This window comes from Eschrichtius robustus, chromosome 1 (genome assembly GCF_028021215.1).
Source record: "Eschrichtius robustus isolate mEscRob2 chromosome 1, mEscRob2.pri, whole genome shotgun sequence".
NCBI lineage: Eukaryota > Metazoa > Chordata > Mammalia > Artiodactyla > Eschrichtiidae > Eschrichtius > Eschrichtius robustus.
The window spans coordinates 92,305,712-92,359,569 of record NC_090824.1 but is presented as its reverse complement, the minus strand read 5'-3'; the positions used below and the strand labels follow the sequence as shown (position 1 = coordinate 92,359,569).

At 40.9% G+C, this 53,858-nt stretch overlaps 1 protein-coding gene and 1 pseudogene across 1 annotated transcript; one reads left to right on the top strand and one right to left on the bottom strand.

The window, feature by feature from the left end:
* Positions 1–15,188: 15,188 nt before the first annotated feature.
* BLOC1S6 (biogenesis of lysosomal organelles complex 1 subunit 6) lies at positions 15,189–30,985 on the bottom strand. The gene is made up of 5 exons (XM_068551024.1): positions 30,792–30,985; positions 25,385–25,526; positions 20,998–21,085; positions 18,655–18,741; positions 15,189–17,941 (listed from the first exon to the last, which is right to left on the bottom strand). Exons 1-5 carry the CDS (start codon positions 30,871–30,873, stop codon positions 17,822–17,824), a joined length of 519 nt encoding a protein of 172 aa, XP_068407125.1. The 5' UTR covers positions 30,874–30,985; the 3' UTR covers positions 15,189–17,821.
* Positions 30,986–51,234: 20,249 nt separating this feature from the next.
* LOC137759536 (large ribosomal subunit protein uL3m pseudogene) lies at positions 51,235–52,233 on the top strand (annotated as a pseudogene).
* Positions 52,234–53,858: the final 1,625 nt, after the last annotated feature.

Sequence of the window (53,858 nt, the reverse complement as noted above, 5' to 3'; positions counted from 1 at the left end):
TTCACTAATTCTATTCCTGAGCTCACTGAACTGCCTTTCTGAGTTTTCTTGTAGCTCATTGAGTTTCTTCATGAGAGCTATTTTGAATTCTCTACCAGTGAGATCGCAATATTCTGTGACTTTAAGTTTGGTTCCTGGAGAATTGTCATTTTCTTTTTGTGGTATGGTGTTACTGTGGTTCTTCCTAGTGTTTGATGAATTGTTCCTCTGCCAGTGCATTTGAAGTAGCCAACAACTTTCTGCATGATTCTAACAATTCAACAGTTTAGAAATTAGAGGCTTTTCTTTTGTTTTTCCAGTAGGTGGCACTATAGCGCAAGTTTTGAGTTTCTCTTACCTGCACTGCTTCTGATAAATTATGTTTGAGAATCAGTACTCTCCACCCTCTACCACCTCTGTCACAGGTGTGGCCCCATGCCCTCCTTATCATTCCTGTTCCTCTGGGGTCAGTGTTGCTGATGTGGCTACTTTGTGCACTAGGATGGTGGGCTCTTCTGTTGCGTCCAAGATCCCCTGAGTCACAGGCTCCATTACCACTGGGAGGGAGGGTGGAAGCCGGCTGGGGTCATGCAGGTGCCTCTGCCGTGTCCAGTGTTGTCAGGTTCGCAGAGTCCACCACTGCAGGTGGTAGACCATGGGGCTAGAGTCACAGGCACCTCAGCAGCTGGTGGGCCGGTATCCTAGGTACCACTGCCACTGCTGCCCAGCTACTTGTGGCTGCAGGCACTGCCGTGGCCAGGAAGCCAGAGTCATGTGTACTGCCTCCCCTGCTACTCCTGGGTTCTCTGGGGCTGCAGGCTCAGGTGCCATGGTGGGGAAGGCCGGGATTACAGGCACCACCTCCACTGTTCCCTTGGTTCTGCCTCTTCTCTGTGTTCCAATCAACCCACCTGTTTTTCTTTCTTTTTTTTTTTTTTTTCATACTTAAATGTTGGGGCAAGAGGGGGCACCAGAAATCATGCAGGACTCAGGACAATTAATTGTGTACGGCACTATCCACAGAGTACAGGATGTTGGTATTCCCGGCTCCCACCCTCTAAGTGCCAATAGATCGTGTCCTAATCACCTTGACAAATAAAAATGCCCCTGTGTATTTCCAAAATGCCCCACCTCACCTCCCAGTTCCACCACCTGAATGAAATTAGAACATTTTCTAACACCATACGCAAAAATAAAATGTATTAAAGACCTAAATGTAAGGCCGGATACTATAAAACTCTTAGAGGAAAACATAGGCAGAACACTCTCTGACATAAATCGCAGCAATATCTTTTTGTATCCACCTCCTAGAGTAATGAAAATAAAAACAAACAAATGGGACCTAATGAAACTTAAAAGCTTTTGCACAGCAAAGGAGACCATAAACAAAACAAAAAGACAACCCACAAAATGGGAGAAAATATTTGCAAATGAAGTGACCAAGGGATTAATCTCCAAAATATACAAACAGCTCATGAAGCTCGATATCAAAAAAACAAACAACCCAATAAAAAACTGGGCAGAAGAGCTAAATAGACATTTCTCCAAAGAAGACATACAGATGGCCAAAAAGCACATGAAAAGATGTTCAACATCACTAATTATTAGAGAAATGCAAATCAAAACTACAATGAGGTATCACCTCACACTGGTCAGAATGGCCATCATCAAAAAATTCTACAAACAATAAATGCTGGAGAGGGTGTGAAGAAAACAGAACCCTCCCTCCTACACTGTTGGTGGGAATGTAAATTGGTACAACCACTATGCAAAAGAGTATGGACGTTCCTTAAAAAACTAAAAATAGAACTACCAAATGATCCAGCAATCCCACTCCTGGACATATATCCAGAGAAAATCCTAATTCAAAAAGATACGTGCACCCCAATGTTCATTGCAGCACTATCTACAATAGCCAAGGCATGAAAGTAACCTAAATGTCCACTGACAGAGGGATGGATAAAGAAGATGTGGTACATACATACAATGGAATATTACTCAGCCATAAGAAAGAATGGCTTATGTTGTTTGCAGCAACGTGGATGGACCTAGAGATTATTATACTAAGTGAAGTAAGTCAGACAGAGAAAGACAAATATCATATGATATCACTTATATGTAGAATCTAAAAAAAATTATACAGATGAACTTATTTATAAAACAGAAACAGACTCACAGACTTTGAAAACAAACTTATGGTTACCAAAGGGGAAACGTGGGGGGGGAGGGATAAATTAGGAGTTTGGGATTGGTATATACACACTACTATATATAAGATAGATAGTCGGGGCTTCCCTGGTGGCGCAGTGGTTGAGAATCTGCCTGCCAATGCAGGGGACACGGGTTCGAGCCCTGGTCTGGGAGGATCCCACATGCCACGGAGCGGCTGGGCCCGTGAGCCACAATTACTGAGCCTGCGCGTCTGGAGCCTGTGCTCCGCAACAAGAGGGGCCGCGATGGTGAGGGGCCCGTGCACCGCGATGAAGAGTGGTCCCCACTTGCCGCAACTAGAGAAAGCCCTCGCGCAGAAACGAAGACTCAACACAGTCATAAATAAATAAATAAATAAATAAAAGAACGTGAATTTCTTAAAAAAAAAAAAAAAAAGATAGATAGTCAACAAGGACCTACTGTATAGCACAGGGAACTCTACTCAATATTCTGTAATGAGCTATACGGGAAGGGAGTCTGAAAAAAAATGGATATATGTATATGTAAGACTGAATCACTTAGCTGTATACCTGAAACTAACACAACATTGTAAATCAACTGTACTCCAATATAAAAATAAAAATTAAAAAAAAGAAAAAGCATCAGCAGTCCTGCTTTTAACAACAACAACAACAAAAGCAGCAGCAGCAGCCCTGGTTTAGATGGGAAGGGTGCAGGCAGGAAAGAATCACAAGAGATGTGCTGCTTGCTGGGTGGTTTGAGGTTGGTGGTGTGGAATCAGATTCAGAGTTAAGAAAGGTGTCCTGAGCAGATCCCACATGCTGGGGGCTTCTACCTGTATTCATCCTATTATCTCACCGAAGCCCTCTCTTTAGCCTTTGAAGAAGAGCTGGGACTGTAACATGAGACAGCCAGGAAGGGGGGCTGAGAGTTCATTCACTCGCTCGCTCACTCACACAGTCATTCTTCCATATGATGGATGATCCCTGGGTCCCTGCCTGCTACGCATCAAGCAAGCCCTGTGCCCACTGCCCGGCCATACACTGTTGAAAAACTCAGACTCGGTTCCTACCCATGTGGGGCCTGCCAAGTAGTGCAAGTGCAGCTGGAGAGATGGGAAACTAGGAGACGCACTGTTAAGGAGTGGGAAGAGGAAGTGATAGGCGGGGCGGACACGAAGAGGAACACACCCCAATTCAAGAGCATCCAAGAGACAGAGTAGTAAACTGACAGGGCTCTGGGAAGACACGCAGGCTAGGGAGCAGGAAGGGCTGGCAACAGGAATGGGTGGGCGTGGGGAAGGGAACAGAGGAAAGTGCTCTCTGGAGAACAGGAAAAGGAAGGCGCAGGAGGAAGCATTGTGAAGAGGCTGCTCCTGCAGGCATGCAGCTTTAAATAGAACCCCCTGCTTTAGCCGGATCAGCACGCCCCACCCTCGCCCCACCCTCGTCCCTTCCCCGTAGCCAACTGTCCCCTCCCTGAGCAGCTAGAGAAGCAGCCTCAGCCCCTGGCCCCAGCAAACCCTCCCTAGCTGAGAGAGCAGCGCAGCTGACAAGAAGCTTCTGAGGAGCTGCAGCGAGATGTGTGTGAGCTGGGGTGAGTTCCTAGTGCAGGGACCCGCCAGCACACAGGGTTCATCCTGCCAGACCACCAGGCACCCTCAGAAGCGGAAGTGGGTGGGCAGACAGAGCAGAATGATGGTGTGTATTATGCCAGGTGTTTTTTAAAGGCAGCCCCAGCACCTCCTGAATGTACTGTTTTCATCACAGTCACTCTGCATGTCAAATAAAAACTAGAGTCGCTATCAGGCTACAGGGTGGCTGGAGTTTTCTCATCTGTTACATAGAAGATGAAGCTGTTTTTCAGACCAGAGGCACTAATGCATGTGGAGGTGCTTCACAAACTACAAAGAGCTCTAAGTCAATCAGCACTCTTGGTTGAAGGCAAGAAAGCAGCTCTGGATAACATACAGAAAAGGAATGTATGAAGGCTTTCAGGGGTTCACAGTACCATCAAAATGACAAAGTAATGACGGCAGGAAAAGTGCACAGGAATCAGCAGCTCTGCAAAATCAAAAAGCAGAAAACGCGACACCACCTTTCAGCAGAACAGCCTGGCAGCCCTCAGAATACTCCCCCTGCCTTGGCAAATGACTCCAGAGTAAGTGACACAAATATAAAGGGAACGAGAATTCAAGTCCTCATGGAAGTGTCCACTGACCAAATTGATGTCAAAGGCCAGCGCCACAGCTGTCAGAGGAAGGAGAGAGTGTACATGGCCCCTCTGACTTCCACCAGTATTCTTATGATGAGTATTTCCCCCAAATTGGGAAAGGGACTGAATACTAGGCGGCCAAGAGAAAAAAAGAAAAAAGAAAAAAGGAAGATGTCAACTATAGGCTCCGTAAACATTAGATCTTATTATATATTGTTTTCTACTTATATAAGCAAGGTGGTATGATAGTGAAAACCCTCAGCCCTAGAACAAAGACTTCTGCTAAATACATGTGCAATAGAGGGACTTCCCTGGTGGTCCAGTGGTTAAGAATCTGCCTTCCAATGCAGTGAATGCAGGTTCGATCCCTGGTCAGGGAACTAAGATCACACATGCTGCAGGGCAACTAAGCCCTTGCACTGCAACTACTGAGCACTCGAGCCACAACTAGAGAGCCCGTGTGCCACAACTACAGAGCCCACACGCTCTACAGCCCGTGCACCACAACTAGAGAGAAGCCCGTGCGCCTAAAGGAAGAGCCTGCATGCCGCAACCAAGACCCGATGCAGTCAAAAATTTAAGAAAAAAAAAAAAAAAAATGTACATTACAGTGCTGGAGAATGACGGTGTGGCTCAGGCAGACTCAAGACTCTCCATCCAAAGGGGTCTCTGAGGACATAAGACTGGAATCAAGTCTTTCTCAGAAATTTAGCTTCATAAACGCAGTTTTGGGAAATTCCTTTTGCCTGAATTTCCTCATCTATATGATAGGAATAAATATGTCCTCCTACCTCAAGGATATGCTGGAGGAATAAACACTATGACTTTTGGGCCACAAATACCTCAGAGTATGTGGGACTATGAAGACCAAAGGTTACCTTTGTGTTCATACACCACCACTCTCAGAAAGAATGAACTGACGTGACTCGGTTAACTGTATCGGTAAAATGGGTATTTTTATGAGTACCTACCTCATAGTATCCTTATGAAAATTAAATGAGTTAATATATATAAAGTGATTGGTACCATACCTGGCATAGAATAAGTATTCAGTAAATTGTAGTTACTAAAGTAACTGTAGTATTACAGGAATTATTGTTATCCAGTGTTCAGGCAGGCGTTATACGAGGTACTGAACAGAAAGAAGTTCTACAGGTCTGCCCTAAGGCAAATGAAACAGTATAGTATTGAGTCTAATATAAGAATATTAGACCTCATTTCTCAAAGATGGGAGTAATCGGAAATGTACAAAGCTAACTATTTACAGTACAGACAGATATACTGCACTGCAAAGTGCCCCTTAGACATAAAATTGAACCTGAGAGTGGAACTGATATTCCCAAGAGATGAAGCAAAAAGTGGGGGAGGTCTCAAAGTATCCTCCAGGGCAAATAAATGCTTGTGGGTGTTCCTTTTGCCTCAAGATCAAGAGCTGGTGTTTAGGAGGGGCTCCATGGCAGCTGAGGGCTGGCTCCCTGTCAGCATCGGTTCCTTCAAGATGCTTCTTCCCAAACCTGCCTTCGTGCCAGCAGTGAGTCCCATCATTACCAGTTTCTGTTCCTTCGGTACTTTGTGTCATGGTTACTTATTACCCCCTTTAATAAAGTTATGCATAATGTGACAAACTGCGTCTCTCCATGATAAACATAAAGCCACTGAGGGCACGAACTGTGTCTTCTACATCTTCTTGTCCCCAGGACTTAGCAGTGTCTTTTTCCCAATAAAAGTGTGTTGGGTTCCATGGAATGGTTCCCAGGTAGGAGTATAAGTGTCAAAAGAAGCTAAAACAGGCTGCCTCAAAGGGCTGTTAAAGGCCCAGTAAACTTGTGACTCGCATTTGATAAGTACCTGGAGAATAGTAGTCAACGAACAACTCAGGAGTTGCGGAGAGTATGAGGATCTAAGGCCTTCCTGACCCCTGCAGCAGGTAGCAAATCTTCTACTAGTTCATCTATCTCTTTTCTATGCACGTTTGAACACCACAGGAAAAGTCCATCTGTAAGGGAGCAGCGGGAGGCTCTCAAGTTGCACAGCTGAGGTTCTGGGCAGCAAGCATTTCCCTGGAGGGGCTGGGAACCATGTCTCCTGTCCCCGCCATCACCCCTTGTGTCCTATAGATCTGCTTCTCCACGCAGGTGCAGAGAGCGGCTCCTCGTGGGCCTGTGGGGAGAAACTGGGTAAATTACTGTCCCCTGAGATCACTAGAGTTGATCCCAAGGCCACATTTTTACTCACCGTCTCCCCTTTCCCCCCTCCCCTATCCATTCTACATCCCCTTTACCCTCAGCTCTGATGTAGGCAGGTCCTGGTGGCTTACCTGGTGGTGTGACCCAAATCTTTATTCCTGAGGGGTGTGAACACTTGATAATCAAACCCTCCTCAGGCTGGGTTGCTGCATGTGTCTATTCACAGTTATAACGGAGCAAAGGAGTCCAGGAGATGCCCACCTGAACCACCTGAGTCTCATACATATTCCTCTTCGCTCCCCTTGTGTAAAAGCAGCCTTCCTCCTCCCGATGACCAGGGTCAGTTACGCCTGCTACCATGGCAACTCCTCTCTTGCCTGCTGGTCCCTGGACACAGAAAGTTCAAAGTGCCCTTTGAACTTTTTACCCCATAGCAGCAGCTTTACCATATAGTTCAATGGGCCCTTTATTGTGCCCCTGTCAAGAGTGTGTTCTCTTTGGGGGCCAGAAACTCCAACCATGCAGAGCCCAGAGTTGCAGGGAAAGGAAGCACAAAATCCCGCAGTGGGTCATTAGGAATGACAGTAAACAAGGCCATCCCTGCTTCCACCGCCTGGTTTCCAGACCCTTATAGCCTTCCTACTGAGGACACAGCACCATATAGAGGTGTCCAATCTAATAAAGACACCTTGTTCTGAATGACGGCACTCCATCCTTTCAGAGTGCTTTCTCAGAGCTGGCGCTTCAGTTGTGAGTCGAGAAGGCCTTCCCAATCCATTGGGCCGGTTACCTCTGAGTGGTGCAGTACACAACACAACCAGAGGACCCCTGGTCATGACCCTCTCCCACACCCCCTCCATTTGAAAGTATATCCCCTGGTTGGATGCTCTGCTATGTGAGATTCCATACCTGTGGATCAGGCATTCCTTAAGCCTCCAGACAGAAATGCTGGTTGAGGCTCTGTAGGCAGGAAAAACAGACAATATTCATTTACAGTTTGCCTCGGGGTTATGTCAACTCTCCCACCTCCTATCATATTATAGTCTGAGAACTCTGGACCTCTTAAATATCCAAGAGAACATCACACTGATCCATTACACTGATGACTTCCCTGATTGGACAGGACAAGCAAGAAGAGGCTAGAATGCTACAGTCAGTAAGATGCTTGTGCTTCAGAGGATGGGAAATAAACCCTATGGAGAGTCAGAAAGAGGCCATTTCAATGACGTTTTTAGAAGTCTACTGGTCAAGGGTATTCTGGGATAGCCCTTTCTAAAGCAGAAGACAAATTGCTACATCTTACAACCATGTCACAAAGAAGGAAGCACATTGTCTTACAGACCTCTTTGTGTTCCCCAGGGGTATTTCTCTGGCCCACATACTGAGTGACACAGCGTTGAGCGGGGCCGGAGCAGGAAAGGGTGTTGCAACAGGTCCAAGCCCAGTGCAGGTAGCCCTGCCAGCTGACCCCCACGGTGTTGGAGGGGTCAGTGGTGGGAAAAGATACAGTGTGGCCTCTACATGGATCTGTGGATCCAGTGGGCCCACTGTAAGCTGGACTTTATCCAGGACCTCACTTTTCACCTGGTCCTCATAGGCCCTCAATCCAACAGGAGGGCCAGGATGCTCCTTTGGGTCTCTAGGTATCAGTGTCAGCTCAGAACCTTTGTCCAATAGTCCTAGTGTACAGTCACCCAAGTAAATGGCCATAGGTAGATTCTTTTGAGGAAAGACTGGAGGAATCGCCACAGTATATACTTGCCACAGTGTTGCAGGGTCCCTTCTCCAGCCACTTCTTCAGTCATTGGGTTCCAGATCTGAAAACTGACTCAAGTCTGAGAACTGAGCAAGAGATCATGACTTTTTCTTAAAGTGACTGCTCTCAGCCTCTCGCTCCAATTTTGTTTTTGTTTTTTTTTGTTTTTGTTTTTGGTTTTTTTTGGGGGGGCGGGGCACACCACACGGCTTGTGGAATCTCAGTTCCCCAACCAGGGATTGAACCTAGGCCACAGCAGTGAAAGCACCAAATCCTAACCAGTAGACCACCAGGGAACTCCCGTGTTTTGGGGCTTTTTTTTAATAGATAAAAGATCAGCAAACATGGCCCCATAGGCCAAATCCAGAGAACCACCTGTTCTTGTAAACAAAGTTTTATTGAAGGACAGCTACATACATTTGTTTACATATTATTTATGGCTGCTTTTGTGCTATATAGCAGCTGAGTGGAGCAGCTGTGACACAGACCATGTGACCTTCAAAGCCTAAAATATTTACTCTCTGGCCCTTTACCTAAAAAGTTTGCTGACCCTGTTATAGATGCTAAGCAGCAGCCTTGTCAACTGTCTGCCTATTTTGCCCCTAGGTGCAAAATCGACACCGTGTCCCATTAGCCATCTCCACAACCCCCTGCTGGCAAAGTCCACTGACTGCCCTCCAAACTTGCCTTTTGGTGAGCGAGGTAATTATGGCCTCCTGACTTCTGGCAGGTTAAGTGCCACCTCTTGGCCTCTGTGAACCCCGTAGATGCTAACAAGCTCAGTTTGTAACCGTCTGTCCTTCCATCATCCCCAGCCTCCAGAACTTCTTAAGTGATGTTGGTGCCCCTCTCATCAGTACATTTTGATGGCTTGGTGACTGGTGTGTCCTCTCATGGGATGCATCCTCTGGTGGGTCTTTTGGCTTACATAATAGAGCCCTTCCAGCACGTCCACTTTCCTCAGCCTCTTTATTCCTTCCTGGACTGTCTGAAGGAGAGAAGGAGAGGTTGGGGAGAAGCATCTAAACTGCTAAGCAGAATTTCATCAAAGCCAATGGGGAGTCCCTGAGCCAAAGCTGACATCATAGAAGTCCCATGTCTCCCGGGGAGCAGACCATTGGCTGGAGGCAGCCTGGAGAAAGCGTGCCTCAGTACAAATGCAGGGGGGTCTCAGAGCACTGTGGCCAGAGCCCTTGGTCAGCTATGGTCCCTCTAGTTAGAGGTGTGTGAGACATAGTCTCACGGTGACGACAGGAGCACAGAATGAAGATTAGGGTGGGTGTGTCAAAGCCTGATTTACATGCCAGTCTGCATCCTTAATAACAGGTCTAACTTCTAAGGGGGCACAAGCTGCTGCTCAGAACGACACCTCTCTTGGGAAAGGAGGGTGAATCAGTAGCATAAGAGGCTCCAGGATGGACTGCAGAGAGGCAAGGTGTCTCGTGTGTGCCTCTCCTCCTCTCTCCTCGCCATTATTCTTTCAATCCAGACAGGAAAGATACATCTGCCCTCATTCAGAAGCCATCTCTTCCCAGCTCGCTCATTGTGCGAGGGTAAATTCACGGACCTTAGGATTCTTCTGAGGCCCAGGCTGTGAGGTAGTTAAAGGCTACAAAATCTCATCTGAGATGAGGGCTTTTGCCTGGATGCTGCCACTGCACCAAGCAGATGGACTGGTGAAGCAACAGCCCATAAGCCAACATTCCTTGAGAGCCATGGGATACAAGGTGTCTCATACTGTTAATGCCGGAAGAGTCTTAGGGATCACCTCCTGTCTGCATGTTTACCCCTGAGGGAAACTGAACTGCTCAGGGGCCTCCAGTGAGGAAATCTGGCTTCTCCTCCTGTGTTCTTCCCCCAAAGCCATACAAGTGCAGAAAGAGATGGAGCTGAGTGGTCAGCTGAAGACCCAGAAATGCAGGCCGAGCAAGCCAACATCCACGATAGCTTTCTCGAGGCGGTGGTGGTGGTGAAGGTCTCAAAACAGCTGTAATGGGAATGTCCTGGCCCTTCTGGAGTCGCTCACTTCTCCCAGCAGCTTTGCCCTTCTTCCGTCTACTCCAGCAGTAGGTAGCATCTCAAGGGAAGGCTCCTGAGCCGCATCTCACCCAGGTGCAGTCTCACTGTTGCTTGTTTCTATTGCAGAAATGTGGAGCTTCAGAGTCAGTCTAAAATTAAAACAGCCTTGCAGGAAAATCAAAGAAGAGTTCTGTGCATTCTTCCTACTAGGCTCTCTCCTAACAGGGAAACACATGCTTCCTCCACTTCTTCCAATATTATCAGACTGGATTAAACGAATTAGCAGATGGTTCGCCCACATAATTCCCTATCATTGGTATAGCTTTAGAGAAAGATTTAAAGTAAAACTCCCAAGCCTATTTCTATCTCTGGTCCTAGGGTCTCTAGCCCAAGAAAATTCCCCAGCAACGTGGTAGTTTTGGGTTTCTCCCAGAATCAAATTCAGCTCCACCACTTGCAGCTGTGTGATCTGGGCAGTTACTCAGACTCAATGTGTCTCAGCTCTCCTCATCTGTAAAATGTCCTCATCTATAAAATGCTGATAAGGATATGGTGTTAGGGTGGTAACTCCTAAAGTTGCTGTTATGAGATGATGTGTATAAAGCACCTGGCATATAACAGATGCTCAACAGAGCTACAGGGCTCTGAACTTTAGGCTTGGGAATGAGCTGGAAGTAGATGTGGGATAAGAAATCCAGCCAGAGATGAGAACACTCTAAGAAACTGGATAAAACAAGAGAAAAACCGCAGCAAGCAATGAGAGTACGTGTGTGGCTGGCTGCAGCACTGCTCCTACCCGGGTGCTGGTCAGTGCGCTGGTCAGTGTTATCTTCTTCCTTGAACTCCTGGATTAGCAGGCGTGGAAACACATAATCTCCTAAATAGCATCCTTATTATTAAATTAGATAGTGCACACTAAAACACTTTGAAAGATATAACATGCTAGGGAAACTAAAAGACAATGACAATGCTAGATGCCTAACGTTGCAATAAATAAAGAATTGTTAAGGTTATCTCATAAATAAGGGAAGTAGGGGACGGGAGGGTGGTACTGTGGAAAACAGGAATCTTAGCCCAGTAATTAAATCCCATAGGGACCTAAGAAAAGCCCAGCACCCAGGTCACACAGAGCCTTATACAGGAAAATAGCTCGGGATCCCAGATATTTTGAGGGGTCTATGACCTTGTCCCCTTTCAGAAGTAGAAGTGCATGGATTCCCTACTCCTCCCCACATAACGCTCAGCTGTTCTGTCTGCTTCTGTGTGTCTTCTCATTTCTCCTTCAATTACTAAAGGGCTGATTCTCTCCGAGTATTCTAATACATATTCCCAAGACAGTAACCGACTAGGCCAATGAGATACTCTATGTCCCCATCTAGGCAGAGTTTTTCCTGCTAGGCTAATTTTTCCACCACTGAGCCCATGGGTTGGCTGCCCTTGGGCCAGGTGTTCACCCCAGATCCTATCAGCAAAGGCCCAATGGGGACAGTCAGGTGATAAAAGCACAGAACTCCTGAGACCTTTGCCCACAGCAAGATCTTTGGCCTGGAATGTTTTTCTTAGAACAGTATTCTGAGCATGGTGGATGATGATAGATGATTGGAGAAGGGTGGGGGGAGGGGGGGGACCCTCAAGCCTAACATCAAACTAAAAGATTCAAAAAGTTAGAAAAATGTAGTTTTAAACCTGATGTTTCACAGATCACTTTCAAACATCTCACTGTTTAAGCAAAAGTTCAGACCACACAGAAAACCCTGACTTACCAAAAACACTATAGTTGAGAACGCTTAGGCCAAACTTCATCAAACTAGTTGAGACAATACAGAATTTGTAGACTAGGGGAGCAGAGTACCACAAGATGGCAGCATTGTCCCTCTGTGCTTCATCAGGTTTTAATTTTAAGATGTGCTCATCTGTTGAGCCTGATCTAAAACTGCCCACCTCTTCCTAGAAGCCATTTTTAAGAAAACTGAACAGCCCCTAGTTAATAGAGAAGGTATAAAGCTACAACTGATGTAGCATCTATTTTTCTACAGTCCCGTACACATATTATCTCTGAGCTCATTTTATTCCCAAGATCTTGGGACTTGCTATCATTTTTTTTTTTTTCTTTTTAGTCTAATTGAGTATGTAATCAGGGATGGAAGCAGTGGCTCAGATTATCCAAGGATTACAGACTCCCAAGACATGTTTCAATTTCAGGAACTTAATCTTTTTATTGTAATAGTCCCTATTTGGCATTTATGTAATCCAGGTTTTTATTATAGCTATTTTTAATATCTGTTTATTTCTCTTACTAGATTCAATTCAGTCTCAATCATGATGGCTAATTTTATGTGACAACTTGGCTAGACCATGGTACCTAGATATTTGGGCAAATATCAGTCTAGATGTTGCTGTGAAGGCATTTTTTGGATGAGACTAACATTTAAATCAGCAGACTTTAAGATTACCCTCCATAATGTGAGTGGACCTCAACCAATGAGTTGAAAGTCTTAAGAGAAAAAGACTAAGAAAATTCCCCCTGAGAAAGAGCGAATTCTGCCTCCACACTGCCTTTGAACTCAAGCTGCAACATCAACTCTTCCCTGCATCCCCAGCCTGCTCGCCTGCCCTGCAGATTTTGCAATTGCCAGCTCCCACGATCATATAAGCCATTTCCTTAAAATAAATATCTCTATCTCTACCTCTACCTCTCTCTCTCTCTCTCTCTCTCCCTCTCCACACACAGACACACAGACACACAGACACACAGACACACACACACACACACACAGATTCATTCTGTTTCTCTGGAGAACCCTGATTAATAACTATAGGCCAGGCACTACTGCACCATGGAACAGAAATGACTAAGAAATATCCTTGATCTTGAGAGACACGTGAACACGTAACAATACTGTAAATGCTAAGGCAAATATATTAAGTACTATAGAACACAAGAAAAAAATTCTTTGGGAAGTGGTTTGAAAAACCATAAAGAAGAGACATTTGAGTTGCAAAGAACGAATAGGTGTCTAACAGGAAGACATTAAAGAACCAAGGATCCTAGTGGAAATCCTCTGAACAAAAACAAGCATGCACAAAGGGGCAAAATAAGCACCATCCCCACATGTGAATACGTGACTTCAAGATACCATGATATAACACCCAACATTTCTTGAGCTCTTCCTATTTTTTTAACGGGCTTTTATATGGGTATCACAAAACCTCATAACCTTATGAAGCCAGAAACACTTATCCCAACTTTACAGTTTAGGAAACTGAAAGGTACACAGGGTTTAAGCAAGTCCAAGGCCCTAAATCAAGCAGGAATATAAACCACAGCAGTCTGACTTCAGGTCCACAATCCTAACCACTATATTATGAAGGTTCTATATTCTTTAAAATTTAAAGGTTCATGATCAAAGCAGAGGCCAGGAAACTTCAGGTCTATACACATGTGTTTATTTCTTAGTATTTATTCTCTTGTACTAAGTGTTCAATATACTTTTTGACTCTCTTTTCCAAAGTCCTAATAAAAGTCAAACCTGGAATAGGAGTGAGCAGCACCCATAAACGCTTATCCAAATTTGAGCACGGCAGGCCTCCTGAAGCACTTTAGGAATATACATCATCTAAACCAGAACGAACTGCAGGCTACAACCTTTTCTTCAGTTTACGATGAAGTGACAGTAGGGGGCGACCTCATCTTAAAACAGGCGGATATTATTAATTTATTATTCTTCACAAGCCTATAAGCCTCCTTTATTCAAGGTACACAAAAGACACATCACCTTTCCCTTCTACCTCGGACGTGGCCTTTCCTTTTCTTTTTCTCTATTACCATCCCCAATCCACCCCAAATTTCACCGATCTTCTCTTTGACTGCCCTTCCTTCACATTGTATTTCTTTGGAATTTCTGCTTTAAGTGCTTTTTAAACTAGTCATTAGAACCATCACCCTTGACTACTCCCCTTTACTCTCTTAATGGCTTTGAAAATAAACCTAGTTTCACCCAAATGTTAACCTGAAGACTAGATGGCACCTGGCCTCATACATGCAAGCAGAGCTAAAACAGTGTGAATAAGCTATCAATAGAACAAATCTTAAATATCTGATTCATCTGTACAAGCATAATATCTGAACAAATATGTAAAATAGGAACTATCTTGATCCAAAAGGAAAGCCTAGAAACTAAGTAACTTTTAAAAATATGTGCACAGTGAGGTCTGAAGGTTTAATGATTAAGAATCATTGCTTTAGGGACTTCCCTGGTGGCGCAGTGGTTAAGAATCCGCCTGCCTATGCAGGGGACACGGGTTCAAGCCCTGGTCCGGGAAGATCCCACATGCTGCAGGGCATCTGGGCCCATGCACCACAGCTACTGAGCCTGCGCTCTAGAGCCCGGGAGCCACAACTACTGAAGCCCACGTGCCTAGAGCCCGTGCTCCACAACAAGAGAAGCCACCGCAATGAGAAGCCCAAGCACCGCAACAAAGAGTAGCCCCTGCTCGCCACAACTAGAGAAAAGCCCGTGCGTAGTAACAAAGACCTAACACAGCCAAAAATAAAATAAATAAAATAAAAATAAATTTAAAAAACAAAAGTAGTAGCTATATTCTTATTCTCAAATAGTGAAGAACTTTATGAAGTTGGGTTATTTCAGGCAGAATCTTTTCATAACACTTTCTATCACCTTTCCGAAAAGGATTTCATGAGCCGACCAGTCATTTTGTGACACAACCTACAGAGAACATTAAGAGGAAGATGACAGGAGAGGAAAGCAAAGGAAAGGAATGTCTGAAATAAAGTACATAAAGGGAAGTATACCGTGCTGTGTGCACACCAGTGCTTGATAAATGATACTGGATAATTCATAGACCTTTCTTTTCTTTATTAAGTGTGTAAAAAGGAGTCCTCATTTTACAAGCTCAAAATCAGACAAGTATATGAGGGTATATAGTTGGCATATTTATAAACTGTATCCACCCAAAAATTCACTGCGGACACAATCCATACCACATTCAACATCTGCATATTTACATGATACCTCCTACAAAGTAAATAGAAAATGAACTCCCATCACTTTAGTTCAGTCCATATATGATATAGTTTCAAAACAAAGGCAATTTTTTTCAACCAAAACACCATAGGCAATTTTTTTCAACTCAAGTACCAATTCATAATTTTGTGCAAAAATACAGCAAGACTAATTATAAGGGTTCTGTTCAGTTTTAGTCAGTAAGATATGCTTGTACGCTACTGAAATACAGCCAAAGTTTTAGATTTTAATTGCCAAAGTAACAGTACTTCTGATTTACAATTGACCTAAAAATAGTGGATCCTAATATATATTCTTGACATTTTAAAAAATCTTCAAAATGTAAATAATACATTTCTAAAAGTACATGTGCCTTGCCATTCATTCAATAAACATGATTTATTTAAGTACAGGTCACAAAAGTTCAATTAACCAGAATTCTATACCTATTTCCGGCCTGCTATTTATTTCAGTCTTAAATCTGACTTTATATCAAAAGCAGCAGTTTAAGAATTTATTTCATAAGATTAATCCCAAGAGTTACTGGGTAGCTTTCAAACTATTTCACTCCTTATAAATATAAATCACTAGACAGTCTAGACCAGTGGTTCCTTGCATTGGACTTATCTGAGGGGGGCTCTTTAAAATGTGCATGGGCCCTACCTAAGAACTAATGAGTAAAAATCTTCAAGAGTATATTTTTTTAAAGTTTCCAGGTGCTAATATGCAGCCCAGTGTGGAAACCTCTGACCTAGATCACTAGACCAGCGGTTCTCAACTTATAAGGTACATCAGAATCACTTGAGGAAACTTTTTGAAAAGGAAAAAAAGAGAAAAACGAACAGATTTGCTTCAGTAGATTGAGAGTGGTGTCCAGGAACCAGCATTTTAAACAATCATTGCAGCTGGCCGCCACAAATCACTCTAAGAAACAATGCACAGCCTCTGTCAGGTTATAAACGAGCACATTCAGCAGTTCAGGTGACACTGTCCTGCCAGTGCTAACGATCCTGCCCTAGGAGTTTTAGCCAGTGTTTGAGGGCAACACATAGCCTTTAAAAATAAAATATATTTATACTCTTAAACATAAGGTCAAAACCAAGTGAACTGTGAGATCATAATTCATTCACTAAAGAAGGGAAAGGTTTTCAAACAAATTTTTTAAACCTTTAAACAGACCAGTTCTTAGCACTCGACGTAAATCTAATGCCTTCTCCATCATTGGTTAGCCTGATATGTGATCAGAGGTAGTGAGTGATTCCAGCTTACCAAATGTAACGTAGATTATAAAAGATACACATTCTAATCATAATCTGTAATCTAATCTGTACAGTCTCTTATGTAATAGAGATTGGACATCATGGATATTAAATACTACTAAAACAGTGAATAATACACTCTCAATTTAAAACAATGAAACTTCATAATATTTCCCTCACATAATAAATTTCTACATGTAATATTGGGGGGGGGGATCTAGAAAACACTAAAGGTATCATGCTGCCTCTTTTGTGAAGAAGCTATAATGGGTAGTTGGTATGTATCATTCTACTTTAAGAATTTTTTTTAGAAGCACAGAAAAAGTAACCACATGTAAGACCACACAGCAAATCAGAGGATAGCTAGAACTAGCAGTGAGACTTTCCACTTGGAAAGTTGGGTCCATTATCTTATCAGCTTGACAACTGTACCTCACAGTGTGTGATGACTGTTACTAAGAATTATAAATATTTAAACACATTTGAGTGTGTGAAAGCTACACCACCCCCGCCAAACTTTAGGAATAGATATAATCTACTTTGACCCCAGAAGCAGAATAAGGAAAAAACAGCAACAACAAAGCTAGGAAGCAGATATAGTATATGGTTAGTGGAATCTACATGGCATCTTGCTCACCTATGCTATGTCTAAGATGCTACTATTTCCTGTGTACACACTTTTCTATCATGTTCTTCACAAAGGCTTGTACCACCTCTTTTCCAGTGGCATATGTGATTAAACAGCTGGCAATTCTTCTTAACCAAACAATGAAAAGGCAACTGCCAATACCCAGCGCTGTATTGCCAGAAAGGCAATTCATTTCATAAAATAAGAAACTGAAACTTTTAAATCCACACTTATTAAGAAGCTAAACAATTCATACTAATTTTTAACCACTTATAGTCTCGACTATTAAAACAAACCATTTTCCAGTTTATAAATGACTTAACGCCAAAATAATGAATTTTAAAAAGCAAAACAAAGTTGAAAAATTACATATAAAATATCCAAACCAAGTGATATTATGTCTTCTACTTAGGAAAAAAAGCTTCTTGAATGGCTGAAATGAAGATAGAGAGACAGCACTCGTGGGAAAAGGATTTCAAAACATAACACAATGGTATAAGGCACTACCTTAACTTCAGTCTACACTGGGTCATCTCAAATCCAGAACATGAACAGGGGAAGGAAGGACACAAACATCCAACTTCTCACGTCCTTTTAGCTGGTTTGGCAGTTAACTGCTTTTCTCTTTCAAATTCCTTCTCTCGTTGCTGCTCCCTTTCCAGCTCTTCTTTTTGCCTCTTCTGCTGCAGTTTAAGTGCTCTTTTCTAAGTCAAAAAAATTTAAAAACCAAGAGAGCAAAAGGCGTATAGGTTACGGCCTAATTTAAAAGTAGTAGTGTTTTTAGAGAACAAACTAGTGGTTTATGGGGGAGTGCAATATAGGGGTGGGGGAGTGGGAGGTTCAAACTACTGGGTGTAAGACAGGCTCAAGGATGTATTGTACAACATGGGGAATACAGCCAATATTTTGTAATAACTGTAACTGGAAAGTAACCTTTATATTAAATTAAAAATAAAAAATTTTTAAAAATTTTAAGTAATAGTGCTTTGATTTAAGGTAATCAATACATAATAATAAATTTCATGTTTAACTTTTAAATTTCTTCAGGGTAACTTTTTTTTATTGAAGTATAGTTGCTGTATACTATAAGTTACAGGTGTACAATATAGTGATTCACAATTTTCAAATGTTCTGGGTAATTTAAGGTCTCCTTGATAAAAAAAATTCTGTTACTCAAAACTCTTATTAAATGAGAAATACAGTGACATATTCAGAGAATGTGAGCCCACCAGCCCAGCTATTAGTAGAAAAGCCCGGAGTGGGGTTAATAAGAATGTGTTTTAAAAGAAAACAATGTACCATGAATTAAGTATCCTATTGTATATGAATATATAAGAAGTCAGAAAATGAATACTGAAGAAAAACAGACAATTAAACCTCTACTTCTACAAAGACTGTGAAAGAATTTTCGACTCACTTTTAACTTTGATGTCTTTTCATGAAGCATCAGCATCTCTTTTCTTATATTCACCAACTTGGCATGATAGTGTTTCGCTTCAGTGAACTTAAGATGGAAAAGTAAATTTAAAAGTCAATTTAAAACAGACTGAAATATCAAAACGGGTAAATAAATCAATACCTAAATTACAGTTCATTCTGCCTAAATTTGTCAAAATTTTTGAAGATCTAATTATCTCCATATTTTAATTCCAAGATTCAAATTTAATTTAAACCACTAGTAGGCTTTTGAGAATACTTGATTCAGTTCAGATTGATTAAAAGTTACTAAACATAAAATAGACATTTATATTCTGTAAGATAACATTTTGCCTTAAAAACATGCAATATAACTGGGAGATTGGGTTGACATATATACACTGATACGTATAAAACAGATAACTAATAAGAACCTGCTGTATAAAAAAATAAATAAAATAAAACTCAAAAACTCAAAAAAATAAAAACCATGCAATATAATTCTAAAATTTTAGTAAGACTATCCAACAATGCTATCAGTTTCATTTAAGAAAAGTAAAACACTCTCTACTGCCTTTACAAGGGAGAGACTGAGCCAGGGTACACAGGACAGTTTAAGTGAAGTGTCTGACCATCAGGAAAAACCAAGCTGTGGCCAGAGAGCCCTGAGAAGGCTGTGGACAAGTCTGATCATATTCTTTGGGCTTCTGAAGTCAGACCAAGGAGAACAATCTCTGTAAGGACACTTTTCTTCCCAAGGAGTGATAAGTATAGACTTTCCATCTGAGCCAGAGATGGACGAGAAGGAAAAAAAAACACCTCATTCTCAGGAAGGAAGGTAACAGAAAGAGAAGATCAGGTAAAAAAAAAGGAAAGAGGTGTCAGTACAGAGATTAGCAGCCTTAATGTAGCTACAAGTAAAGTCAGAGTCTGATGAGCTCTAGAGCTTACAGACCCTCTTTCTCTCTCTCTGGGCTTCTATTTTTCAGTTCCTGAATGACAATCAAAACCACTCTTGGGGGGCTTCCCTGGTGGCGCAGTGGTTAAGAATCCGCCTGCCAATGCAGGGGACACCGGTTCGAGCCCTGGTCCAGGAAGATCCCACATGCCGTGGAGCAACGAAGCCCATGCGCCACAACTACTGAGCTTGTGCTCTAGAGCCCGCAAGCCACAACTACTGAGCCTGAGTGCTGCAACTAGTGAAGCCCGCGTGCCTAGAGCCCGTGCTCCGCAACAAGAGGAGCCACCACAATGAGAAGCCTGCGCACCGCAATGAAAAGTAGCCCCAGCTTGCCGCAACTAGAGAAAGCCCACGCACAGGAACAAAGACCTAACGCAGCCAAAAATAAAAAAATAAAATTAAAAAAACAAACAAACAAACAAAAAAACACCACTCATGGGCTGAGAGAAGGAAGAAGAGCAAGACTTAGTTTCTGCCCTTTCAGATGGAAGCGACGGTATTACACATGCTTGGTTCATTCATTCAACAAATATGTAGTTCTGCTGCAACATGAACTCAATGGAGAAGGCAAAGACCACCTCCTTCACAAATCAAGAACTACTGAGTAGAAGACTTTGTATTTACTACCACAGGCCTCTGCCTAATACTAGAGAAGGTGGACTTGGTTTTTGATTGTTATAAAAGGAAAACATTAATAAGCCACATTTTTCCAATGAAAAGTCCATTCTTTGACGTATATATGAAAGTCCACAAAATCATGCAAACGAAGCTATTTCTAATGTTCCGGGTAAAGAGAAAGGTAACCACAAGTTCCTTATTTCTGTTAATTCTCCATTTCCTAAAATAAAGAGTATTAGTTCCTCTCATCAAAAAGCTATAAAGTTTCTGATGAAATTCAACTACTGTCACTTACATTGAAAGATACAAAGGGGACGTAAAGGACCCTCAAACAGTCTGTTTCAGCGTTAATTTGTTATGGCATTATGAAAATGCCATACAATTAAATAAATGCTAATTTTAAAAACCATGTACTTGATAAAGAGAGATGTGCTTTCCTTAAGGGGAAAAATAGTACCTCCAAAGTTCCTTACTTTTACTTCTCTTTTATTAGTCTTTAATTATGAGCAGATCTATTCCAGACTTTCATATATAAGCTCAATTTCCTATCACAAGTTCAACATTTGAAAGCTAACAATTCAAGACAATAGAAGGTCTAATAAAGTAAATCAAGGTTTCCTGTTAAACAACAAATTCTAAACTTTAAAAATTAGAGGAAAACATATGTAGGTATCTCAAACATACATAAGTACAAAGTTGGGAGGATAAACCTAGCTATTTCTAAAACAAGATGTCATTAAGCTATGTCAACTAAATCATACTTACCAAAGCATTAATATCCAACATAGAATGACATTCTTTAAATTTTGAAATCTCTTGTTCCAGTGTGTCTAATAATACAACTTGGTTCTGTCTGAAACAAAAGCACACAGCCAAAATAAACTTTACATACTTTAAGTGATGGTTCATTAAAAGCAACCACATTCATCTTGGTTGATGTTAAAAGTAGAAATTAAGTTGGAAATTTATTGACTCTCCAAGGCTTATTTAGTTTATCATAATCTTTTTCAAAATAATATTCCAAAGCCAAAATAATATTCCAATATTCTGATAATTAAATACGTCTTTTATTCTTGCCTCAATTTCAGATTTGAATAACATCAAACCATTTTAAATTATTTTATTACTTATTTCTAACAACTCTCTGTATTAGCCCCAAAAAAGTTTTTTTTATACTATCTTGCCCAAGAAACTTGATGTTTTATATATATTAAAATTGTAACATTACCATAAAGGAAGAGGAGCAGTGACTTTTTAGATTAGAGTTGGAAAAAAAGCAGTATCAAGGGATAATAATCAGTTGGTGTGATCTTGGAAATTTAGTTTCTCTGGACCTAAATTTCTTCATTTACAAAGTAAGAAGGTCAGACCAAGTAATTTCTAAGACTCCTCAATAAAATCTGATTCAAAACTTTCTATTGAGGAAGAGAAGCCAACTTCTCTGATATTCTTCTCCAGATCAACCAATGCTAGGATCACAGGAATAAGTGACACTGTGGGGGGTCACTTAATTAAATATTTTAAAGAATACTATAGACAAAGAAAAATATGATATGATGTGCTTGCAGAAGTATGCTAAACAGAGAACAACAATGAAAAAAAGAAATAGCAATGAAGAGACTGAAGGGCAGTTAAAACATCTCCACCACCCAGCACTGAGTATGGCATATCCTACAGGTCATAAGTGTCCCTTCAGCTCTGACTGGAGACCACAGAAGGTGAAACCAGAATGGATGAGAGGAGAACCCAGCAAGCCAATGATCCAAGACAAGCAGGACAGCAAAAACAGGCTGTTACAACTGGAAAACAATAAAAAATAAACAAAACCAAAAGTCGGTTCTTCCAAAATATTGATAAAATTGATAAACTTCTAGCTAGACTAACAAAGAAAAAGAGAGAGGAGATACAAATTACTAACATAATTTATGGAAGAGGGGTCATCACTACTTATCTCATGGACATTAAAAGGATAATAAAGGAATACTACAGGTAGCTCTATGCTCACCAATTTGATAACTTAGATGGAAATGACTAACTCCTTGAAAGACACAAACTACCAAAACTCACACAAGGAGAAACATAATCTAAGTAGGCCTATATCTGTAAGTAGTAACCTTCCAGAAATCAAAGTACCAGGAACAGATGGCTTCATGGCGATTTCTACCAAACATTTAAGGAAGAAATTATACCAATTCTCCACAATCTCTTTCAGAAAACAGAAGTAAAGGGAGCACTTCCTAACTCATTCTATGAGGCCAGCATTATCCTAAAATCAAAACCAGATAAAGACATTATAAGAGGGACTTCCCTGGTGGCACAGTGGTTAAGAATCCACCTGCCAATGCATGGGACACGGGTTTGAGCCCTGGTCCGGGAAGATCCCACATACCACGGAGCAACTGGGCCCGTGCGCCACAACTACTGAGCCTGTGCTCTAGAGCCCATGAGCCACAACTACTGAAGCCCGTGTGCCTAGAACACATGCTCCGCAACAAAGAAAAGCCACCGCAAGGAGAAGCCCACACACCACAACAAAGAGCAGCCCCTGCTCACTGCAAGGAGAGAAAGCCCGTGAGTATCAACGAAGACCCAACACAGCCAAAAATAAATAAATAAATAAGTTTATTTTTTTAAAAAAAGACATTACAAGAAAGGAAAACTATAGATCATTGTCTTTCAAGAACATAGATGCAAAACTCCTCCACAAAATATCAACAAATCAAATCCAGCAATGTATAAAAAGAGTTATACACCACAACCAAGTGGGATTTATTCCAAGTATGCAAAGCTGGTTCAACATTTGAAAATCAATCAATGTAACCCACAACATCAACTGGTTAAAGAAGAAAAATCATATATGGTCTTATCAGCAGATGAAGAAAAAGCATTTGATGAAGTCCAACACCATTCACGATTAAAAACACTCTCATCAAACTAGGAGGAGAGAGGAACTTCCCCAACTTGATAAAGAATATCTTTTAAAAAATCGTACAGCTAATATTCCACTTGTGGTAAGAAACTAGATGCTTTCCTCCTAAAGATCTGGAGCAAGGAAAGGATGTCCGCTTTTACTACTCCTATTCAACATTTTACTGGAAGTCCTAGCTAATGCAATAAGACAAGAAAAGGAAATAAAAGGTATACAGATTAGAAAGGAAGAAATAAAACTGTCTTTGTTCACAGATAACATGATTGCCTATGTGGAAAATCCCAAAGAATCAACAACAACAAAAACCCAGGAACGAATATGTGAATATAGCAAAGTTTCAGGATACAAGGTTAATATACAAAAGTCAGTTGCTTTCCTATATACCAGCAATGAACAATCAGAATTTTTAAAAATACCATTTACAATAACCCCTGTCAGATGAAATAATCTGGTATAGACCTAACAAAATATGTATAGGATCTACATGCAAAAACTATTAAACTCAAATGAAAGAAATAAGAGAGATCTAAGTAATGAAGAGATATTCCAAGTACATGGAATAAAAAACTCAATGTGCTAAGATATCAATTCTTCCCAACTTGATCTATAGGTTCAATACAATCTCAATTTAAATCCCAGAAAGTTATTTTGTAGATATCAACAAACTGATTCTAAAATTCACATGGAAAGGCAAAGACCTATAATAACCAAGACATACTGAAGAAGAACAAAGTTGGAAGACGTACATTACCAAATTTCAAGACTTACAGAAACTACAGAAATCAAGACAGCAGGATATTGGTGAAAGAACAGATACATTGATCAATGAGACAGTGTAGAAAGCTCTTAACTAGACCCATATATTTCTCTTTGTTCTTTCTCTGAAGTTTGCTTATCTTTCCTTAACACTCAAGAAGTTTAATAACTGCTTATTCATCATATTCAGCTGTTATAAACAGTAGTTGATTTTACTATCATCATCATCATCATCACTGTCTAGACGCCTAGGAAGATAAATGGGGTTACTGAAACACTAAATTTTAGCCAATGTCCTCATCAATTAAACTTTCCAATTAAACCTTGACTCCTAACTTCCTATAAATAAAGTGTTACCAGCTATGTTTTGTTTGCAGAGTTTCTTACCTTCCTTCAGTCTATCATATATCATCCAAACTCACCCACAAAATCTTTGACTTTTCTGCCACAAGGATTGGCTGGTGTTAAAATACAAGACATACCACACACCGGGGAATAAAAAAAATCTTACTTGGAACTAGCAGAAAACTAAGAATGTTACCAGCTCCCTTAACTACAGTAGGGTACCACATGTAGTAGAACACAGTACCACTTTTATATTCATTTATCATCTTCAAACCCAAGGATTATAACATTAGTTACTAATATTTAAAAAATGGACATAGTTGTTGATTATTCCTCTCCTTTTGCCCTAATAAAGGCCTCTGAGATCAGTTTTCAAAGAGTAAGTCTTAGAGCAGCAGTGGTTCATAGCCAGTTTAAAGGTGACCACCACAAAAAAGAAATAATAGGCCAGCTTGGGCAATCCAGAGAGGTCCTGACCCAAAAGGAAGAAGAAGCTCAGACTGTTGTTTCTGGGTGACAGCTGATAAAATCAGAGTGTATATTTTTGCATACTGATCACACTTTATGGATTCCATTCTTCCTTATCCTGTTCCTCGCTTAGCTTATTCTCCAATCCTTTATTTAGCTAGTAGAGTTATAAACTAAGAATGAAATGGGTCATCTCCAAAAAAGATAATTAGGGATTTCTGGCAACTCATGTGAACCAGCAATTGAAAACAAGTGTGACTCCTATGGAGGCAATTTTGCAGCTCTACACAGAAACGGGTGTATACCCATTTGCAACATCCCCAAGAGGCGATTCTTTCCTAAAATAGTGGAGAGACACCAAAACTAATCAAAGAGTCTAGATAAGATTTACGGGTACTTCTCAGAAGAGACCAAACACTCTAGGAGCATTCATTTCACTTTTTACATTTAGATTACTGTGTCATCTAAATTACACGTATACTATGTAATTTAGATTACTCCACTCCCATTTGCTAACACAAAAGACACAGAAATACTCCACTGTATTAAATGTTACAAAATATTATCCCTAATACAGTATATACTTTACTTATACAGTAAATTATGACTATGCCAGAGAAGAAATGCGTGCATCTATGGTCTTTTTCAGCTCACGTGAGTTCCTGGAGAGCTTGTTTTGATCTCTGCAGATCTGGCAAGTAGTGAGAAAGCAAGCCTTCTGCCAGTTGCTCCACAGCTTTGTCTTCTATGGTCAAGTCCTCTATTAACCCTTCATCTGGAGAAGCGTCACTTAAACCTGTCCCCAAGCAAAAAATCAAACTTAGGAAGCTTTTAAATTGACACAGGGGTAAGAAAGTAGCAGGGAGGGAGGAAAGGAGGCTGGCAGTGGAGTTCAGAGCACACACACAGGATACTATAGGTATCCTTTTTTTTTTTTTTTTTAACTTTTACTTCCTGAGCATCCTCTAAAAATCAAGTTATGAGCACTCAAAAAATATTTTTAAGCTACTAGTACAACGTAAAGTCTAGCTGAAAAGAACATTAACACACGCAAAATTCCATATGTGTATGTATTTTTCAGGGAAGTGGATTTAGTTTTCAATGAATTATTAAAGGAGTCTGAGGCCTAAAAGGAAGGAACAGTTACTGAATGGAAGCAAGAAATTCTTCTTTCCAAACGCTTGCAGAATTTTTTTTTAATTAATTTATTTATTTTTGGGTGTGTTAAGTCTTTGTTGCCGTGCGTGGGCTTTATTTAGTTGCGGCAAGCGGGAGCTACTCTTCGTTGCGTTGCACAGGCCTCTCACTGCGGTGGCCTCTCCCGCTGCGGAGGACGGGCTCCGGGCTCACGGGCTTCAGTCATTGTGGCTCGTAGGCTCCAGAGCGCAGCCTCAGTAGCTGTGGCGCAGGGGCCTAGTTGCTCCGCAGCATGTGGTATCTTCCCGGACCAGGGCTCAAACCCGTGTCCCCTGCATTGGCAGGCAGACTCGTAACCACTGCGCCACCAGGGAAGCCCCTAGGGATTATATATTTTTTAAATGCAGGGACTTCCCTGGCAGTCCAGTGGTTAAGACTTCGCCTTCCAATGCAGGGGGTGCAGGTTTGATCCCTGGTCAGGGAGCTAAGATCCCACATGCCTCGCGGCCAAAAAACCAAAAGGTAAAACAGAAACAATATTGTAACAAATTCAATACAGACTTTTAAAAAATGGTCCACATTAAAAAAAAAAAAAAAAACTTAAAAAAAATTCTTTTTAATAAATACAATACCTAAAAATATTTTTTTTCAATTCTATGGAAGTAATATGGGTCAACATTTATTTTGCATAGAGCTTGATATATTATTTACAGGTAAAGGGAGGGTCATTTGTTAGCAGGAAAGAAATTTTCTAAGAATTTCTCCTCTCTTGAGATTCAGAACCTTAATTTACCATAGAAAATAGTGTATAATAATTGTCTTCTGTGTAAATCTAGATTTGATGCCAGGAACTATTTTATTCCTACCTTTCCTTTGAATAATAAGTGTAAGCATTGTGCCAGGCCTTCAAAAATGTCTAACATGAATACCCATCAATCACTACTCCTACCAAGAAAAGTACAAAACAATTTCTAAACAGGGTTCAATGAATGGTTTGTAAGATTTTAGAATCACTGGTTTAGAATTAAAAAAAAAAAAAGTGAAATGGCCACATTACTAAAATGGTACTCCAAAAGCATTTTTAAACTAATATTAAACTCTGAAACACCTCTCTTTAATCATAATCTGGTAATAACCCATAACATCAAATTAGATCATTATACAGAATACGTTCATCACAATACATTGCTTATAGCTCATTTCCAAGTATAGTTTTTACCACAGATTTAAATTTTGGCAAGATTGAGGAAAACAACATGCTGTCATATTCAAAATTAGCTTTTAGAGATCAAAATAAATTAGTATGGTTTTTATTTGGATCCTGAGAAACATAAACAAACTTTGGAATTCTCTAGATTGCAAGGCAATATTCAAACAAGTAAGAGCTAACTAGAAACTGAAGCACTCCACAAGTGAAAGAAAAATATAACGGGAAAAGTGAAGCATTTACAGATATTGCCATTGATGTTCCATCAGACGGGAAGTGAATAAAATATATCATTAATGTTATATTATATATTATATATAGTATATTTTATTATGATTAATGTCATTGCTAAAGGCTTGATTACAATAACAGTGCAAACAGCAGCAACTCTCTTTAAAAAATACAGAAGGGCTTCCCTGGTGGCGCAGTGGTTAAGAATCCACCAATGTAGGGGACACGGGTTCGAGCCCTGGTCCAAGAAGATACCACACGCCGCGGAGCAACTAAGCCCAGACACCACAACTACTGAACCTGCGCTCTGGAGCCCGCAAGCCACAACTACTGAGCCCGCGCGCCTAGGGCCCATGCTCCACAACAAAGAAAAGCCACCGCAATGAGAAGCCCACGCACCGCAACAAACAGTACCCCCGCCCACCACAACTAGAGAAAGCCCACACGCAGCAACGAAGACTTGACACAGCCAAAAATAAATTTAAAAAATAAATAAATTTAAAAAAAAAAATATATATATATATACATAGAAAACATAAGTATTACAGATAAACAGAAACAACCAAATAACGATATTTCAACTTTAAGGAATAACAACCAATACACCTTCCTTAAACTATACATACATTTTAACTCACACACACAGCAACCCCCTTACCCTGCCCCAGTTTTCTGGTTAAATTATTGGAAAAGTCGAAGTTACTCATGTTTTTACACACATTTATTCACTAAGTTCAAGGTATTTGATTGTGGGAGACAAGAAACATTTGCTGCACATACATTTTATGTACTAGTTTTTGAGGTTACAGCAATAAATTAGGCAAGTCCCCTTCCCTGAAAAAGCTCAATACAGAGGAATCAGAGAACGTGAGAAGTGCCATAGATTAGAGAAAGATCGCTTTCACCAGGGATATCAGGGAATAATTCCTAAAGGAGGGGTGGGCATCTGAGGTGAAGCTTGAAGAATGGATAGAATTTGCATTCCTTTCTTTTTTCTTTTTAAGTGTTACTCACTGTAAAAACTTAAAATACAAAAGAAGAGGGTATAACCTGAAAAGAAAAAATACTCCTCACTACCTTACTCCACAGAGAGTCACTCTGGAGTTTCTTACATAGCCTTCAAGAAATTGTCTTTGCATACACGATTAAACCCTGTTTCTATCACAAATGAAATCTTGCTTATACTGTTCTACAAGTTTTCTCATAAATATATATCTCAGATATGGTCAACATGTTTGAATCTACTCCACTCTTTTTAACAGAATTCTACCACATTTTGTTTAACCAGTTCCCTATTGTTATGGACTGAATGTGTCCTTCCCCCAAAATTCATATGTTGAAGCCCTAACCTCCAATGTAATGGTATCTGGAGGTGGGGGTCTTTGGGAAATGACTAAGTTTAGATGAGGTCTGAGTGTAGGGTCCCCATGATGGGATTATTGACCTTAAAGGAAGAGGAAGAGAGACCAGAACTCTCTCCTTCCACCATGTGAGGACACAGTGGAAGGCAGCCATCTGCAAGATCAGAAGAGGGTCCTCACCAGGAACATAGTTTGCCCACACCTAGACCTTGGGCTTCACAGCCTCCAGAACTTCAAGGAATAAATGTCTGCTGTTTAAGCCACCAGCCTATGTTATTTTATTATAGCAGCCCGAGTAGACTAAGACAAAGAAAATAAGACACCTATTCCGCTTTTTGCTTTTTCAAACAATGTTGCAGTGAGCTTCCTTGCTTGTCTTTGCATATTCATGTCACTGTTTCTATAGAATAAATTCTTATAAACAGATTAATGGAACAAGGTGTTTATGCATGTTTTAATAGACATTGCAAAACCGCTTTCCTAAGAGATGTCAGCAATTTACACTTCCATCAGCAACCTATGAGGGCTACTATTTACAAACGGGTAAGAACTCTAAGGCAGGAGAAGAAGGGATGCAATATGGTAAAGGAAGCAGCATGAAGAAAGGTGGGAATATAGGATGGCTCTGGAAAGACAGGTTAGTTTGGGGTGTCTGGAGCATGAGACATATGCAGTAGTGAGCTCTAAGGCCATGTGGCCAGCCTATGAGGACCCTTGAATGGGAAGATAATGTGTTTGGCCCTTAGTTTAGTAAGGAGCCGTTTAAGGTTTCCAAGCAAGGAAATGACATGATGGGAGCTTTATCTTGGGGCAGTGATGTGACAGTGGGATAGATGGAATGAAGAATAAGAGACTGGAGGTGGACTAGCCTTACAACTGTTGTTGTAAAGGTGAAAATACAAAGAGGAGATGGAAATCGTACAGTAGAATCCCCTGAGCTAAACAGAGGTAGGAGGCAAGTGGGAGGAAAGAATCAAGAGTAATGTCAAACACTGATGTGTATAAAATTGATGACTGATTAAAAAAAAAATAGAAGATCGATAATTTCATCAAAATGAGAGAGTAATTGGGACAACTTTAGGATGCTGTGGTGTTTTGCTTCTTGATCTGGATAATAATATTCATCAAGTTATACCCTTTGATTTGTGAATCTAGATTATACCTCAATAAAATAATTTATTCTTGAAAAAAAAAAGAGTAATGTCAAAGTTTCAAGTGATAGTGACTTGGCACCATTAATAGGATCAGACATCTACTTTTATTTATGTACATGCTGTGTGTGAGATCAGTGCAAAATAACCATGTCAGAGTACCCAGCAAGCAGATGGAGGAGCAAGCAGAGAGAGACCCAACCTGCACTTATATACAAGGAAGTGATATTTATAGATGCAACTTAGGAAGGTGTGAAGAGAGGGAGGTCACTGAGGAAAAGCACCACCAAGAAAGGGCTGAGAGCACTATTTTGGGGTAACCCCTATATTTCTGGAACAGGAAGTACAAGTAAAGGTACATCCAAAGTCCTGAAGCCTTTCTCACCTAGGGTTCCTCATCTGAACCACAGAACACAGAAACTGCTTTGAGTGACTATCTTCTCAATTCTCCCTAGCATTGTACAAACACAGTACCATTATGGATGCAGAGCAAGTCGATTCATTACATTCAATAGATACTCTAGGCCATTAGGGTTTAAATCTCTCCTCGAACTCGGGTTGAGAAAGACTGCTGGAAGAAGGACGCAGTAAGGTCAAAAAGCAAGATAATCATTTCATGAGTGAGTGTGCAGTAATACTGGATACATCAATTCTCTGAATTACAAACCAATCATCCTTCTGGTAAATTCATCCTCAACCACTAACGTGTAACAAATAGCCAACAGTGTGCTGGAGTCAATACACAAACTCAGAACGGCTTCACCATCAACCCCCACCAACAGCACCCCAAACACCGCTTCCCCCCAGATCTCGTTTCCTGCCTCCTCCTCTGGCCAGGAGGGTCGGCAAGGTTCCCTAGCTCCGCGCTGGGGCCAGAGCCTCGGGTCGGCAGCTGCCGAAAGCATCTTATTCCCGCGGGGAGGCCCGGAGACCCACCCACTCGGGTCCCGCCCGCCCCGCCCCACAGCACGTACCCGGCGTCGGGCCCCCGGCCTCCAGGCCGTCGGGTGGCCCTGCCAGGACCCCGTCCAGGGAAGGCGGCCCAGGGACACTCATGTCCCTCCCGCTGGGAACAGGGAAGGGGCAGTAGTACAGACTGTCAGGTACAGTGAGGAAGCACCGAGCGCGTACAGAGCCCACCGGGACAGAAGCGACCGTCGCACCCGGAAGTGACGGAAGCGGAAGACGGGTCGGGGCACGTGACCGCGGGCCCGCCCTCCCGCTTTTTGCCTCCTCCATCCACCCACCCCCGGCGCTTCGGGGGTTCCGGGCGGACGTCCTAATCTGGTCGGTCGGTGTCAGTAGAGTCAGCTGGGCGGGGCTCACGTGCCTGCCTCCGATGGTGGTGGGGGGATGGAAGGGGCGGTGACGGGAAGGCGCAGCTTTTCCGTTTTGTGTCCTTGTTAAGGAAACACCTTAGGAAGAAGGACTGCGTGCTTTCCCTGAGATTTGGACCCATAAAAAATTCAGTGTTTAGCTCTCTTTAGCCTTGCTAATGGGGGGTTTGCCAGGATTCATCTCTCCTCTTGTTGATTGTAGGTGAACGATTTAAGGCCTGCGTTGTAGCATCAATCTACCTGAACAAATTCAGCCAAATAACCGGAAACTGCACTTGCTGAGATCCTGTGGGATGATGTCATGAATTTTGATGAAAAACACTTAGAAATGGGCAGACGCAACCTCAGACCAAATAAAGTGATCAGCTATGCCCTCCTTGCCTTAGACTGTAATAGTGGCCTCCTAACGTTGCACCCCAAAATTGCCTGTCCAAACAATTTTTTCTATGTTGCAGGCAAAGCTGTTTTCAAAAAAAATGAGAATTTATCTCAAACCTCAGAAACTTGCACCTGCTCCCCATTGCCCTTATCAGTGCATTCGTACCCCTTCCTCTTTTGGCCTTCTTTCCTCTCAAGATTAGCTGCTCCTTACTACCTGTGGTAAGCAGAATAATGCCCCCACCAAAGATGTCCACAGACTTCACCCCCAGAACCTGTGAATATGCTGTTTCACTGCAAAAGCGTAATTAAGGTTGCTAGTCCCATGACTGTAAAATAGATTACCCGGAGTTACTGAGTGGGACTAACATAATCACAAGGGCCTTCAAGCTGGAAAAGGGAGGCACAAGAAGAGAGTTAGGAGGGAGATGTGACTTTGAAGAATGACTAGAGCAATGCAACATTGCTGGCTTCGAAAATAGAGGAAGAGGGTTACCAGTGACCTCTAGAAGCTGGAAAACACAAGGAAATGGATTCACCACTAGAGCCTCTAGAATGGAACTCAGCCCTGCCAACACCTCAATTTTATCCCAGTGAGAGCTGTATTGCACTTCTGACCTACAGAACTCTAAGATAACACACAAATTTGTATTGCTTTAAGTTTGTGGTTATTTGTTACTACTTCAATAGGAAAGTAATGTACTACCCTTCAAACATCCTTTGAAAACTATGCCCTTTCATGCCTGGAATATTTTATTCTTTTCAAAGTCCTACTCATCTTTCAAGGCTCGGCCTAAATAATACCTTTACTTTGAAATCATTCACAATCCTGCCTCCCCTTTCAACTCTCAGAAAGTAATAACCTTTTCCCAACTACAAAGCATCCTCCTGCTATTTAGCACTTAATCCATTCTTGTATTCGTTACTTCTCTTCCTCTATCAAATTGCAAACTCCAAACAGAAATTCTTTTTTTTTTTTTAACAAAACAAAAGACATGTTTATGGCTCTCATCAAAGAAAATTCCAAGGATTTTAAAAGCTCTGTGGAGGATAAAGACCAAATATATATTTCTTATTATGAGTCACAATACTGCACATAAAACACGTGTGTGTGTGCACAGATATATACACGTGTTCAAATGGCTCCTCAGAGTCCACCAGATGTCCACAAAGGCTCATCTCATCTCATCCTCAAAACCACCCTGTGAGATCAGCATTTTGTTGACCTCCCTTAAATCAGCTGGATCAGCTGGGAAGATAACTGATAAGGGAAATAAACTATCCCAAACAGAAATTCTTATTCACAGAAAACCATAATAGGTTCTCAATGAGTATTTGCTGAATGAGGTATTGATTTTCGAGCCCCAAATTCCAAATATCTATAATCTCCAAAGTCTGAATCACACAAGATGGCACCTGATAAATGCCTGGTAACCTTAGCTGATTGTTAGTATTATCTCCTAACTAGATACTAAGACCTTCTGGAATAGACCCTTGTTCTACAGGTGGTCTGTAACCTCTTTATCTCTTAGCACAGTATTAAGCATATTACTTGGATTTTTAAATACTGGTTATTTAAATTTAATGGATGAAATTAATTGAACATTAAAATGTTAAGCAAAAAAGAACACTTAAAAGAGTGAATGTTCTTGTAAAGCATTTTAACTTTACTTAATGTGACAAAAATGAATTGGCCAAATAGACAAGGAGTACTTTCTGCCAGACCCACGTTGCTTTTCTCTTTCTCCTCTTCCTTCTTTACCCCCACAGATTTCAGCTCAGTGCATCAAGTGCTTGTTGAGGGCACTCTGTGTTCTAGCCTCCATTAATCAAATACTGTGCACCTAGCACTGCATGTGACACAAAGCTCAAAATGAAAAGGTTGGAATTTGATGCCAAGGAAGTAAACACAGTTTGTTGAGTTATATATTTCTTTTGAAATGCCTTTCATTTCCCCATTGGTAGTGGCCATTCTCTTTTATGCACCAAAGTTATAACCCACTTCAAACAGCTGAGTACCTAAGACGGGACTAGACACTGTAGGGTGTTTAAAAAAAAAAAAAAAAAAAGGTAAAAATGCTTGTTCCTGCCCACCAGGAATTTATATTCTACCAATTACACATAGTAGAATTAGAGAGGATGACAGTAAAGTACTAAATTATGTGGAACAGACCTAGAAGAATATAAAATACATAATGATGTCATACTGGTTTCCTATTGCTGCTGTAACAAATGACCGCAGACTTGCGTAACACTACACAAATGTATTACCTTACAGTTCTGGAGGACAAATGTCCAAAATCAGTCTCTGTGGGCTAAAATCAAGGTGTTGGCAGGGTTAGTTACTTCTGGAGGCTCTGAGAAAGAATCCTCTGCCTTGCCTTTTTTAGCTTCCAGAGGGCAGCCGCATTACTTGGCTCACGGCCTCACATCACATTGCCTTTTCTCCCTCTACTACCATTGTTGCATCATCTCCTCTCCTACCCTGGCCTCTTTCTCGTAAGGACCCTTGTGATTACGCTGAGCTCACCAGCATAACCCAGGATAATCGCCCCATCTCATGGTCCTTAATTTAACCACATCAGCAAAGTTCCTTTTGCCATGTAAGGTAACATTCACAGATTCTGGGGAATTGAAAGTGGACACCTTTGCAGGGGGCATTATTCAACCAGCCACAGATGTGCAGTTGTGTAGTGCATGATTGGGAAGTAACTAGAGAAATTTTAAAAACCTAATAGAGGAAATTAAGCTGTACCTTGAAGGACAGGTCAATGTAATATGCAGACAAAAACTAGTAAGACTTCCAACAGGAAAAACAAAGACACCATAAGTAGCAAAAGTATACTTCAGACTCAAGGACCTCAAGGTGCTGTCTTTTGGGGAAGACAAGAATAACATAGATTAAATGGTTAGTAAAAGAACCTAATGGAGAAAGGTGTTGTATAATCTTTTAGAGCAAAAGAACTTACAATGACAAAAGATAACACAAAAATGTAGTCATATAGCTCTGGAGAAGTTAGTCCAAAGAAATGATAGTCAGAAAGAGCTAAATGCTGTATATATTCATAGCAAAAGGAAACTAAGTCCATTGGATTTCAAGAAACTTAAAATCCAAAAGAGGGAGAGCAAATCTTATGCAATAAATACACAAACCCTTTTATCCATTTTTCAGTTTTTTCTGTTTTCCTTAAATTTTCCTACATTATTTTTGCTAACAAAAGGGGAGTAGGTAGGTAGCAGATTCAAGTAAAGAAATAAACATGTTAATACATGAATATTTTCTATTCCTTTTGTTGATCAGCATGTCCTATATTTAGAATGTGCTAAGATTTGATAAAAAATCTATCCCAGTTTGACCTAATTCTCTCACAGGATTTGCTTGTACCTTCCCCTCATCTCTCTCCATCCTTTTCCAAAAACAAAAGAAAGAATGGGGGTAGGGAGACAAAAAGATTTGAGCAAGAAAGATGCAGGGACCAGGGGCTGCAGAGAAAAGGGATGGAAAAGGGGAAAATACACAGGAGGAAGATGTTACAGCCCATGACCTTATCCTTCTAGTGGATTAAAGTGTTGAAAATTTGAAAGCATTCATACAGGGTGATGTGCTTGCAAAATAATAAAAAGGAAAGAAGGAAACTGAAGGTAGAAAACCAGAGAAGTGGGGGTATTAAAAAAAAAACAGTTTACCATTTGTCTGTGGTTAACCAACCCGAAAAGGTGTCTCAGCAGTTTTAACCACTTTTCTTACATTTACATGAGAAATATTCTTTCACATTAGCAAAGTACTAAAATTCTTCCACCCAATGCAACTCTACTACATTTCCGTCATTCCTTTCTTGCATTATCTAAAAAACATATTCTTCCATGGATTATTTCACCAACACATTCTCCTAACCTTGCCACCAAAGAGTTTGTAAAATATATGCAGTGGTCAAAAGCAATAGCTTTTGATATTTTAAAATAGACTTTTTTTTTTCTTTTTTAGGTGTGTTAGTTTCTGATTTATAGCAAAGTGAATCAGCTATACATGTACATATAGAGAGAGAGAGACTTTTTTAAGAGCAGTTTTAGGTTCACAGCAAAATTAAAAGGAAGGTACAAAGACACCTTGTACTGTCATGCATTATCACGTCCCCCACCAGAGTGCTACACTTGTTACAATTGATGAACCTACATTAACACATCATTATCCCCCAAAATTGATAGTTTACATCAGGGTTCACTCTTCATGTTGTATATTCTATGAAACTGGACGAGTATAATGACATGTATCCACCACCATAGTATCATGCAGAGTAGATTCACTGCCCTAAAAATCCTCTGTGCACTGCCCATTCAGCTCTCCCTCTGCTCTAATCCCTGGCAATCACTGATCTTTTTACTCTATAGTTTTGCGTTTTCCAGAATGTCATGTATTTGGAATCATATAGTATGTAGCCTTTTCAGACTGCTTTCACTTAGCAATATGCATTTAAGGTTCCTCCATGTCTTTTTGTGGATGGATGGCTCATTTTGTTTTTGGCATAGAGTAATAATCCATTGTCTGGATGTACCACAGTTTATTTATTCTTTCACTACTGAAGGACATCATTGCTGCTTCCAAGTTTTGGCAAATATGAATAAAGCTGCTGTACACATCCAGGTGCAGGTTTTTGTGCATACATAAGTTTTCAACGCCTTCGGGTAAATACCAAGGAGCAGCCTCTGCATCCAGGGGGATATAGAGAGATCTGATGGGCTAGTGTGGGTCATATGTAACAGAAAGAGGCAAAGCCCCTTGATTGACAGTCCTGCTAGGAGTTACAGAAAGGCACAGGTGTAGTTCCTTAAAGGAAAATCAGAGTCATGTTACCAAAATGAGAAAGGAAATTGGCCCAACCAAAGCAATAGATATCAACTATATCAGTTATGAGATTTTAGTCAAGTCACTTAATCTCTCTGTATTCTTTCCCATAAGTAAAAGAGACAGGGAGATGATAATACCAGACCCATTACTTGACATATTTCTTGTGAGAATTAAACACTCAATAAGACATATGAAAAGGATCTGTAAGCTGTGAAGCACTATTGCAAATAATAGCAGTCCCTAAGTACGTATTACGTGCCAGAAGAAACAGTATTATTTCTGTTATTAGTGCCTCGTTTATGTCAAATGACAAAACTAGAACAATTTAGTAACGAGTTTGATGTCCTTTATTTAAAGGAAAACAATCCATGGATTGGGGGAGTACAGAGCCTTTTGTACAGAGGGATTTAGAGCAAGAGTGAGTTTTATAGGACATTAGAAGAGGCAATGTTGCACAGCAAAGGAAACCATAAACAAAACAAAAAGACAACCCACAAAATGGGAGAAAATATTTGCAAACGATGCGACCAACAAGGGCTTAATTTCCAAAATATACAAATAGCTCATATTACTCAATAACAAAAAAAAGACAATCAAAAAATGGGCAGGGACTTCCCTGGTGGTCCAGTGGTTAAGAATTCACCTTCCAATGCAAGGGATGCAGGTTCGATCCCTGGTCGGGGAACTAAGATCCCACGTGCCGCGGGGCAACAAAGCCTATGCACCACAACTACTGAGCCTGTGTGCCGCAACTACAGAGCCAACGTGCTCTGGAGCCTGCATGCCACAACTAGAGAGAAGCCCACATGCCACAACTAGAGAGGAGCCTGTACACCGCAACAAAGAGCCCATGCACCGCAACAAAAGATCCTGCACGCTGCAACTAAGACCTGACGCAGCCAAAAATAAATCAATATATTTTTTTAAAAAAAGATATTTTTAAAAAATGGGCAGAAGACCTAAATAGACAGATGGATATACAGATGGCCAACAGGCACGTGAAAAGCTGCTCAACATCACTAATTATTAGAGAAATGCAAATCAAAACTACAATGAGCTATCACCTCACACCAGTCGGAATGGCCATCAACAAAAAGTCTAGAAATAATAAATGCTAGAGAGGGTGTGGAGAAAAGGGAACCCTCCTACACTGTTGGTGGGAATGTAAATTGGTATAGCCACTATGGAGAACAGTAAGGAGGTTCCTTAAAAAACTAAAAATAGAGCTACCATATGATCCAGCAATCCCACTCCTGGGCTTGTATCGGAAGAAAACCATAATTCGAAAAGATACATGCACCCCAGTGTTCATTGCAGCACTATTTACAAGAGCCAGGACATGGAAGCAACCTAAATATCCATTGACAGAGGAATGGATAAAGAAGGTGTGGTACATATATACAGTGGAATATTACTAAGCCATAAAAAAGAACAAAATAATGCCATCTGCAGCAACAATGGATGGACCTAGAGTTTGTCATACTGAGTGAAGTAAGTCAGACAGAGAAAGACAAATATCATATGATATCGCTTATATGTGGAATCTAAAAAAATGGCACAAATGGACTTATTTACAGAACAGAAACAGTCACAGATTGGGGGGAGGGATAAATTGGGAGATTGCAATTGACATAAACACACTACTATATATAAAATAGATAACTAATAAGGACATACTGTATAGCACAGGGAAATCTACTCAATACTCTGTAATAGCCTATATGGGAAAAGAATCTAAAAAAGAGTGGATATATGTATAATTGATTCACTTTGCCACACACCTGAAACTAATACAACATTGTAAATCAACTATACTCCAATAAAATTTTTTTTAAAAAGATACATGCACCCCAATGTTCATAGTGGCACTACTTACATTAGACAAGACATGGAGGCAACCTAAGTGTCCATCTACAGAGGAATGGATAAAGAAGATGTGGTACATATATACAATGGAATATTGCTCAACCATAAAAAAGAATGAAATAATGCCATCTCCAGCAACATGGATGGACCTAGAGACTGTCATACTGAGTGAAGTAAGTCAGACAGAGAAAGACAAATATTATACGATATCACTTATATGTGAAATCTAAAAAAGAGTACAAATGAAATTATTTACAAAACAGAAAGAGACTCACAGACATAGAAAACAAACTTATGGTTACCAAAGGGGAAGGGGGAGGAGGGATAAACTGGGAGTATGGGATTAACAGATGTACAATACCATCTATAAAACAGATAAACAAGGATTTACTGTATAGCACAGGGAACTATAGTTAATATCTTGTAATAAACTATAATAGAAAGAATCCAAAAAAAGAATATAGATATATATATAAAACCAAATCACTTGCTGTACACCTGAAACTAATACAATGTTGTAAATCAACTATACTTCAAAACAAAAAAATTTACAAATAAAAAAAATAAAGAAGAGGCAATGTGGAAACAGGGCATGATTGGCTAGAAAGTTGGGACTTCCTTATAAGGCCAGCAGGTCCTATTTTCTAGGGTAAGGTAAGCTAGCTAAAGCTGAGTTGGAGGATCGTGAGTGGTATACGTTAGGATTCCCTGACAGGTGTTTCTGTAAGTGTAGGCTGACTTAGGTTTTGTTATGTGACATGGGCCAGGCCACTGGGGTGGCTTCCATTTTGTGGGTCCCCATATACAAATTAACTTTATCAGTTACATATATTCACCAACCTTAATTTGGTTTCTTAAATAGGTTTTAGGTTTCTTAAGTAACCCTTCAACTGTTATTTGGCTTCTTAAGTAGACTTCCATGGTGAGATAAGAGAGACTAAATGAATTAAGTGACTATCAGAGGGTTTGGCAATTACGTTTTATTACAAACTCACTTCTTTTGTACAAGTCAATGTCATACAATAAGGCAGCTTTTTAGGGGTAAATCTCCACTGGCTAAGCTGGCAACTGAAGTTCCAGACTTGCAGAGTGAGATGATTGTTTCTTGAAGTATAGAGATCACTACCAACACCCACGGCATTCTTTACCATGAATACCACTGTCAATATTCTGCCTCTACTGGGGGGGGCGGGGGAACAAGGTGTCTTATTTTCTTCTTCTTTTTAGCATTATGATGTCTGACTCATGATGTTATTCATGAGTAAAGGAATATTCATAATATTGAGTGGTAATCATTTTAAATATCATCATTGCTTCTGGACTATTAGTAAAACTAGTGGTGAAAATTTTATTCATTGAAGAACTTTACATCTTTAAATTCTCTTTTAATATGCTTATATTGGTTCAAAAGACAATGATTCTTCCACTTTGGGGTTTTCACAAAATTCATTTATTATCTTAGTGTGTAGATATCAAAGTGGCCACCAACCATTTCTGCTTTATTCTCTTCCTATGTGATGCAGAAAGTGGGATTATCAGTGACTATAGGCAGCATAAATTATTCCAGTACTCAGCTTTCTTTTTAGGATAGATTTATTTAAATTAGCTAGGATATATTAATCATGCTTAATTCAAAATTGCTAAAAGTAGTACATACATTAGCTTTCCAAAATAATCCTTATTTGTTACTATAAATGTTCAAGATCTTCAAAGTATTTCTGTTGCCAAACAAGAATAATTTCCAAAGATTCTTCAGACCAGATGGTGAAATGATATATAAAAATTCAATTTCTTGTAATATGAGGTCAATAATACAGAAAGTTCAGAGTCTCCAATTCCTTTTTCAATTTAAAAATTCCAGTGGATCAACTTATTTTTAAATTATTGCTCTAGTCTTTGGGCTTCCTGTACATTTCTTGTCAACATCTTTTGAATTACTTTATGAAAGTGCTGTCTTTAAAATTAATTATTTACTTATCTTCATCCAAAGTATTCTTTTCTAAACTGCTCACTTAATTTACTAATGAAAGAGCACATTAAAAGCATTAATTTTTATTAACAGCTAAAGATTTCAAAATGTCATTTTTCCTTTTAAGATTTCATAGAAGTCTTTATTATGTGTTTCCAGGAGAAAAATACACTCATTTAATTTACTTAGAGATAAATATAATCCCTCTATATTTCATCATTAACCTAGCACAACTAATTCCTTAATGTCAGGGACTATGCAGGATTTTTCCAGCCCTGGTGGCCCTCAGACCCACTCCTCACCTTTCCCTGTTCTGCTCTGTACTGCAGGCGCCCATGTTCTCTGGCCCCTGTGTCAGCTGGCTTCCAGATGGGTTTGGCCAGTGCGGGGCACTGATAGAGACTGGAGGCTGCGATATTGAGAGATTGGAAGGAGAGAGGAAAGAAGAAATCAGGGCCTTTGTCCCTCCTTCCTCTCTGCCTCAGGAGGCAACTGAAGCAGCAACTGGCTCTCCTGTCTGGTCCTAGCTCCCCACTGGAGTGTCCTACCAGGATTCCAGCTTTGTCGGGTATGCCAGTCAGGGTCCAATCAGGAAAGAAAACCCACAAGTAATGTGAATGGAGAAGTTTTAATATAAAGAATTATTCACTATAATAGACACTGGAGTAATGCAGGACTGGCCAGTAGGAAATGAAGAGAAATCTAAAGAACACAATAATAGCAAATATAAGGAGGAGTTACAACTCTGGGGCTCAGAGAGAGCAAGTATGATCCGCCCCCAGCTCACCAAGACTAAGATCCAGATCTTGCTGGAGACAGAATAGCTATGGCTCACTGGATGGTGGAGAAGTTTGCTATGGTACCACACCAGCAGAACTTGCTGAGATACTGAGGGAAGCCAGCTACAGGGAGATGCCCCACCTCGTAACTGCAAAGCCACTCTAGGGGATGCTAGAAGAAACTACCCACAGGGAGGTACTGTGTGCTATTGGCACACAGTAGCAGATACTGCGGAAATTGCGTGCACGGCAGGAGCCAGGAGCTGTAGAAGCAGCATACACTTCAGGAGCACCAGTGAGAGAAGCACATGGGAATCAAGAAGAGAGAGGAAAAAACCCTCCTCCTGCAATGTCTCTCCAGCACCTCCTACTGACAAAGCTTAATATCATGCCAATTGACAAAGGAGAAACACTTGGAGGGAGAAATATTTACAAGGCCTGTATTACTTTGCTACGGCTGCATAACGTATTACCACAAACGCAGTAATTTTAACAGCACAGATGTATTATCTCAGAGCTTCTGTGGGCTAGGGGTCTGGCACATTTTGTCTAGGTTCTCTGCTCAGGGTCTCATAAGGCTGAAATCAAAGTGTCAGCTGGCTGCATCCTCATCTCGAGGCTCAAGGAGGAAGTGATCATTTAGGTTGTTCGAATAATTCAGTCCCTTGCAGGTGTAGGACTTGGAAGTCCTTATTTTTTTGTTGGCTGTCGACTGAGGACCACTCTTAACAAACAGAGGCCGCTCTTGCCATGTCGCCCCCTCAACAGGCTCTCTTAAACAATGGTTTTCTCTTCCAGTGTTATTGAGATATAATTGACATACAGCACTGTATAAGTTTAAGATGTACAGCATGAGTTGACTTACGTGCATCATGAAATGATTATCACAATAAGTTAGTGAGTATCCATCATCTCACATAGATACAACATTAAATAAATAGAAAAAAATTTTTTCCTTCTGAGGGGAACCCCTAGGATTGCTCTCTTAACAACTTTCATACGTAACATACAGCAGTTAATTATATTTATCACATTGTAACTTACATCCCTAGTACTTATTTATCTTATAACTGGAAGTTTGTACCTTTTGACTCCCTTCCTCCAATTTCTCCCACCCCCACCTCTGGTAACCACAAATCTGATCTCTTTTGCTATGAGTTTGCTTTTTGTTTTTGAAGTATAATTAACCAACAATACTGTATTAGTTCCTGTTATACAACATAGTGATTTGATATTACTATACATTTCAAAATTATCACCACGATAAGTCTAGTTACCATCTGTCATCATACAAAGATATTACATAGTTACTGACTATATTCCACACACTATACATCTCATACTGTGACTCATTTATTTTGATCTAAACGTCTGTACCTCTTAGTTCCCCTCACCTGTTTCTATCCTGCACCCACCCCCTCCCCTCTGGCAACCACCCTTTTGTTCTCTGTGTCTATAACTCTGTTGCTGTTTTTCATTTCCAATATAGAAATCCTTAATTACTGTCAACCCCTTTTGAATAGTTTTTAGGGATGAAAAACTCATTACTTCACTAAGTGGCCTGTTACTTTTGAGGATTTATAATTGTTAAGAGATTCTTCACTGTGATGAACTAAAATCTGTTTTGTAATTAATTGAGGTATAGTTGATTTAAAATATTATATCAGTTTCAGGTGTGCAACATAGTGACTCAAAATTTTTATAGATTATACTCCATTTAAAATTATTATAAAATATTGGCTGTATTCTCTGTGCTGTATAATATATCCTTGTAGCTTTTTTTTTAGTATTTATTTTTTTAATTTATTTATTTTATTTTTGGCTGTGTTGGGTCTTAGCTGCGGCATGCGGGATCTTTGTTGTGGCGTGTGGACTTCTCTCTAGTTGTAGTGTGCGGGTTTTCTCTCTCCAGTTGTGGCGCGTGGGCTCCAGAGCACGTGGGCTCTGTAGTTTGCGGCACGCGGGCTCTCTAGTTGAGGCGCACGGGCTTAGATGCCCTGCGGCACATGGGATCTTAAGTTCCCTGACCAGGGATCGAACCCATGTCCCCTGCATTAGAAGGCAGATTGTCTACCACTGGACCACCAGGGAAGTCCCAGCTTATTTATTTTATACATAGTACGTTGTACCTCTTAATCCCCTGTCCCAGTCTTGTCTCTCTCCCCTTCCCTCTCCCCATTTGTAACCACTAGTTTGTTCCCATGCGATATCTTGCATCTCCAGGTGATCCAGGCCCCTTTGTACTATATTATATCAGAGGATGGAAGGTTAACATAGCCCTAGGACAAGAACATAAATGTATATTGCTGTGTCCGTCTGTGTGCAAACTGCTTCTTATTCTCCTTACCAGGACAGAAAAAAATGAATTCATCACATCAACAGTCTGTACCTGAGATCATATTAATCTTCTCTGGCAAGGATACAGCTAATAAAGCAGACTACACCCTTTGGGCTTTGGATCTGAAAACTGACTCACATACAGAGACTCGGCATGGAATCACGACTTTCTTTTTTTTTTATTTTAAAGGTAATGGGATAAATGGGGAATCCTGTTTAGAAGGCTTGTCCTGTTCAGAGTTTTAAAGCCTGATTTCCTTTTTTTTTTTTTTTAATTATTTAATTAATTTTATTTTTGGCTGTGTTGGGTCTTCGTTCTGTGCGAGGGCTTTCTCTAGTTGTGGCAAGCGGGGGCCACTCTTCATCGCGGTGCGCGGGCCTCTCACTATCGCGGCCTCTCTTGTTGCGCAGCACAGGCTCGAGCCGCACAGGCTCAGTAGTTGTGGCTCACGTACCTAGTTGCTCTGCGGCATGTGGGATCTTCCCAGACCAGGGCTCGAACCCGTGTCCCCTGCATTAGCAGGCAGATTCTCAACCACTGTGCCACCAGGGAAGCCCCCGTAATCACGACTTTTTATTTGGGTGGTGGCCCTCTGCCTCCTGATCATCCATTCTTGATTTCTTTTTATTTTACAGATTGAGCAATACTCAAAACTCTTTATTGGTTGTCCATTCATCTTGACCCTAGACACACGATCTCTTAACCTCTATAGCTCTCTGTGTCAGACTCCTCTAAGGGCCACTCTACCCTTTCTGCTTATCATTATAATTGCATCCACTTTGCTTCTGATGGGTTTGGTGCTACCACTTGGCCTATGTTACTTTAGGATCCTACCATCCCCATGGCTATCACTTCTGAAGCCCTGACCTAGTTAACACTGAGGTAGTTACCATTAAGTTTCTCAGTGATTCTTGTGCCCCGTTTACCAGCACATTCCTTACCACTTTAGTCAATGGAATATCATCTGGATTCTTTTTCAGAACATAGGCAGCAGGAAGGTTTTTCAGACTCATATATCTACTCTAGAATGCACATATCTCTGAGCCTTTTAATCTCTGTCTTCCAAAGCAGTGTGAATTTTCTATTTCACTTTTTCAAATCTTCCTCAAAAACCATCCTTGCAGCAAGTTGACACTATTTTCCAAGGTGTTAAAGCCTGTGTTATAGAAGGATGCTCCCATATTCCTAAATTCTTCCTTATCCAATGTTATACCTTATCTCACCCCCAATAAACCAGCATCCTTAGAATCCAATCTCATATATACTCATTCAGCTCCTGCCAATACATGTTGGCTACATCCGGTAGCTCCTTTAGCATATGGTCCATTTCCTCCCTTAGAAGCTAAGGAAAGTGCTAGGATATATTGTTATTTGACCCTACTAATTAGTCTGGTAGCCAGGAAGGGAGATGGGGGTTGACTATGGGGAGTGGGTGCATATTATCTTACAAGGGAAGGGCCTCTACATCATCTTCAAGTACAGGAGGATCACTGGCCTTTAAAAGGAAGAAAAGGCCTACTTGTTCAGGCCCAGAGGGTCCAGGGGAATCTGAGGATTCAAGATTTTTAACTTCATCAACCCAGGTGAGATATCCCCATCTCAAGTTTCAGGCTTCCACTCCTACTCATTCGAGACCCTGATTTGTCGTGGCTCAGAATTCATTCTTCGATGGAGTTTTGCTGCTATTAAAAAGTCCTGGCCTTGATCTTAAACTTTTGCTGATGTCTGGCTGCAGGATTTGAGAGTTTGCTTGTATGCTGCCAAGGAGGGCTTTTGGCTTTCACATTTCATCATGAATTGGAGGTTAATCGCCCTCAGTATTTCACTATTTTTTCTCCAATGTTTCAATAGCATACAGCAAGAGCCATTTAATTCTGTAGCCCTTATATTTACTACTTCTTTCAAACATCTCAAAGACCTAAGTTATTATACCTTGCAGTACATCCCTTCCACTAGAGTTCTATCCCAGCTCACCACCAGTGAAAGTTTTAACAACTGCACAGATGCAGCATGCCATGCACCATCAACATTCCATCTACTACCACTGATGGACTCCACATTGCTAGCCAGCCAATGGGCTGTCATTGCTAAGACAGCACAGGCACCAACTTTCCTAGATGGAATTCCTTCAGAAACAGATTCTGAAGCATAGATTTCCATGCAGGAGGCTTACTGGAGAGTACTTTCAGGAACAATACCTGTAAGACAGTGAAGGAAGTAGGATGGGGTGGAAGGGGATGAGTTGAACTGCTTAGGAGTTGCATCAGAGGCTTCAGTGATCTTGTGGGGAGCTCTGGAACTACAAATGACGCTTTGAGTTGTCTCAAATAGAGGCAAGGGGCTGAACCTTTGTACCCCTGCATCAACTAATCACTGGATGCAGGCATACCCTGAGAACAGGTGTGAATTCGGGCAAATTAGCACGCTTCAGCAAGGAACTCAGATGTGTGAGCCATCAGCAGTCAACATACCCAACAGCTAGGAGAATTAGCACCTCTGTCCTGAAGGAGGGATCTGGGCAGCACACCATAGCATCCACTATGGTTAGTTTCTGCTCATACCCTACAGATTCACAAGCCAAGAGAAAAGCAGGATGTATTGAAGCAGTCCAAAAGAATTTAGATAACTACTGTATTCTTGAAGAGATCTGCTTCTAAGATGGGAATGCTGAGGAAACGATGGGTTAATAATGAGAGTATGATTTTGACACTACAAGGGAGTAAACTGAGGTCATTTACGACTTCCTTGATGTACATGACCATACCTTTCCTTAAGTCTGATCACCTTCCTATCTGATCACCCTCTGGTTTCCTTCACTGACTCCTTTTCTGCCACCTTCCCCTTCCCCACACCTCAAAAGATGTGGCCTATGTTTCCTCCACACCCTCTTCTCACTCTACACTTTCTTCCTTGTCTATTTCACTTTGTCCCTTAGATATGGATGACACCCAGATCTACATCTCCAGTTCTCACCTCACTTCTGAGCTCCTCACTTCTGAGTTTCAGAATCTAATTTCCTGCTACCTACTGGACATTCCTTCCATTCCCACCTCAAGTTCAACACATCCAAAACTAGATTCCTTAATATAACATTCAGGGGCCATCACAATCTGGTCCCTATCTAATTGGGCTATTCCTCCTCTGCATTCACTGACATTCTGCCTTTTCTGCTGGTTATTTTCTATATACGTGTGCATTTTTTGTCTTTTTGCCTTTACACATACTATTCCTTCTGCCTGAGATGCCCTATTTATCCTCTTCCATTTATCAGAATTCAACTCACTGTCCAAATCCCAGGTTGCATGTCACCTTATTTAAGAAGTCCTTCCTAATACCACAACCAGAATTAATCTCTTCTACCAGGTTTTATTTATATCTCCAATCAGACAGTTACCATAGTCTACTCTTTATTATAGTTATTGAGACTTTATTTGTCTCTCTCACTAGGTTGTTAACTTTCTCAAGACTTGCACTGTCGGGCTTCCCTGGTGGCACAGTGGTTAAGAATCTGCCTGCCAATGCAGGGGACACGGGTTCGAGCCCTGGTCGGGGAAGATCCCACATGCCGTGGAGCAACTAAGCCCGTGTGCCACAACTACTGAGCCTGCGTTCTAGAGCCCGCGAGCCACAACTACTGAGCCTGCGTGCCACAACTACTGAAGCCTGCGTGCCTAGAGCCCATGCTCCACAACAAGAGAAGCCACCACAATGAGAAGCCCGTGCACCGCAATGAAGAGTAGCCCCCGCTCGCCACAACTAGAGAAAGCCCGTGCGCAGCAACGAAGACCCAACGCAGCTGAAAATAAATAAATTAAATAAATAAATAGACTTGCACTGTCAAGTTGTTTTACTCATCTTTAGACATTCATTGCCTAGCTCAGTATTTTGCCTATGGTAGGATTTATATTAGTTAGGGTACATATTCAGCTGCTATAACAAAGACCAAGGTAACAGTGGCTCAAACAAGATAGAAGTCTATCTCTCACACACAGGGACACAGACTCCTTGCAGCTTGTTAACTCAGTCATCACTTGAGTGTTGGCCTCATCTGTATGACACAGAGAACCCCACCATGTCCACATGTCAGGCAGCAGAATGGAAAGGAAGGGTTGGAGAGAGAGGACACACCCTCTCCATGCCATGACTTGAAATTAGGTATATACTTCCACACAAATCCCATTGAACGAACTTTGCCACATGCCACACTTAGTTGTTGAGAGGCTGCAAGTGGTAGTCTTTCCAGAACAACCATGTACACAGATAAACATTGGGAAGAAGGGGAAAGTGGATGTTGGAAAGCAACTAGCAGTCTTGCCACAGAAGCAATGGATGCCTGCTTTAAAAATAACACTAAAACATTCGGGGACTTCCCTGGTGGTACAGTGGTTAAGAATCCACCTGCCAATGCAGGGGACACAGGATCAATCCCTGGTCTGGGAAGATCCCACGTGCCAGAGAGCAACTAAGCCCATGATCCATAACTACTGAGTCTGGGCTCTAGAGCCTGCGAGCCACAACTACTGAGCCCCTGCACTGCAACTACTGAAGCCCACGTGCCTAGAGCCCGTGCTCCGCAACAAGAGAAGCCACTGCAATGAGAAGCCCGTGCACCACAATGAAGAGTAGCCCCCGCTCGCCGCAACTAGGGAAAGCCTGCGCGCAGCAACGAAGACCCAATACAGCCAAATATAAATAAAAAATTAAAAAGTAAAAAAAGCTTTCGTTTCACTCACAGGAGTATGCTAGCAGACTGGGGAAAAGGGAAAAGAAAAAAGTAGGCATGACTGCAACAAGATAGCTGCTGAGTGAGAAAGAGAAGAGAGAATCAGTGTACCCTCCTCCTCAGCCACCATTAACACTAGATGCCTTCTGCTGGCTGGGGTCCAGTTCTCTCTCAGTAAGATGGCCTTTCCCCCTTCAGCAAGGACTCCTTTAACATCACTTGGGTCTTGCAATGGGATTCACACAGACATAAGAAACAACTCAGGGTTGTCACAGTCAATAATGATTCCAAGTAACTAGATATTTCATCTACTAAGAGCTCTCTCTCTTTAAATACTATTTGCCCCAAATCTTCTAGAGTAGCAGTGTTTTCCCTTCTACCTGTGGGCAGTCCAGGTCTTTTGAATAGGCAGTGGTTTTCATTCCCATCCCTACTCCACCCCAAATCACACATACCTTAGCTTTTTTTATTATTATTATTGTTTCATTCCTTTGGTTCATAAAGATTTCTTCATAAAATGAAAATATCCCTGAGAGGTATTCAGCTTCCGTCAATTAATATTCTAGTTACCAATTAAGCCAGTATGTAAAAGCCAAATCTTAAAGGAAATGAGGTGTGGTGGTCAGTTCTATACGCCAACTTGGCTAGACATAGTCCCCAGTTATTTAATCAAACACTAACTTAGGTGTTACAGTGAAGGTGTTTTGCAGATGTGAATTAAATCCGCCATCAGTTGACTTTAAGGAAGATTCTTTAAGGAAGATAATCTGGTGGGCCTGTTTCAATCAGCTAAAAGGTTTTAAGAGCAGAACTGAGGTTTCTCTGAAGAAGAAATTCCTCTGTGGATAACAGCTTCAGCTGATGCCCAGGAGTCCCAGTCTGCCCTTCCTGATGGCCTACCCTACCAGTGTGCCTTGCCAGCCACCACAATCATGTAAGCCAATTCCAGGCATATATTTCTAAATATATCTCCTACTGGTTCTCTTTCTCTGGTTGAACCCTGACTGAAGATTGGGGGCTGGGCAAGAAGAGGGGAGAGGCCTGCACAGAGGAGTAAAGGAAGAGGAGTAGGCAGCAAAGGGAATGCTGACAGGGGAGTTCATTTGACAATTCTGCCCAAGGAAGGCTTTGTTTGAGAAAACAAAAGAAAGGACAGGAAACTCTCAGAGGACACTGAGAGTTCAAAGTAAAGAAAGGTAGAAAAGGTGGGGAGACACACCACAAACTCACTCTTCTTCAGCAGCTTTAGTTATTGGCAGCAGTGGGGTAGAGAGGGGATACTGACTTTCTAATGGAACCTAGTATCTGCAGATTGCATGAAAGCTCTTCCTCAGAACAGCACAAGCTTACTTTAGCTTCTTTGTACATTTCTATTCTCTCATGTAACCAGAGAGGCAAATGCATACCTTTGCAACTAATGCTTCCAAACTCATCTACAAAATCAAATGCACCTGAAAAAAAAAAAAAAAAAAAAGAGCAGAGAGGGAATTGGTTTCCTTCTATATCTAGAAGGTTTCCCCAAATATCATGAATAATTCTGGCAAATTTTCCAGAAACTAGTAGGTATTCTAAACTAAGTATGTATTTGAATAACTCAAGAGCAAGAATATAATCTAAGTTGGAAAAAATAAAATGCTTGGATAAATACACACTTAAATAAGCAAGTTAGTAAAAAGACGCCAATATACATGAGCATTGAAAGGAAGAAAAAAATGGTGCAGCCTTCAAGGGACTCTAAGACGAAAACTACATGGGCATGATAAAAAACCAGGGATAAGCGAAAAGTTAGAGATCCAAAACTAGACAGAGTTAAAACTGTACCAAAAATTAAAGGAATCAGCAGTTGGATGCTGCTACCAAGAATGGTTAGTAAACCTTTTAGAAAAGACAAACTGATATTTATTGAGCACTTAGTATACAACAGGCACTGTGTTACATGGTTAATCTCATTTAGGCTCCACCAGAACCCTAGAAGGAATATAACAGTAATATTGTCTTTATTTTACGAATGTAGTAACTAAAGCTCACAGAGGTTAGCAGCTTGCCCGTGGTCACCCAGGTAAATACGTGATTATACATGCCATGGTTAAAAGAAGTAAGTCTGTCTCTTTTATCTTTGGGTTTCCAATGTCTAAGCACATATTGACTATATAAATTATTATAATGATCATATCAGTTGTAGTGAATGGTGTAAGAATTGGCTGTCTGACCTTAGAGAATACACTATTTCTATTCTACACTAACACTAACAGCCCTATTTTCTTAGTTATCACTTTTTTTTTTTTTTTTTTTTTTGGCTGCTTTGGGTCTTTGTTGCTGTGTGTAGGCTTTCTCTAGTTGCGGTGAGCGGGGGCTACTCTTTGTTGCGGTGCGCGGGCTTCTTTACCTTACTTAGTTAGACTGAGTAAGGTAAAAAGAAAAGATTCGAATAAATAAAATCATAAATGGAAGAAAAGACATACAACTGATGCCATGGAAATTAAAAGGATCATAAAAGACTACTATGAACAATTATACACCAGCTGGATAAACTAGAAGAAATTAGAACTCTGGCACACTGTTGGTAGGAATGCACAGTTGTACAACTGCTATAGAAAACGGTATGAAGGTTCCTCAAAAAATTCAAAACAGAACTACCATATGATCCAGCAATCCTACTTCTGGGTATTTATCTAAGAGAATTGAAATCAGGATCTCAAAGATATTAGCACTTCTATGTTCATTGCAGCACTAATCACAAGAGCAAAGATGTGGAAACAAATGTCCAATGACAGATAAATGGATAAAGAAAATGTGATATACACATTCAACAGAATACTGTTCCACCTTTGAAAAGAAAGAAATCCTGCAATATGCAATAAGATACATGAATCTGGAGGACATTGTGCTAAGTGAAATAAGCCAGTCATAGAAAGACAAATACTGCATGATTCCACTGATATCAGGTATCTAAAATAGTCAAATTCATATAATCAAAGAGTGGAGTGGTGAGGGGTTGGGGGTGAGGGAAATGGGGAGTTACAACAGGCAGAAAGTTTCAGTTAAGCAAGAGGTGTAAGTTCTAATTCACAGATTGTTGGGTGAATGGCTCCCGGATATCTGACTCACAGCAGGGAAGCCCTGAAAACAGAGTGGTAGGGCGCCCAGAAGTGTCTCAGGAGGACCCCTTCCCAGCCACAGAATGCCTGGTTGGAGGCTGCTGACACAAACCAATGCCCAGGTACTGGCCTGAGGCACAGGCAGCCTGGCTGCTTGCTCAGGGCTTGGGGAGGAGAAGAAACATCTGGCTTCTGCTTAGAAGTCTCCACAGCAAGAGCTGTACTTGCTAGGACAAGCACCTTTGCAAAGAAAATGTCCCATTCGTTAAGCAGTTGATCTCTGATAAAAATAAAGCCCAATTAGTAAGTAAACTGCGTCCTCTGAAAGATGAACCATGGCCTTTATATCCTTGGGAACCAGGTTTCTCTAAAGTTGGCCTTATCACACTGAAGCTGGGCATGATGCCTTTATGGACCAAGGATGTTCAAAAGCATATGCTCACATTACTTCAGATACAAGACTGTCACATCCTAAAATATACTCCAAAGGAAAACCATAATGGGAAAATGGCAGCCCTAACTGTAGGAGGAAAAACTGTAACACATGGCTATAACTCCGCATCTCTATTGGAAATGTACTGAGAACTTGGACTGCTGCCAGTATGGAAAGTTAAAACCTTTCATGCAACAGACAGCGCTGTCATTAAACCAGGCACTCCTCGATATGCTGCTCATTTTCTCCCAGACAGTATATGAATGTCACAACAAAAACGATATTGGTAAAGGTTTTCAAGGCATCATGACAACATGGGGATTTAAAGGCCAGCCTCCTACTCATGGTCAAGCAAAAATCCACAGGAGACCTAGAACAATTTCAACCCGTGATGTTGCCAGAGTCTGGCCTGGAACTAAAATGCCTGGACAAATGGGAAGCACAGATAGGACGGCATATGGACCGCAAGTGTGGACACAAAGCACAATATAAGCTATGTAAATGGCTCTGTACTTGGACATAAAAATTGCTCAGAGATTCTAAACTGCCTGCATATAAGGATTCTTATTAAAATTTATTATTGCCTATATATTGTCCTAATGGAGAAGAAGAGGAACAACCAGACCATTTATATGATAAAAACATATAACAACACAGTATGTAACCCTATTACATTTGCCTAACCTCACTGGACATGACAGAACCTCACATGTTCTTTGAGTTTTGATGAGCCAGAACAATAAGATAGCCAGGATTTATATTCTCTTTTCTCAACCACAGCAATACCATACTTGTTATCTTTGTCGAAGACATAAATATATCACTGGTTCTCCAACTGAATTTTGTTAGAAAAATTACTACTTAAACAAATTACTACTTAAACAAAAATTACTACTTAAGTAGATTGGATATGCCAAATTTAGATGGATTGGCAGTTTGCATATTACCAAAATCTTTGTAATTTGAAGGATTTATTCTCTTTTACTGCATATTTCCCAAGTTGTCTTAAAGTGTTCATAAATATAACCTCTTTTATTTAAAAGAAAAATGAGGTAGTGTGGCCAGGATGGTAGAGTAGGAAAACCCTGAGCCAACCTCCTCTCATGGGCACACCAAAATTACAACTACTTACAGAGAAACTATTGATGAGAAAGACCTGGAGGCTAGCAGAAATAATCTCCTACAACTAAAGATATAAAGAAGGAACCACAATGAGAGGGTAGGAGGGGCAGAGACGTGGTGTAGCCAGGACTCATACCCCGGGGGTGGGTGACCCACAAATAATTACAATTGCAGAGGCTCTCCCCAAGGAACACGAGGTCTGAGTCCCATATCAGGCTCCCCAGCCCAGGGGTTCTACACCAGGAAGATGAGTCGCCAAAACGTTTGACTTTGAAGGGCAGTGGGGCTTACTTTCGGGAGACCCAGAGGGCTGTGGGAAACAGAGTCCACTCTTAACAGGCGCACACAAAATCTCACACACACTGGGTCTCAGGACAGAAGGAGTAATTTAAAAGGAGCCTGGGTCAGACCCACCTACTGATCTGGGAGAGCCTCCTGGAGAAGCAGGAGGCAACTGGAGCTCACCCTGGGGACACAGGCACTGGCAGCATCCATTTTGGGGAATCATCTACCAGAAGGACATTGGTGCTAGCAAGTGCCACTCTGGAGTCCTCCCTCTAGCTTGTTAGCACCAGGACTGGACCCACCCACCAGCCTGTTGGCACCAGTACTGGGATGCCTCAGGCCAAGCAGCTAGCCAGACAGGGATTCAGCTCCAACCATGCAGTGGAATACTACTCAGCCATAAAAAAGAATGAAATCTTGCCATTTGCAACAATGTGGATGGACCTGGAGGGTATTATGCTAAGTGAAATAAGTCAGACAGGAGAAAGACAAATACTGTATGATTTCACTTATATGTGGAATCTAAAAAACAAAACAAATGAACAAACATGGTAAAACAGAAACAGAGTTATAGATACAGAGAACAAAAGGGTGGTTGCCAGAGGGGAGGGGGTGGGTGGAGGATAGAAATAGGTGAGGAAAATTAAGAGGTACAAACTTCTAGATGCAAAACAAATGAATCACAGTATGAAATGTACAGTGTGGGGAATACGGTCAATATTTATGTAATATCTTTGTATGGTGACAGATGGTAACTAGACTTATTGTAGTGATAATTTTGAAATGTATAGCAATATACAATCATTACGTTGTATAACAGGAACTAACATAACGTTGTAGGTCAACTATACTTCAAAAACAAACTCA

Coding starts and splice junctions, on each gene's coding strand:
- BLOC1S6 (XM_068551024.1), bottom strand. CDS start 30,873: ATGAGTGTCCCTGGGCCGCCTTCCCTGGACGGGGTCCTGGCAGGGCCA. Junction 21,086..25,384: donor CAAGCTCTCCAGGAACTCAC/GTGAGCTGAAAA, acceptor CTTTTGTTTCAG/ACAGAACCAAGTTGTATTAT. Junction 17,942..18,654: donor AAAAGACATCAAAGTTAAAA/GTGAGTCGAAAA, acceptor TTTTTGACTTAG/AAAAGAGCACTTAAACTGCA.